General features: G+C 40.7%; 2 protein-coding genes and 1 long non-coding RNA gene across 4 annotated transcripts; all 3 read right to left on the reverse strand.

The window, feature by feature from the left end:
- Positions 1-205: 205 nt before the first annotated feature.
- hmgcs1 (3-hydroxy-3-methylglutaryl-CoA synthase 1 (soluble)) lies at positions 206-11,377 on the reverse strand. 2 transcript variants are annotated; one of them, XM_080017833.1, is made up of 10 exons: positions 11,324-11,377; positions 9,097-9,554; positions 6,914-7,039; positions 6,441-6,605; positions 5,210-5,378; positions 4,817-4,987; positions 4,548-4,654; positions 3,920-4,045; positions 2,559-2,722; positions 206-2,135 (listed from the first exon to the last, which is right to left on the reverse strand). In XM_080017833.1, the coding sequence occupies exons 2-10, from the start codon at positions 9,542-9,544 to the stop codon at positions 2,046-2,048; spliced, it is 1,566 nt and encodes a 521-aa protein (XP_079873959.1). In that variant the 5' UTR covers positions 9,545-9,554; positions 11,324-11,377; the 3' UTR covers positions 206-2,045. The 2 variants fall into 2 exon arrangements, with proteins under 2 accessions (XP_079873959.1, XP_079873958.1); XM_080017832.1 differs by lacking the exon at positions 11,324-11,377 and adding an exon at positions 10,775-10,892.
- Positions 11,378-13,653: 2,276 nt separating this feature from the next.
- On the reverse strand, positions 13,654-55,771 carry il6st (interleukin 6 cytokine family signal transduce). Its single transcript, XM_080017831.1, has 16 exons — positions 55,607-55,771; positions 55,007-55,099; positions 53,904-54,209; positions 52,159-52,300; positions 51,733-51,878; positions 50,573-50,727; positions 45,486-45,648; positions 44,087-44,169; positions 40,024-40,258; positions 39,557-39,763; positions 39,046-39,147; positions 37,492-37,638; positions 34,895-35,035; positions 34,663-34,759; positions 33,983-34,064; positions 13,654-15,511 (listed from the first exon to the last, which is right to left on the reverse strand). Exons 2-16 carry the CDS (start codon positions 55,080-55,082, stop codon positions 14,903-14,905), a joined length of 2,691 nt encoding a protein of 896 aa, XP_079873957.1. The 5' UTR covers positions 55,083-55,099; positions 55,607-55,771; the 3' UTR covers positions 13,654-14,902.
- LOC307243170 lies at positions 21,258-25,571 on the reverse strand. Its single transcript, XR_013844611.1, has 4 exons — positions 24,757-25,571; positions 23,023-23,227; positions 22,852-22,898; positions 21,258-22,011 (listed from the first exon to the last, which is right to left on the reverse strand). It is a non-coding gene; the product is annotated as an uncharacterized lncRNA (long non-coding RNA).
- Positions 55,772-64,405: the final 8,634 nt, after the last annotated feature.

A 64,405-nucleotide genomic window follows, 5' to 3' on the forward strand; every position in this document is an offset into this window, starting at 1 on the left:
CTGGACTAGAATTGCCTATAGATCTATCCTACTCTGAAAAACAAGTGATTCTGGGTATCTGGAACAATCTGCTATTCGAAGAAATATCGAAGTGACTCTGAGTCTTAACAAATGTTCTCCCGTAATATTTCCCTATTAATTTTTCTCAATAACATTATTATTTTTTTTGGTGTAAATAACTAAAACCCACAAATAATTTTCTTGAGTTCTTCTCTTTATTCATCATTTAAAATAGTCTCTCCAACAAATTCTCGAAAAAAAACCCCCAAAAAAAACAAACCATTGCTCATCCGACACGATCCATTTGTATCTACAATAGTATAAATAATATCACAGATAGCACTGTACAATACCATCAAAATTGGTAAAAAATAAATCACGTCATCTCAGAGAAATGTTAAGCATGAGCCGTTTATAGATATGTAAAACTCCAGAGTTCCAAACACGGATTCTGTTGGTAGAATAAAGGAATAATAAAGGAAAAATAATAAACCGTCCACAGAGAGAGAGAGAGAGAGAGAGAGAGAGAGAGAGAGAGAGAGAGAGAGAGAGAGAGAGAGAGAGAGAGAGAATTGTAATATTGTTATGGAGAGAAACTAACCTTACTGAAAATTTACTATTTGTTTTATGGGCTGATGAATTTGCATTCTCCTGGTCAGGATTTTCCGGTCAAACCAAAGCGGTAAGCCACTTAAGCTAGTTACCAGGCGATGCCTTTGGTAAAGTGCATTTGACAACTTAATAGATTTTTGCTGGATGGTGAAAATTCTGACAATTCTGCCAATTTGACGTTTCGTGGATCATACTGGAGTTTAAAGTGGAAAATCCACAAGATTGTCTGTTTAAGACGGATTACACTACAAGTCCCAGAATTCCATTCGAAACGGCAACATTTATTTCTCAAAATCGTGGTTTAACCCTTGTCTTCGCTCTTAAACGGTCAATTTAAATTGTTTTGGAGTTTTTCTTTTTCTTGGAAAACTCACTGAGGATGGTGGGGATATTTGTTTTCATCAGAGTGTGCCATTCTTTATTGTGAATGTTCAACCATATTGGCAGTTTGCTGACCACAACTACATCTTTCACTTCTCGTGTGTGACAGATAAGGGCGTTCTTGCCATGAAAAATGGACCCTCAACAACAAAATAGTCTTACGGATTACCATTTTAAATAAAATCACTATGAATTGATTTTTCATGTATTCAATTAAATTTTGTTTCTGTTGAACAAACATTTCAGTCTTTTCTTAAACAATGTTCTACTGTGGTTAACAATCAAATCAAAGTACTCTTTAGCCAAGGGTCAGCCTGAAAACACCTCACTCCTTTGTTACAGCTACGCAACTACATAAATGACTCGACTCATAATTCTAATACCCTATGTTATTTGTAAAGCCTGTTGATGTTTTAAAGTTAACAAAATGTGAACATGTCTGCCCAAGAAAACTTTCCAGATGCAGCCGTTTTCCAACTTAATTTTATATTTATCATGTTGGTGACTTGGCAAAGCATAAGATGTAGTTTAAGCTACAATTGTCAGTATTCAACAGTGTAGTGTCCTAGTTAGTACATAATGTTCAGGAGTAGAATACAGTAAAAATTTGCCTTTTGGCCAAGCTTTCTATCGACATCTCGGCTACCTCTCCCCTGTTATCGTATTCTGGCTGATCCCATTAGAAACTACACAATATACTGCTGAGTTTAAAAAAAGAAAAGAAAAAAATGTAACTGTAGGAATCTGAATCCGAAAACAGTTGCAAACAAAGAACGTTAAGAGAATTTGTAAAGAAAAAAATAAATGAACTCCAGAGGTCACTAACAAATTCCAAGTTTCTTTCGTACTGCAGTCCTTGCAGAAAAAAGCCCTTATGCGTACTCTCCGCTGATAAAAACATTTCTTACACTGTGCATGGCTAAGTAGAAGGTAAATAAGACGGCTGAGAGAGATTGCGAGTAAGTTTACAGGGTTTCTAGTTATTAATAAACAATGTTGGAGTTGATCGACCTTTCAATTCAGCGAGACTGGATACCTCACAGAGGTCAAACTTAGTGGTCTCCATTGCTGACAGCATCAGCTTCGGCGCCAGTTGTGGTGGCAGGAATGCGGGCCATTTTCCTAGCGGGGCTGGGGATCGGCTGGGAGAAGAAAAAGTAAGAGAAGGATGCTCAATATGGAACTAGAACAACGCTACTGTAGATCAGGGGTCACGTCACATAACTTCAACATTGTTAGCATTTGAGATGTTAGCATATTGTTAGCATTTGATATGTTGACGTGTGTTTATGTTCACATTTTGTTTGATTTATTGTTCCATTGTGAAGCATTTTGGGAGTTTGAGTATTTAAAAATAATAATAGTAACAATAATGCCTAATGTAATTTACTAATATAATAGTAAATATATATATAAAATAGTATAATAATATATATAGCAAATATAATTTCTTCATCTACTTTATTAACAACTTTGTCAAATCCTAAATATAGTAAGTATATTATAATACTTTATAATAATTATATACTTATATAATATATAAGTATATTAAGATAATGTCACACCTCGGTAGCTGTACATGTGGTAGATTGTAGTAGTCTGCCCTGCAGGTGGGGGTCCACATCGACAGCACGTCTGGCGTACTCCCTGCGGTGGTTCTCATCAACTCTCGTCAGGTACCAGGTCCCTGGGAACAGGTCCTCCACTGAACCCTTGGGAACATAACTCGCTACGCAGGACCCACAGAGGAAGGAAGAGGAAATGAGATCTCTGGTGTGATCGAAGGAGATTTTAACTGGGTCCCCAATCAAATTGCAGAAGTTCTTCCTCAGTCGTGTACAAATAATATTTCAATCCAACCCAACTAGCCCACTCATGTAGGTGTAGGGAATATTAAGGAAGCTATTACTAAATGTAGTTAAATAAGCTACCAATTAATCAACACTGAACATATTTAAGCTACAGCATAGCTACCGCTGACAGATGAGTAGTTAATTATCTACTTATATCTAAAATAAATAAATACAGTCTTCCATAACAAGGATTAAAAAATTAGGGCGTGTTTGTTTATCCTTAAGCCATGTTTCCACTGTCAGTGAAACTGCTCAAAAAACTGCAAATTGAATGCAGAACTAATCATTTACACACAAATTGGTTTAAAGATGAGGCCCATTATCATTTAAAAAAAAAAAAAAAAAAAAAAAAAAAGTGGGATCCAAGATGGTTTGATTGTTGTATATATGTTTATACGGAGAAAACTGAGAAAAATCTGCTCAAAAACTGTACTCAAAAATATTTATTGTTAGCTAAATTGCATTATATAAGGCTCAACTTTTTGTGTTATATGTTGCTAAAAGAAGATGGACCATGTCTGTCAACTGTGAATATTGTTAACTATTACATCTAAGACGATGGAGTAGCTAACTAATAGTTAATTAATATTAACCTTGGGTATGATATATGCTGGCTATGCTCTTAAAATATGCATTGAAAATTGCAGTTATACAAAAATAAAAAAGGTTTCAATGTGAAATTGGTTTAAATATATAAAAAACTAAAGGAACAATGGAGTAGCTAACAAACACTGAATAAGTACCTTAGATCAGGGTATGTAGTTCAGAAATTTAAAAGGCATATGTTTTAGTTTGCAGTTTTGCTAAAAAAAGTTTGGAAAATATTCTGTTGAGGTTCAATGTGAAATGTGTCTAATTATACAAAATCGTAAGGGAACAATAACAGCTAACAAATAAAACACACAATAATGACAAATGACAAAATTCTAACTGTGATATAAGACAAGCCCACAATCTAGATAGATGGGTCTAAAAGCTCAGCAGGACTTGCGGAAAAGGGTTTTCAAAAGGTAAGTAAAATAAATCAAGATATGTAACACATTTGGTTTGGTTTTTACATATTCCTGCCTTACCCAAGTGGTGAGTCTCCTGTCTCAGCTTCATGTTTTCACTGAAGACAGCAGGAGACACCTTGTTCCTGGAGTCCAGTCGGACCTGGAGATCTTGGAGGCTGGACACTAGACTGTCCAGTCCAGACCCTACGGAGCAGCCAATAAAAATTTCAGTGCAAATATTTGGAGAAATCAAATTTCAATACCTTTTGGCTATATTTAAATGGTTCCCTCTAGTGGTACTACTATTAACCATTTATTGGCCACCAAAATACTTAAGACATTAACAACTTTGAGTCTCTACAGTGGATCAAGTTAGCATTAAGGGTCTCAGCATTTGAAATGCTGCATTGATTTGCCTTATCTGATCCAGATCAAGATCTACAAAAGACCTAGGGAAAGGGTATAAAAAAAAAAAAGGTATCCAGGCCTTTATTACTCGAATAATGTACTGGTCTGTAATGTCAATGTTAATGTTAGATGCCTCCAAAACAACAATACTAATCTCTGACTTCCTTTTATAATATGAACCGGTCTACTAATTATACCAAAAATAAAGGCTTCACACGGTGAAGTGGCCTTTGGTTATAATGGTACCAATTGTTGGAGCAATACTTTTAAATTCAGGCAGAAAATGTTTGACACGCACCAGGTGTGTCATCCTGCGTTACGGTGATAGAGTAGAGCGTTGCAGCGAATCCTGAACCGTAGGAGAACACCCCGATCCTCTGACCCATGAGCTGCTGAGGGGTATTTCTGCACAATGACAGGAACTAGTGACCGATGGGTTATTCTCACAACACAGTAACAGGGTTCAGAACGGAAAGCTATTTAAAATGACCCAAAACTATTTTAGATATTGTTAAAAGACAGGTAACATTGGTTCTAGTTGTGAAATGTGGGTTGACCCTCACGTACAGTGCGATAATTGAGGCCAAGCAGCCGTAGACGGACGGGGTGTACATGTTTCCGTTCTGGTTGGACACCAACAAGGAATGCTTAGTTTTCTGGTCAAACATTTCAGCACTGGCCTTCATGAACGCCTTTTCCACGTCGCGGTCGAAGTACGTCTCCTCGGGCCTCACCTGTCTTGATGTGTATGGGAAAAAAATAATAATCAAAAAAATATATTATAATAATAGACAAAAACGCGCGGGCGTGCGCGCGCACACACGCGCACGCGCACGCGCACACACGCACACACACACACACACACACACACACACACACACACACACACACACACACACACACACACAAACACAAACACACACACACACAATAAATGTGAAATTCCAAACATCACACTACCTAAAGGCTTCTAGGCCAGCAAACGTTCCTGTCTCAGTGTCAGGGTCTGGGTGGACCAGGAAGTCGTTGAGCACCAGCCTTGCCAGTGACTTCTGGACCAACTTGCAGTAGGGAGAGTGGAATACGATGTAGCCAAAGTCGTCAAGGGTGAAGCGCTTCTCCACGCCGACTGTCGAGTGGAACGGTTGAAAATGTAACTAAGTACCTGCAACTACCGTAACGACATTTTAAAAATAGAAACCCTGCGTCAGAAATGTGTGTGTACTATGTCTACTACATGTTTGTACTGTTGGCCAGAGAATTTTAGTATTGTAGTAAAAGTTAAAAAAATAAATAAAAATAAAAAATAAAAATAAAATACGGCTCGTCAGACATACTATATCGTCATATACCGGCGACACCAAAATTGTCTTGCCCTCACAATGCATTGTGGCATTCGCCAGTAGTGTTTGTGCAGTGTTTGCCAACTGATACAACTAATGCATACTATTTTATACATACTATTGTTTTCGACATAATAAACACAAATTTGGCATACTAAACACTATAATAGTATGTAATTTCTGAAATAGCAAAAGACAAAGAAGATGGAAAAGTGGAGAATAAAACTACAGAAAAGTTATAAAATGGGAAATGAGGAACAAGTTGCAAACACGACCCCTATTTTTCTAGACTAATTTTTGGAAAAATACTTTCTGAAGACCAAATCTTGTTTTTATAAAGAAAATCATTTTATTTGAAATTAATGATAACGCAGTATGCAGTCGTACAGAGTGTGCGAAGATTAATGAAACTAATGCGGAACCAAATTTCACAAGCGCGAGTTACACCCTGAAGCTGTTAGCAACATGCTAAGCTTAGCTCAAGCCACATTATGGCAAAAGGCAAATGAGTCTAACACACAGGAGCTAGCTAGAGCGCTCACCTTCTATTTTTAAATCAACCGTGTGGGAAAATTTGGGGTTTCCTGTTAACTATGACAGCAATGGAGAGAAAGTGGTGGATCGGGCGAGTGTGGTGAGTCGGCATTGTTCGACAGTTGTAAGATGCGGAAACAGATTGAAACACTCCTCCTAATGCACACGTTTTATTTTTTATTATTCTACTATATATTGATATTTAGTCTAGACACTGAATATAAGAAGTGTTATATTCAGGTCAATATAGTATTTTTATGCAGTTAAATGAATATCTTTAATGTAACAGTTAACATACTGAAAAGTACCCCTACCTCTTTGCCACTGGGCGTGGATCTTGTTGCGGTAGACAGTGTAACAGCGGTCCAAGGCACTCAAGTAGCACTCAATAGAGAGCTTACCATCGACCACTGGGTACTCGGACACCATGTCTGGTTTGTAAAAGTCATACGCATGCTTCATGTGTGTTCCTCGGAGACCTGCATGAGACAAAAGGCCACCACTGATATTTTAGTCTCAATCCCATGAAACCAGCCAACAAAGCAATAATCGCAGAATGTGACTTAATGCCATCAAAGCAGCTAGCTCATTAAGTTAAATATTACTACCTTTCAATCATGATGTCAAACCAATGCAACAACATCACCGGGTTGTTAGCAATTTGTTACCCTGAATCAAATCACTTTTTATATTCATGCGGTGGTTGACTGACAAAAATATAGCCTTGTGGCACATTAATAAAAAAACAAAACAAGAAAAAACAAGACAGGAAAATGGACGTACTGACCTCGATCGAGGGCTAGAGGAGCGTTGGGGCCAATGAGCATAGCCACCGCCCCAGCACCCCCTGTAGGCCGAGCGCTGCCTGTGGCATAAACTGCGATATCACCCGCTACCACCAGTGCGTAGCGACCTATCAGATAGGTGAAATAAGGGTTAAGCGAAATCAGCAATAGCAAATCAATTCAGAATATGGGTCTCATCTCTTTTAACGGTTTTCAACCTAAAATATGTATGCATTGAGGAAGATGAGTTCCATGAAGATGCCAGAGGCGGGCCTGATAGTGGTTAACGGGAAGAGGGTTGGGGATGGCATGGCCAGTACCTGATGCTCCTTGAGAAAAGAAGATTAAAAGTGGAGCTACTATCAAAAATTGACAATAGGATAGGAATTCAATCCACCAAAGCCAGAAACTACCGCAAACAACTCAGAGAATTTTGAAATGCCATGGAATAATTCAAACACTAAAACCACTGCACAAGAAGCTTGGATATTTTCAGACACAGTGACCACCTTACAACACAAGATTTCCCAATTGAAGACAGTATGTGACCTAATTAGAACAAAAGAACAGAGATTTGGAGGCTAGAACCCGCCAGTGCAACTTGAGCATTAGTGTCAAAAAGAGAATGGGAAGCATGTCACCTATTTTTGTATTCCAATGCTGTATAATTTCCTTGGGCTAGATGAAGCTACCCTGCTCCGACACTCCTCTCACACCTTTGTCAAGTTTGCCGACAACACAGTGGTGGTGGGCCTGATCATGTTAAGAAGGACTACCTGGAAGAAAGAGGTGGACGATCTGGCATTAAAATGTCTTGTGTGAACCAATCAAAAGTAGACAGCACTAAGTCCAGGTGTGAACACACCTAATAAGCATTGGACTACAGGGTTATTTAAGATATTTCACGTCAACAACCTGGCAGCGGCTCTATCGCCAAAGGCAGCCGAGGAAGTTTAACGTTTCTTCGCAGATCTGCAATATACTTTCACTCTGGTGCCATCAAAAGCATTCTTTTAGGGTGCCACACCACCAGGAAATTGAATCCCTCCTCTCAAAACCGGAGAAGGCGGTACAGATCGCTGAGCGTAATAACGGGACCACACTCCCCACCTTGCGCGACTTATACATCAAGTGGTGCAGGACCGGGGCTAAGAGGATGATTAAGGAAGTTAGGGTTGTTATTTAGATGTACTCACTTCACTTGTGAATGTTTGACTCAGAAACTAAAATAATAACTGAGGACTGAATTCAAGTCCAAGGCATTTGACATTTTGTGATTCACACTTTGCTTTTCTCTGAAGAGAATTTGGCTAAAAGATTTTGTGAGATTCAAAAGTTTACATTCTTCTGCCTAACTAAGTAATTTAGCGAGAATGAAATGATTCTGATAACTCAGAGCCAACTTACTCCTCAAACACTCATTCATCGTTTGCTGCAAGTCCTCCAACAATCACCATGCATTATACAAACTGAATAAATTATCAGAAAACTCTGAAAATTAAACAGTATTTTTACTGAGTGACATGCGACAAGAACCAAGTCTCCAATATAGAGCTGAACATCTTATCAGAAGTGTGTGACACACAAAAGACTCAGAGAAAAGGCTCAGAGAGAGAGATATCTCTCCTGGATCTCGAATATCTGGAATAAGGATAGAGATAGCTGCATCTCTGTATTTAAACTAATATTACACCTTGCTCTGCCTCTGGTCTTATTAGCAAACAGTTTTTTGTGATCATGAAATTGTTTCAAATGACATGATGATTCAATGATTTTTTTGTTGTATTATTGAACTTGTATGTAATGTAGTTCAAAATTTAAGCATTATGTAATTCATAACGAACAGCTGTCAGCTATTAGTCTTATAACATCATGGAACTTTTATTTTGAAAATAAAAGGTTGGAAAACTCCAGGTTATAATAATGTATAAGTCCGTGTTACATGAAGCCGTTAAAGGTGACATTTGATTATTGGTTAAAACGCATTGTAGTCATAGAGTTATGTGTCAGCAGAATATTCTTGGAAAACAGTTCCACGTATCCACTTGGGAGATGAGGTGTTAATAATTGGCTATTGTTTTCGATCACCTGTTCACCAAATACAACCTATGTCAATCTCAAGTTGTAAGTACATTCAGACAAGATTCAAGATTCAAGAGATAAAGACACATCAATGCCATCTCACCGTCCCATGAGCTGGACTCCACCCAGTTGATGGCATTGAAGAGCGCTGCGGTGCCACCATAGCAGGCATTAGTGGTGTCAATGCCCTCCACATCTGTGTTACCAGAATCCTCAAACAGCTGCATGAGGACTGTCTTGACAGACTTTGACTTGTCGATGATGGTCTCGGTGCCGACTTCTAGTCTGCCGATGCTGTCGTACGCCAGGCCATTCCTCTCCATCAGCCGCTGAACAGCGGTCAGGCACAGTGAGTTGATATCCTCCCGGTCGGAGCAGAAGCCCATTCGTGCCTGACCCAGGCCCACAGTGTACTTGCCAGGGGAAACTCCATCAAAGTCCTCCAGCTCAGCCTGGTCCACAAACTGGGAAGGGAAGTACAACTCCATGGCGATGATCCCCACATCTTCCGGCCATTGTGCCGAGCAGCTAGCTGGGACTGATCCAGGCATTCTGTACTGGCTGCAAAGGCAGGCACGAGGATGTGGGAGTTATTTTAGTGAGGTTTTTTAAAATTATGATTGTATGCAAATCTATATTTACAGGCACCTGCGAGAAAAACATCTTTAACGGTTTCCTCCTCTTACTACTACTACTAACTGACAAAGTGTTGATAACTTGCCTTTTTAAGGCTTTATTAGTTGCCCCATTGGACCTAATTTAAGCACAGTGAGGAGCCACAGCAGTAGAGCGTTAGGAAGAGTTAAGAAAAGACTGATTAATATGTGAGCTTCTAATTTGAAAGACATGCACTAGTAAACATAAACAAGTCATGGGTTTTGTGACAGAAACAGACACTCTAGAAACTAGTTGAGCTTGGGTGAAACTGTGTGGGAATGCAGAGTTAGCACACGGGGACTTTCACACGGTCTTATATTTTAACAGTTTTAAACTCTTGAGTTCAATGCACACAGGGACCTCCGAATGGGTGAAACAATGGGTGTCTGACAGGACTGTCAAGTACCTCAAGTGCAAAATGTGTAATCTCATTTCAATGTCATATGTAAAAACATTAGGTCACCTTCTTAATACTCTATTGGCTGTTACGACGTTCCTCTTTGAGATCAAATCATTGACATCAAAATACTACTGGGATTCGGCAGGTCGATTCCTTAAAGGTCAGTTCAAAATTCTGACATCCATGAGAAAGACAGATTTTCTGTTTCATTTTTATTGTTGTTATTCAAAGCTCTTGTCCACATACATACTAATGGATTTTCCACTGAAAAAACAATAACGCCTGGCATTTGGAGAGTTTTTTAATCTTTCCACTTCAGTTGGTAGCTTGTATAAAGAGCACATGATTTAATGTCTCTGAAAACGTTGCAATTAAAAGCCTATTTGTCACTGGTGTAAGCCAACAAGGAAATTCCACCACGCCTCCAGTTTAACTTTTGCCAGCAAATATGGTTTATCTTAAAATGAAGAGAATAAATCAATTGACGGTTCCAATAAACCTCACAAAGCAAAAGCAGCCTTTAGATCCCTGTTTTAAGACTGTGGGTTAAGCGCCGCACAATTAACCAACAGATAATCGGGTTACATTTAGTTAACCTGGTTTTAAACCCACTGAGCTAGCTTGAAGTGGAAAAAAAACAAACAAAAAAAAAACTATTTGCTATCTTCAACACCTCGAACAAACAAGTTAGTAAAAAAGTCGGTTTGCAATGTCTGCACGGTACCTTGCACACATTCAAGTGTTTCTATTCGGGTTCAAATCCGCAACTGTAGTTTTGTAGAATCAATTAATCTTTAATTCTGTTTTTTTGTTTTAAAAGACAAGCTGCAGTTCAATGTCAGGCTTCACTGTGGTGATCCAGGATCGATGCCCGTCGGGTAGTAGTTTGTTTCTACCCGGACGAAAAGGACCGACTCCGACGGACCACGTCCGGTCCAAGTAGATATGCGAAATGCGGGATCAATTTCTAAAACAATATGTGTCATATTACGGCACAGGGTGCGCTTACTTCGGTAAGTGTTCGAATCCAATTTAACCGTTATTCTTTGTTTTGTGTGATATTAACGGAGAAGCTTTTCTAGGAAAAATAAAATGTCTACAGTCATCGTGTTTACGTGAGGAAAGTGACCCCCCCCCCCACTTCCTGCATCTTTAAATAAAATCTAAAACAACTCTAAAAATAATACCCGTATACACATTTCTGTAACAATCCAGGAACAGTCATATTATTCAGAAAGAAAACAGACATAAAAGGTCTTGCAGCCATACTAACCGTGGAAAAGTTGTGACAGTCGCAGATGTTGACTTGTTCGTCGGTCTTGTCGGTATAAACTTGACAACAACAGCACCCGCGACGTCTATATATATATATATGTATATATATATATATTTATATATATATATATATATATATATATATATATATATAAATATATATATATAAAAATATAAAGATTGTACAGTAGATCGACGTCGGGAACGCCTTAATTTACAATAGCCGACTTCTCGTCCAATCAGAGCTGATATCCTCCTAGTTTTAAAGCCAATCGTTGCCACGGTAAAAGGGACCACGCGCCGGAGCCGCGCCGGACGCTCCAATGCCGTGAAAGCGACGGTGTATGGGGAGAGACCGCAAACCAATCACAGTATAGATTCCATTCCATGCGAGGTCGCGAGACGGCGGTGGCGTAATGCGCATGCGTGTACTTACAACTCCCGGAAACCTAACTTCATTGTAGGAGGTGGTTACCGCAGCTTTCTTAATGCACATTTGTTTGAAGGATAAAGTCACCATGCGAGTTTGAAGGAAGAAAATGTTATTACTTATTATATAAAAAAAGTGTGTGTACAGTTACATTCATTTACTTGTGTTAACAAATTCATCTTCATAAATCAACTCCGCTCTGTCTTTCGATTTTTCTGCCTAGTTGAAATTGATACGAATTTCAAAGCAATTACTGGTCAGTTTTAAAATGTACACAGAATTCTTCTTATTCTTCTTCTTCATATTTGTTTATATTTGTTTTTTTTTTTTTCCTAGTGTGGCGAGCTTGATATGCTTGAATACTTTGCAAATATTGTTCTCCGCCTAATCGATCCCTAACATACTACGATGAAACTAACCCGACTAGAATTGAAGCCCAAAACTGGGCTACTGGCAGCCTCAGAAATAAAAGACAGAAAAATAAAAAGATAGTCATGGCAGGGTCTTGATCACTCTATTCCAGGACAAGTTCCCAAACAGATTCTGGTTATGATTCAAACACTACTGATGGTAAAAGGGAATGGACAGACGACTACGACAGAATATTGTAAGTTATTACCACAAGGCTTAACAGGGTCCCAGCTCAAGCGCAAAATGTACACTTTACACAAAAGGACTCATTGTGCAAGATTGCAAGGACTTACAGAGCATTTATTTCTGATTGGCTGCTGTGCATGTAACCTTGTTGTTCCATAACACTTTGTTTACAGAGCATTTATTTCTGATTGGCTGCTGTGCATGTAACCTTGTTGTTCCATAACACTTTGTTTACATAGCATTTATTTCTGATTGGCTGCTGTGTGTTACATTGTTCCATAACACTTTGTTTACATAGTATTTATTTCTGATTGGATGCTGTGCATGTTACTTTGTTGTTCCGTAACACTTTATTCTAACATAGTAGTTATTTCTGAGTGGATTGAGAGTTACATTGGGAGAAGGATGCTGAGGATGGAGCTGCCAGGCAAGAGGAAAAGAGGAAGGCCAAAGAGAAGGTTAATGGATGTGGTGAGGGAGCACATGCAGGCGGTTGGTGTAAGGGAGGAAGATGCGCAGAACAGAAGGTACCAGAGGCAGATGATCTGCTGTGGCGACCCCTAAGCAGGCTAAAAAAAAAAAGAGGATTTATTTCTGATTGGATGCTGTGTGTGTTCCTTTTCTTGGTATGTAATACTTCACAGTAACACAGCATAGCTCATTTGTTTTGTTTCTTTTTGAAGATAGAGATTTGGCAGTCCAATTGTGTCACAGTTGTATTAGTTATTTTCTCCGTTTTGGTGGATTAAACAGAAGCACTGGATCCTGACTCTTTCAGTAGGTTTTGTTTGCATAAACTCATGTTTTACCTTTAACTTGGTTTGGTGTCCATAATATGTGACGAGCCTCAAGGTTTGAGCCAAAGATTTATTGTTGGCCGGGACAGATATTCATTTTACAATATAAAGAGTAATTGTTGAACTCTAGTGTATCTCCATTTCAGAAAGTTGTTTTTTGCTGCCTAGATGCAGCTGTCAGGGACTGGCCACCATTTCAACTGGTTCAACCGGCAGGGGACACAGCTACCGGAGACCGGTTGAACCAGTGCGCCCCTCCTCCTCCTGCAGATGGCACCAACACCACACTTCACTACCACACAAACAATTCTTTTTTTTTTTTCCCCCAATTTCAGCTTGACCCTTAGCTCAGAGACCCACATTAGCTCATAGACAAAATGGACTGACCATTGTTTAAATGGTAACATTGATCTTATCTAGCCATTTAGTAGGCTATAGATAGCTCGTCATTTGATGTCATGGAGTAAAATCCTGGACGTATTTAGCACATAGAAACTGATTAAATGGAATGCGCATGTTTTCAGATTTTATTCATGTAGCATTCCTTCCACATTCGATATTCAATATCTCACATTAAAACGGCATTTAGGATAGTGTTTCGACTGCCCTCTAAACCAATCAGGTCATGCAAAAACCACACCTTGCCAAAACAATAAACCTTTGGATGGCATGGTGGTGTATAACGCACTTTCCTGATTTGCATAATTTCAAGAAAGTTAAACATTTTTATTGGTTCTGTTGTTTCATGACGCAAAAGCAATAAAAAAAAATCTATAAAAGAAAAAAACATTTTGCCTTTTCAAATGTAGACAGACGTGACATAATTGACATTTGTATATTAAAATATATTTGTAAATTAAAACAATGCTTGACATAATTTTTTATTTGAAAAAGTTAAGTTTAAATAACTCAAACTTTGTCCAACAATTTTTGGAAATGGGATGCATGACAAAGTTAAGTGCCAAACTTAAATATACTGATTACATTAACGTGTAGCACACATACCAAATTACTATAAACCAAGGTCAGAATTTAATGAGGATTCAGCGCAACAAATGTCCCCCAATACAAAAATGCCCTAAAAATGTTAAATGTCAGGTGAAAAAAGGTCCCTGTAATGAATGTATTCCAGCAGATGTGTGTAAAAACGTATTGTAAGTTGTATACTTGCTTTAATGTTGATTTTGTGGAAAACAGTCATGATTAATGATTGTTATTTTGTTGTAAATCCTCCACCTCAACCTTTAGGGGTTCCCATGTTCATGTTTGCTGTTATGAACGCAAACATTAGCAAGTAATGTTCTTCACTGGTTGCCGTGGCGTTACATTTTCCGTTAAGGGAAACTGGCTGGAGATGACCTTTAAAAAGTTTTTGATGGCGTTAGATGAATTCATGAATAGCAGTTTACTGTATATTAAAAAATAAAAAAAAATTAAAAAAAAGTCTTTGAGTGTCAAAAATACTGCTGAAAATCAAATTCGGGGATAAACATTTGCCATTGAGACTTATGAATGGTGTACTATTAAGTGTAGCGTCAAAACAGCATTTGTATCAAGGCTAAAAAAACGTAACTATACGTGAAGCATTACGTTAGCACATTCAAGGATTTACTGTTTAGCTGAAAAGTCAGAAAGAATTTATTTTGGAATACATTTAAAATATTTGAAGATAGTTTTCTCTGCGTCTCTCTATCGACGAAAGGCACAAAGGGTTCCTGGCGCACAGCGTGGTATTCCCATTCTTCATTGTTCCTCACTGGGTTCTATAGCCGGCCAGCTGAGGCATATAGTTGGAAGTCCGCGTTGTCCCCTCCATGGACAGTATTCTGGACTCTGTAGATGCCCACTGCTGTTGCACTTCCTCCAGGGGCCAAAACCCAAGGGACTCAGAATCCCACTGCTCCTCCATCTCTAGCTGCGTGCTCTCAGCAGAGTTGGATATCTTGTTAGGACAGGGGTCATGGGAAATGTGGCGGTGTTGTTCAGTTCCCAGCATGTCTCCGTTGTTCTCGGAGTCCAGCAGGGGCTGGGTGGACTCGGACCGACCAAGGGCAGGTTGCTGGGAGTGCAAGCTCGGGTTTTGGCCCTTGTAGCCATGGGAGGCCACCACTGACGAGTACTGGACCGTGCTGGCTGTGGTCTCGCCGAGGTCACCATTTTCATCGCTGTCAGACATGCTTTGGCACTGTGACGACAGGCAAGAGGAGCCGCCGCCGATGCTGCTGCTTTGCTCCTCTGAAAGGCATTTGTCCTTCTTCAGTGGCAGACAGTTTCTGTCCTCCTCAAAGGACGACTTCCCATTGAACACGTCCACCTCAACGCCGCTAATGTTGGTGAGGATGTTTTCTTGAGGTGTGTCCACCTGAGAAGGAGAGATGTGAGTTGTTGGGGAAACTGGTTAAAAGGATAGGGTTGCCATTTTTGAAATGTTGGTTCACATAATTTACAACTCATTCATAGTTTAATAGCACAACCTCATTGAATACTTGACTGTCTATTGTGGTAAATGTTTAAGCCTCAAAAAAGCATATTAAATATCCTTTTCGTAAACTTACCGGTAGTCAGACAAACTTTATATTAAAATGTTTGTAAACTGCATTTTATCAGGGTTTGCTTGCTTCATCAGCTTTTTCACTCCTACAAATCATCTATTTTGGCCACATTTGTGTTGGTGTAAGACTATAAAACAGGAAGTTGCGCCTGTTCACAATGCTGTGCTATTCACATGAAAAGCTCCTTTTTAATAAATGATGTAGCGATAGGCGAAGCTGTCACACTGGCACCTGAACAGGGACTCTCCGTCATCGGGAAGGGACACAGAAGGGCTGCCAAAGACGCCTTGGAGCCACCAGTAGATCAACAGGCCCCAACACCAACCCTCTCCTGACTAGCAGCAGCAGCACCCAGGGGGTCTGGTTGAGGACCGGGGGAGAAGCAGCCGCAGCAACCACCACAGGGAACCGCTGGCAGCTAGCTTCTCCGCCCAGCAGCCACCGCTGGGACCATCCATCCGCCACTGCGCTACTTTATTTTAGTCCTCAGATATTATTTTCAGAGTTATTTAACGGATTTGTTTCCCATTAGGAGGCCATAACAATAATCACAGTTCTATGTGTTTCTGCTGTTTTTAGTGCTCAACAAGATAGTGGTGTGCCGTAGGGTTGGGCATTGTTTCTATTTTCATATCATCCATTTGCAGCTACTCGAGATCGCTAATAGGCTCAGCTTTGAGCTAACCCTAACCCTTTCTGCAAGCAATACAGTTAAAGTAAGGTGAATAAACATTTATCAAAGAGTGTGAACATTTTATTTAAAATATTTAAACATCAATTTAATAACAATGTCTCCCCTTGTCAAACAACGGCTACCTTTTGAATGTCTGTGTCTGTGCTTGGTGCGACAATATTCCAGCATCATGTTCCTTTTAACATTATAATCGTAGCTTTAATATCACAATCCAAATCATATCGGTAATGTTAACTAGTCTTATGGAGCGCAGAGCAAAGTTTTGGTGAGCAGGTATATGGAGAACGGAGATGTCAGATCTATGGAAAAGAGACTGCAATCTGTTTTGTAATTAAGGATTTAAAATTCACTCATCACTCATGCCGATTAATGGGGCTTAGCAGGGAGACATGCCGCTCCACCAGAAACATCTCTAAATGCACACTAGGGTGCGGATTCTAGAGATTATTTTATAACATCTTTGGCCGACAAGGGCAAACACACTACAATGGCCCAAAACATCTACAGTCGGAGAAACGCGCAGCAGGTTCAGAAAAGATGACAATTCAACAACACATACTAAAATCCAAAACAAATACAACGGAAACATGCTGCAGAGATCCAAAACAAATACATCAACAGAAAACCCACTGCAAATACAGAAACGATGCAAAGTCAAAAACACAAAATGCAACAGAAAAACGCTGCAGTCAACACCATGTAAGTGCTCCAGGCCTCTATGGGGAGTGCTGAGTGGAACAGCTTGATTTTCGACCCGAAAAATACCAGACGAAAGAGTGTTTGTTTTTGAAGCAGGAAGAAAAGTGGAGTAAAGAGGTGACATAAAAAGGTACGTATTCCTTTTTTTAGATTTGGCCTTAGTCTTTTTACAATATTATACAAGAGTAACAATTTACGCAACGAGCATTAGCGTGGTTAGCTTTGATTTCTACAAGAACTTGATAGCAACACCATTGTGTGCCATATATTGCATTTACAGTAATTCTAGCTAATGTTATCTGTAGCGGTAGCTAACTACTTTCCGGAAGACCCGAGTGTCTGAGCCTTTTGATTGCATTTCATTTTCTCCCCGCTACATCGTCTCCACATATGATAGAATACTAGGTGAAAAGGAGAGCAGAACACATAAAACACTAGTTAAACACCCATATAGGTAACTGAAAAGTATAACACTTATAATAAAATCTTATGGTGTGGTTTGCGCAGCCACACATGATCTGGATCTAGGTAATTAGGGACCCAGGATCAGAGTGGCGACATACATGTTTCTCGTTGATTGGTCTTACAAGCAACAGGTAAAACCCCTATCCCCACACACACTCAGGAGAGAGGAGCCCTTCTCATGATATGTCTATCTGCTCCTGGGCTTATTCCAACTTGCCAACTCTCTACAATAAACTGGTTTCTACAACCCCGTCTTCTGTGTCTCTGTGCCGGAGGTCCCTGAACACGGCACTTGGGTGGCGCGTGATAGGCGAAGCTGTCACACTGGCACCTGAACAGGGACTCTCCGTCATCGGGAAGGGACACAGAAGGGCTGCCAAAGACGCCTTGGAGCCACCAGTAGATCTACAGGCCCCAACACCAACCCTCTCCTGACTAGCAGCAGCAGCACCCAGGAGGTCTGGTTGAGGACCGGGGGAGAAGCAGCCGCAGCAACCACCACAGGGAACCGCTGGCAGCTAGCTTCTCCGCCCAGCAGCCACTGCTGGGACCATCCTGCAGCCACCGCTGGGACCATCCAGCAGCCCAGCCACTTCTCGAAGCAGCCCCCGCAACAGCTTAACTCGGCCATGCCTCCACCAGCCAACACAGTAGCACGAGGTCCCATGCTCTGGAAGAGAGGAGGGGAGTCTGCATTGTCGCCCTGGGGGAAGGAAGCCGGTGGACCATGCTGTTCCGGGGAACCAGGTCCCCTGGAAGGGCATCAATTAATTTGTTTTGGACATTTGTTGGTTTAAGGCAGGGATTCCCACTTTTTCGGCTTGCAAGCTACTTTTAAAATGACCAGGTCAAAATGATCTACCTGCATTAAAAAATGCTAAATATATACACACACACACACACACACACACACACACACACACACACACACACACACACACACACACACACACACACACACACACACACACACACTGAGGAAACTACCGGGAGCAGCCAAAAGAAGAAGATACTGAGTATACTTCATATTTACAATATATGTTGGCGTACCTTGCATTTCTGCATGAACCTTTACGGCACAATAAAATAAAATACATTTATGGTCACTACCTTACTCTGATAACTTGCACTGAATGGAGTCGGCCAGGGTTGCATAGTCCGGACAGTAGCTGCTGGTAGCCAGCCTCAGGCAGGCTTCGAAATGATCATCCGTCATGGTGGAACAGTACTTGGACTTTATAATCTTCATGTGGGAAAAGGCTGACTCGCATAAATAAGTAGAGCTGAAATTTGTCTTTGAAGAGATCTCGCTCAAATAGAACAGGCGATTTTCGTTGCCACATCCATTATCTCTTTCATGTTTAGCGTTTTTGCACATATAATGCTTGTTGGTGTATTATGGAGTGGCACTTGGTAATAAATCCATTCAAGCGGCCCACCATTGCAGGCGCACCGTCGTTGGTGATTGACATCCATTTACACACTGGGAGCTGGGTTTTGTCGATAAAGTTTTTGAAAGACTGAAAAATGTCCCCTCCCCGCGTATGTTCTTTCATGGGCAGTATTGTCAACAGCTCCTCTTTTGCAGTCATATTTGTAAACACCATCCGAATAAAAATGCACAATTGTGCTGTATCACTTATGGCCGTAGACTCGTCTACTTGCAATGAGAAACACTCACAGTCCATGATGTCCTACCAAAGCTGCTATGTCAAATCATCGCCCATTACTTCACAACACAGTGTAACTGTACTTCTTGGTAGCTGAAGACCTTTGATTGAAGACAATATTTCTGGTTTATTCTTAAAGACTCGAAACAACGAGTCAGCTGCCTCAACAAAGGCCTCTTTTACCATCTCTCCATCTTGGAAGGACTTCTTACACTTAATGATGGCGTGACTCACCCGGAACGATGCTTCGGTGGCTGCCTTTACTTTTGGATTAAGCTGTGTAAAAAATGACTGCTGTCCGATTAACTGCGATTTCAGTTCAGTCACCTTTCTCTTTCTCAGCTCACTCTTCGGAGGTAAATCAGTGTTGTATTTTTTATGAACAGTTCGTAAGTGCCTTTCCACATTTCCCTTTTTCGGAATAGCCACGGTACATTGATAGATCAGGTAAACGTACTTCGAGTATGACAGTGAAAAAAAAAGTCCTCCTCCCATTCCGCATCGAAGTCCTCCCATCCCCCACTCATTTTTTATATCCGTTCTTTAGTAGATATAAATTGGAAGGCTAACTAGGTCACTTACCTCGCTTAAGTTTTGCAGTAGCTCACGTGTTTTCTACGTGGTGACCCATGTGTTAGAAGAGAGGAGATCTAAGTAGATGTGATTGTAACCCAATGAACAAAGTTTGAAGCAACATTAGACTGGCCGCCCTGTACGTCAATCAAGTGGAAAATGCCAAATTGAGGATATATGATAGGCTAACATCTAAAACAAATTATTTGACTGGCACGCAATCTACCTGCACTACATTGGTCGATCGTGATCGACCCACTGGGCACCCCTGGTTTAAAGGTATGGGAACCCTGTTTCAGAGTCCTGTGTTTTATTTATTCTAGGCATAGTAACCCTGGGTCAGAGTCTGTATTTTTAGGTATAGTAACCCTATGTCAGTGTCTCTATTTTTTTCTTTTTTGTTCTCTGCTTGGGGGAGGGTAAGGCTTCGGCCAGGTATTCTCCCTGGCCTCAGTTTGGTGTCGGGGGTATGTGGTGTTGGGATGGTGTGGTTTGAGCAGCCACACCTGACCTGGATCTAGGTAATTAAGGACCCAGGATCAGAGTGACTGCATACCTGTTGCTCGTTTGTTGGTCTACCGAGCAACAGGTAAAACCCCTATCCCCATACACACTCAGGAGAGAAGCCCTGTCATTACTTGTGTCCATCTGCTCCGGGGCTTGTTCTATCAAGCTCCCTCTCCACAATAAACCTGTGTTTTCTACACAGAGACACAGAAGACTGGGTCTTCTGTGTTTCTGTGCCTGAACACGCCCCTGAACATGACACTTGGGTGGCGCGTGGCCAAACTGCCACTGTTGGCCGCTGCTGTAAAAAAGCAGAAACATTTTAACCAGGACATGGAAGATGGTGCTGATGTCTCTCTACCCTGATGCTAAGGAAGTAAAAAAAAAAAAAGGAACAGACACCACTTTCACAGTGCAGAAATACAAGGAGGCAATTGGAAAGGCCTACCAAAGAATAACATTGTACATTTGCAACAGCTGCTTCTGACATTTTCCAACTCGTTTTACGCTCCACTCTGTATATTTTTGATTAAATGTCAGTTTTTCCCTCTATATCTGATGTTCTGTACAAGATAAATTCCACCCATCAGTGATTCATTAAACTTCCTGATTTGACTTGTGTCATCAAATGGTCTGGTATGACTATTGTCAGAAGTGAGAAATTTTAATTATCAGGTAGAGCATCCAAACAGTTCCTTCCTTTCAAATGCAATACTCTTTTGGCTTGTACTTCCAATACAACCTTGTTTCTCACCACTATGTTAGTTTGTTGCACCATAATGCAAAGTTCTACAGAGAGAGGAAATGACAATGAACACTGTAATCCGCAGTTACGATACCACTTGATTCTACTATTTCACCAATTTCGCATAGGAGATTCAATTTAAACATTCGATTGATAGAAATTTAAGGTTTCAAAACAGCATTTAATCACAGGTAAAAGAGGACATTAATGAAATTCATCTTTATAGCCATATCAATTGTGACAATTATTGTTTTTCAAAGGTTACAGAGGACAGTCTTCAAGTGAAGATGACAGTGTGCTCCATGTTATTTTGCCATCTGGAGACAGTCCACTTTCTGCCACCGTGGTGAGTTTACATCTATCATGGCATTTCTCCTTAAGTCAAGTGAATTGATACTATTTTCGTTCGATCTAATCTGTCATTTGTGTGTTGTATGCAGGGGTAGGCAGTCCAGATGAAGTGAGCACTCCAAGAATGGAGAACACTTTGCATAGGTAAAATACAACATTGTCAACATGATATTTTGTCGCACAAGCAGCACAATATATCCACAGTACAGCAGTTTAATTCATTTGTTTTTGGTATTGCATTGTCCAGAGTTCATCTGTAAAAGCAGCTCTAGTGTTGGACTCCACTAATTTTAAAGATAGTATCAGAAATAATTGTGATGTTGACCTTTTAAGGTCTACTAATGGCCAGCAGTTTCTAGCTCCATTTTCAAACTTGTTCTGTGAAAGTTGGTCTCACATTTCATTACATAGCAGCCATGTTATTTAATCTGATATAGTTTTCCACACAGGACTCCCAGGTCAATGGCTGCATCAGATAACTCTGTCTCTGTAGGTCCTCAAAGTGCCTGGAGATGGTCATCTCCACATGGACTGTAGGTTGACCCTACCACAAACTGGCCCAATTCCTCCTGTGAGACTCGGAACTCACACTCAGTTCCACCAAACCTGGAAGTAAAATATGCACATCCGTTCAATTTTAAATTTACGTTTGTTTTCAGTCAACTGGCATGCTGTAATTTTGGGCAGTAAATGTACGCTGTAGTTCATCTCTAAGCAGGAAGTTGTGCTGAAATTAAGTTCATCCTGTTTAATGTACTTGTGAGAAGTGATAGAAGTATGAATATGCTCTAATGATGTACTGATTTGTACTTTAAATTTTGTTTTCCATAAATTTACAAATTTTCTGCCAGACTTAAGATTTATGAAACCTTTATTATATGGAATCGTAGTACCCCTTTTTACTAAGTACCATGGCAAGATACACCTGATGTCCTTAACAGTTCATGTGTCTTTTCTGTCAACTCTGAGGACAGGCTCTAATTTCACAAAGCAAAAGCTGGAAGCCCCTTAATGCCATGCAATATACTGTACTCTGAAATATGTTATGGCTCATAACACATTCTTATGATGTAGTGTCAATTGCAGTTTTCAAAAAGGTAATGTTGACCAAGTGCCTTGGTGCTGCAAAGATATGTGTGTTTACAGCCAGAGGGCTGAAAAGGGTAATTGTCTAGAAAGTAATGTTACCATTCCCAGTAGTTAATAGTTCACCAAAAAAAAAAAAAAAGTTTCAGCCTACAGCTGAAACTCCATCTAAGTTTGTATCAGTGAGTTAGCTACTGCAGTTATATTTCAGCCTCTTCCCAAGAAATTAAAGATAATGAGGTTCAGTTCTTCACATTTACATAAAGGACAAGGCATGACTCCCTGATCCAATTCTCTCCAATTGGTTAGGAGAAGGCTGAAATGGAACTGCAGTAGCTACTTGTGGGTGCACAAACTTACAGAGTAATGGCTGACATGAAGTGAATAGATTGACAGAATCTTCATTTCTAGGGAAAACAGTATTTTGATTAAAACTTATAACGGGCAACTGAATTTAATTGCATTTTAGACAGTAACTAGAGGTAAATCTGATAAAAATGTAAAATAACATTTTAATTGATAGAAACAAACCTGAGGCAGGTTGTACATGACATCTGGTTTACCAGATGAACAACAAGACTGGTTAAGAGATCTGATGGTTTGCGTGTTCCACTTTTCCCTGCATTCATCTGTAGCACACCCATGAACACGAACACGAACTGCACTAGGCATGTGTGAGCATCTGAAGAGATGTCTCTCCCCCAGGTCATTCATGAGGTCCATCCAGAATTGAGACCTGAACACACAGACTCAAATTAGAGCTGTAGATTGTTTTAGGTGATGCATTTCCATGTAATGGATTTAAAATAAACAAAATGATCATCAAACAACAGTAAACCTGAAGTGCTACGAAAAGTATTTACTGAATAAAAAGGGTCCATCTGTGTTTTAACTGATGATTCTGATCATTTCATTGGAAAGGAAATAAACCATCGCTCCAGCAACCACACTAGATTTATCACCATAAAGGCACATTTCAGAGGAGGAAAAGGCGACACTGAAATGTCATGTTACACAGCAGAGATCTAATTTGGACTCTAAATTCTGAGCCTCCAGATTCAGATTTTTCCATAATGAAACTAAGGTATAAAAAGTCCAAAAAGAAAGTTCAGTGATCATTTATTAATAAAGAATGTTAATGTTGGTATGTTATTATCACATATGGTAATACTTGTTGTTTCAAAATTACATTTAATATAACTCGTATCTTGATGTCTTGAATTAAGGCTATAAAATGCAACGTTCTAGCAAAGAAATTAAATAACACAGTGCATCCCTCATGCTTTTCATTCATGCTTCCTCTATTTGGTTTTTCTTAGGGTATCTAGTTGCAGGAAGTTTCATAAGCCTATTATATATGCCAATTAATATTGCCTACAGGAAGATCACAGATACTAGATGTTCTCAATTATCAACAAACATTCTGAGAAGTATTTGGAGTAACAACATGCTCTAATAATTTACTGAATTGTAAATTTTGGTTTTGTTGTGTCTCTGATGCAGATTCCAGTCACAAGCAATTCTACTTCTACAAGAAGTAATCAGAACTACTGAAATTCCATGACCTTTTTAAGATTTACTGTGTTCACTACTAGGGGACGATTAAAAATGTTGAGGACCACAGCTCTGTTTTCCAAAGTATGACCACCAGCTTTTGATTTGTTGGTTTGTCGTTGAGGAGCAATACATATGACTGGCAGCTCCAGCAAATCAGTGTGTGATCTTAAGGCACACTGCCACAGTCTGTGCAAAGCTGCATTGGTATGATACCCCATTCTGAGACCCTATGGGGATAGTTTTGAACACTAGAGAGCAGAGAAGGCCGTCAGCTGCAGTATGCCTTGAAGGCCAGGAGGCGTCCAGGAAAAATGATGGCAGACCCCTCCCACCCTGAAAACCATCTGTTTGAATCCCTTCCCTCTGGTAAGAGGTTGAGGTTTATCAAGACAAAAACCTCACGCCATATAAACAGTTTCTGCCCCATGGCAGTCAGACTAAAACACTCTCCCTTCCCCTCACTGACTCAATATCCAATTCTGATGTATTATTTCATTCCAAATATACTGCATATTATTATATCAATTATTAGAGGCTGTTAAGTCTGGAATAAATTAGACCTCTATTTTAAATAAAACTATCACAAAATTAGGCCTCCATACTAAAAACTACTGTATCTAGCTGCTAATAAGTATTCCAAACAGTGTGGTGTGTTGAACCCTTGTATTCTGCAAACCAACACAAATACATTCAATCAAGTCAACTTACTCGTTTTCAGCTTCTGCCAAAAAACTGTACATTTTAGCCACATGAGCCACAGAAGACTTAAACAGTCCCCAGATCTTGGCCACAGAAAGGACAAAACATGGCAGCCTGGAAAGATAGAAATTGAGATGGTGAATCCATTTAGTCAACTCAATCTAAAATTACATAAATAGCAATGATCACTAGATAAAAGGCATTTCTCCTTGAGCATGTCTAATGCTCTCGTCACCTCTCCTCATAACCTCCCTATTTTGTGTTAATGTCCTTTCTCTGCTTCCTGTTATTTCCTTTGACCCGGTTCTTCACATTTTCTCCCTTTTCCTACACCCCTTTTCTCTTTCCTTGTTATCTCCCTGTGCTCTCTCTCTACCTCTGCTTTCTCCTTGTCAATTCCCTATGCCCTGTGTTCTTGACCTGCACTCAATTTGTGACCCACTGCAGCAAAACCTGCATTGTCGCTCATTTCTAAAATCGCCATGAGCCGCCAAATAAGTTGAAAAAAGAAGAAAATTTTGATTTTTCCAGATTCGTGATCCCTTGTGTGTTTTTTTTTTTTTTTTTTTAATATACACTACTCACAAAAGGTTAGGGATATTCGGCTTTCGGGTGAAATTTCAGGATGAGCCTAAAATGCACAATAACCTTTACAGGTGAACTTAATTTGACCTTCTCTAAACTTTTGAATGCACATGTCCAACTGTTCACTGTTTCAGTACTTTTTGCACAACTTGCTGTTCTCTAACAAGGAGCTGAACGGCAAAATTCACAACAGGTGTTTGATCCATGAATCGACCAATACATTTCCTGGTTCAATTAGAATTGGTATTTAAACAGTCCTCTTCATCATACTCTTCACATTTTGACATCATGAGACCGAGACAACACCTAACAACTGATCAACAGTACCTTGCCATTGCGAGGCTTCAAACAGGATGTTCCCAGAGGGAAGTGGCCACTGAGCTTAGAGTGTCACAGAGTGTCATCAGCAGGTTCCAACAGAGATACAGAGAGACTGGAAGAGTCACAAAAAAGCATAGAAATGGACATCCTTTGGCCACATCCCACACTGATGAGCGCTTCATTGTGAACAGTGCCCTGCGGAAGCGGATGATGAATGCCTCTCAACTCCAGGCACATTTAAAGGAGGTGAGAGGCACCCAAGTGTGACGTCAGACCATTCGAAACTGTTTACATCAGCGTGGTCTGCGTGCTAGACGACCTGCAAGGGTACCTGACCACACCACCAGGAACAGGCATCATGGTCTTGCATGGGCCAGGGAGCATTTAGGCTGGACGAGGGACCAGTGGGCCTCAGTGTTGTTCTCTGATGAAAGCCGATTCACATTGAGCAGAAATGATGGCCGCCAATGATGTTGGAGACCTCAAGAGAGTGCTATGCATCAGCCACTGTTGTCATCAGACGAGCCTTTGGCAGTGGTGGTGGTGTTACAGTGTGGGCAGATGTGTCTAGTCAATACAGAACTGCCCTACACTTTGTAAATGGTACAGTCACAAGTCCATACTACTTGAATATCATAATGAATCCAGTCATTGTGCCCCTGCATGAACAACACAGGCCTAATTTCATCTTCATGGACGACAATGCTCCAGCTCATCGAGGTCGCATCATATGGGAACGGCTGCTGGAGACTGGAATACCTCAAATGGAGTGGCCTGCACTTTCTCCAGACCTGAATCCCATAGAAAACCTATGGGATCAGCTGAGTTGCCATGTAGAGGCTCGTAACTCTGTACCCCAGAACCTCAATGACCTGAGGGCCGCCCTTCAAGAAGAGTGGGGTGCCATGCCTCAGCAGACAATAAGTCGACTTGTGAACAGCATGAGACGTCGTTGTGAAGCTGTAATTCATGCTGAACGGCACATGACAAGTTATTGAGACATTGACATTTTTTGTTGTGGAAATCACCATTGCATGCTTCTACTTAAATGCCCTACTTTCATGATATAATATCACTGTAGCGTGAACGTTTTTGAATTTCGTGAATTTTCCATAAATGTCACCCGAAAGCCAAATATCCCTGACTTTTTGTGGGTAGTGTATGTATTTTGAAAGCCAAGTTTGATTTATTAATAGTAGATAAATGTTAACCATCGAGTTAAATATTCCCAATAGATGACTTGGGGAAACACAGTTCACTTACCGAGACGCTGAACAGCACAACTGCCGATCGATCGTTTCCTTTAAAGCGACCTTCCAGGTGAAGATCATTCCTCCATATTCCATGTGATGTCCGCGTTAAGGATTACGAGAAGCGGGTGGCGGAAGATCGAAATCATATCGCGGACCTTAATCTGACCAGTGCGATAGGTCTAAGTCAGTGTAAGCATCGCGTACTGGACTACATTTTCTGCGATGATAGTTCTCCGACAGCGACGCTTAATCTAATATCGGACTTGGAGAACATTTGAAAACAGCAGATTTCAACCTGAATGTGATGATGAAACAGAATATTTTCAAGAACCACCGGAGGAGACCGACGACACGCCCGTTGTTACAATAGAAGAAGTTGACAACGTGATGAAGTCCGCTGAGGTTGGTGATGCAGATTATGAACAAGTAGGAATGGACAAGATTCTCAAGTTTACCTGCAAATGCAGCCAGGGCCGAAGAGAAAATGAAAAGAGGCAGCCCCAACCAGGCTCTCAGAGTCTAGCTGGGGTAGGGTTGGGGTTAGCCCACATAATAACTTCAAGAATATTGAAGATATTTGGCACATGCACATTTATATATTAACTTTCACACCGAGGTTGATATACAAAGACTAATATTATTGACAGACTGTACATCTTGTGTTGTCTGCACTTTTAAACTCTTAAATTATTACACTTTTATAAAACATGTACATTCTTACTGTGAAATAAAAGCTTTTTTTTTTTTTTTTAAACAAAGATGTCTTACGATGATGCTGTTCAACATCCCCTATAAACACAAGAACAATGCCGAGATTGCCCCATTCTGCAGGGTGTCAAGTGGCCATGTGACAAGTAGCCGTGTGGCTCTGTTGATCCTCCACCCATTTGCATTCTGGGAGCTGGCTGAATGAAGCCAAGTGCGGGGGAAAAACTTTGAGGGTGATTATCTCAGAAACAGTTTGGTGCACCCTCGTCATCAACAAGCCACAGCTTTAAAAAAAAAAAGCTTGATTCCCACAAGTGACACCGTTTCTTGAAGCTCCGATTCTTCACTTTCAAATGACGTAAAAAAAAAAAAAAAAGTCAAACGGCACCAAATGTAACTAAAATCTGCGGTGGGTCACATTTGTCATCTATCTTCTCTTCTTTTTGCTCTCTGCACCTCGCCTCCTTTACATTTCTTTTTACATACATTCTCTGCTCTCCTTTTACCTCCACCTTCCTCTTATGCAATGTCCCCTTCACTGATCAATAAAGTATCCTATCATATGTGGAGACGGGTCTCCCAGAAAGTAGTTTGCTACCACTACGTATAACGTAGTCTCTAGCATGTTAACGCGAGCTATGCAAATATGTTAGTTTTTGACAACATTATAAAAGAGTAAGGCCAAATGTTGAAAAGAATACATACCTTTTTATGTTGCCTCTTTATTCCGCCTTTCTTCCTGCATCAAAAATAAACACTCTCTCGTCTGGTCTCGCTCTCCTGGGTCAAAAATCAAGCTGTTCCACTCTGCGCTTCCCCTAGCGGCCTGGAGCACTTTTGTTGCGTTGACTGGATATACAGCGTTTTTCTGTTGCATTTGTTTTCAGGGTTTGTTTGTTTTTGACTTTGCATAATTTCTGTATTTGCAGCGTGTTTCCTGTTCGTGTATTTGTTTTGTATTACTGCAGCACGTTTCCGTTGTTGTAACTGTTTGTATTTTCGTATGTGTTGTTGAATTGGCGATAGTGGCGCCGCCCCTAGCGGTCGCCTGCGCCGGCGCTCCGGTTGCTTTCTTACTTTTTAGTATTTTTTTCCTTTTTTTATCATAATGTCTGCCAAAAAAACATCAACAATTAACTCATACGACCGCGATGCACTCATGACTATAAAAATTTCCCTAAATGAACAACTTTGGGACTTTTTATCCGTGGGAGCAGAGTGGCCGGCGGAAATCCTACGCGGGAACACTCGCAACAACAACTACAACAAAAATGGAGCCGCTGTTCCACGAGCGGGCCCACGGAGGAAGCACCGAGGTAAACGAGGCGGCATTCGGGTCAGAATGAGGACGCAACCTTACCGTCCACCTCTGCCAAGCATCCTTCTTGCTAACGTCCAGTCCCTGGAGAACAAGATGGATGAACTTCGAGCGAGGATTCAATTCCAGCGAGACACCAGGAACTGTTGCGTCCTGTGCCTGACGGACACATGGCTGAACCCACTGGTGCTGGATGAAGCCATACGTCCAGCCGAGGCCTTCTCCGTGTTCCGCGGCGACAGAACGGGAGAGTCGGGGAAATCCAAAGGTGGAGGCGTCTGCCTAATGGTAAACAACCGCTGGTGTAACGCCAACAACACCAAATTCCTCTCCCACTCCTGCTCGCCGAACCTGGAACAGCTGACCATACTATGCCGTCCATTTTATCTCCCCCGGGAATTCAGCACGGTCATCATTACAGCCGTTTATATCCCACCGCAAGCGGACACCGACGCAGCTCTGTCGGTTCTGTACGATGTGTTGTGCGGATTTCAGAACAGACATCCCGACGCGGCTGTGGTGGTGACTGGGGACTTTAACAGGGCCGACCTTAAAAAAGTTCTGCCGAATTTCCACCAACACATCACGTGTGCCCCCAGGAGAGACAGAACTCTGGACCATTGTTACACTCCTTACAAGAACGGATACAAGCCCCTCTCGCTCCCTGCTTTCGGGAAATCAGATCACGCCGCAATCTCGCTGCTTCCTGTTTACAGGCCTCTGATCGCGCGGGATCTGGTGATGACGAGGGAAGTGAAGCGGTGGACGGACCAATCGGAGGCTGCGCTTCAGGACGCTCTGACTGACGTAGACTGGGACATGTTCCAAACAAGTTCAAGTGACGTCAGCGAGTTTACGGAGGCTGTAGTAAGTTTTGTGGCTACGCTCGCGGATGTAATCGTTCCCACGGTGAAAGTTCGGATATTTCCAAACCAGAAACCATGGGTTGATAAATCCATCCGCTGCGCTCTGAATGCGCGCACGGCCGCTTACAACGACGGTCTTGTATCTGGTAACATGGACAATTACAAAGCGGCGTCGTACAATCTGCGGAGTGCGGTGAGGGACGCCAAACGGACGTACAGAGAGACCGTGGAGCTGCAGATGGAGCGGGGGGACACAAGACGCTTGTGGGAGGGGCTGCGAACAATAACAAACTACAAGAGCAGCTCCTCCCCAGCCACGAGTGTGGACGCCTCCCTGGCCAACCAACTGAACTCCTTTTATGCGCGGTTCGAGTCTGGCAGCAACACCGCTAGCTCGCCGGCTAATTGGAGTTACACCGCTGGGGATGAGCGCACTCTCAGTGTCCGTGCACGAGGTCAGGAGGGCTTTGATGCGGGTGAACACCAGGAAAGCTGCGGGCCCAGATGGCATATCTGGGCGAGTACTGAAGACCTGTGCTAACCAGCTATCTCCGGTGTTCACCACAATATTCAACATCTCCCTGGCTGAATCAGTGGTCCCGTCCTGTTTCAAGAGGTCCACCGTCGTTCCTGTCCCGAAGATCGCCTCTCCAACCTGCCTGAATGACGACCGTCCGGTGGCCCTCACCTCGGTGGTCATGAAGTGTTTCGAGAGGCTGATTAAGGATTACATCTGCGCCTCCCTTCCCCGCACCTTGGACCCGTTGCAGTTCGCGTACCGGCAAAACAGATCCACGGATGACGCGGTCTCCCAGGTACTGCACACCACGCTCACGCACCTGGATGGCCAGAAGGGGGCCTATGTGAGAATGCTGTTCATCGATTATAGTTCAGCTTTCAACACCATAGTCCCCACCAGACTGGCTGTCAAGCTGAAGGAGCTCGAGATTGAATGGTCCGCTGTGCACCTGGATCCTGGACTTCCTCACAGGCTGCCCCCAGGTGGTCAAGGTGGGGAAGTACATGTCCAGCTCCCTAACCCTGAATACAGGATCCCCCCAGGGCTGCGTCCTCAGCCCCCTACTGTACTCCCTGTACACACATGCCTGTGTGGCCAGGTCCAGCTCCAACACCATCATCAAGTTTGCTGACGACACCGTGGTCGTGGGCCTGATCACCGACTGCGATGAGAAGGCCTACCGCGAGGAGGTGGCTGACCTGTCACTCTGGTGCCAGGACAACAGCCTCCACCTGAACGTCAGCAAAACCAAGGAGCAGATTGTGGACTTTAGGCGTGGATCACAATCGAGGACGCACGCGCCCTTGTGGATTAATGGGACTTCTGTCGATAGGGTGAGCAGCTTCAGATATCTGGGAGTCCACATCACAGAGGACTTAACATGGACTGTTCACACAGACACTCTGGTGAGAAAGGCGAGGCAGCGTCTCTACCACCTCAGGCAGCTGAGGAAATTACGGGTCTCGGTGAGGATCCTCAAGTCCTTCTACTCTGGAGCAGTGGAGAGCATCCTGACAGGCAACATCACTGCCTGGTTTGGGAGCTGTACTGCCCAGTACAGGCGGGCCCTGCAGAGAGTGGTGCGTTCAGCTGAACGTACCACTGGAACTGCCCTCCCCCCCTTGCAGGAGCTATACACCAGGAGGTGTAGTAGCAGAGCCCGCAGGATCATGAAGGATCCTCATCACCCCAACAACGGACTGTTTCAGCTGCTGCGGTCAGGCAAGCGCCTCCGCAGTCACACAGCGAGAACAGAGAGACTGAGACTGAGTTTTGTCCCGCACGCCATTAGAACTGTCAACGCTGACCTCACCAGGGGTCCTAACTGAGCCATGCACTAGGCTCCACTACCTACTGTACGTAGCATACTGTACCGCATACTGTATCACTGTTCAGGGTTGTTCGTGATGCCGTATTGCTGCGCCGTACTGTTGTATACTGTGCTGTATTATCCCAAACCTACCTCACTCTATTCACATTCACATGCCACTTTAATTCACATGCCACTTTAAATGCACATATCTGTATATACATAGGCATATTCCTTCTATCTATTCCATTTTATTTCAATTTATTTTTATTGTATTTTATTCTATATATTTTTATCTTATTCTATAAGTATTCCACTTACTGCATTACGTTTTAGGAGTCAGCTAGTCGGTCTACGAAAGGAATTTTCTACTTTTTATTTTATTTTTTAATTTTTCCTAGGACATATTGTGTACCATCACCGGGTGCGTTGCATTACATTTCACTGCATATATGTATGAAAGTATGTATATGTATGTGACAAATAAAAAATCTTGAATCTTGATCTTGAATTGGCATCGTTTCTGAAGCTGCAGCGCATTACTCCCACTCGAGATGTTTTGGGCCGTTGTAGAGCTTTTTCCCTCTTTTCGGCCACCATACAGCTTACTTCTGATAGTAAAGCTGCTTTCACACATGCTGCACTTCAAACCTGAAATTATCTGGAGGAGCTGTATATGTCAACGCAAATGTCCGAATCAGTTGAACTGCACATACATCGGATTTTACCCAGCCAGCACCATAGTATAAAGTCTGTGTAATGTCCAGTTGGCAGTATGTGTGAACAGTAGGCTTGGGCAGATTTACCAAAAATTTGTCTATCGACTCCATCCATCGCAGTTGACATTGATGACACATCGGATCTTACTTCCCCGCTCTACAGGCCAGTTCAGAGACGTTAAGAGGGGCTGAAGGTCCAAAATAAATAAATAAAGAAAAGGCACATGGACCCCCAGCTCCGGTTCTAGGCATTTTACAGCTCTGGGCAAACAGAGTAGCACGGAGGAGCTCAAATCTCTGTTCTGCGCTCTGCTGTGCACACATTGCGAGTGTGCCGAGGACACATTCCTCATGAATATGCATATCTTGTCCAGAAAATCCGCTACCTTGATGCCTATTCACGCTAAAAAAATAAACAAAAACAAAATGTGCCTGATAAAGAGGGCACCATGGCTCCATGGGGCATCAAGGGGAAAATGGGCAGGTGCTCCCCCATCCCTGCATGTGCGCCGCTCTATATGCAAATCTTGTGATTATAATATAGCGACAGAAAATATATCCCATAGAGAGATTTAGATTTATTTTATTTCCTTAATTTCTTACCTGAATGGAAAATGAGACACATAAACATAACTCAGAGAATTGGAGCAGAGTTTTTTTTATTTTATTTCTCCTCCAGACACTCCCCTGCCTGTCTTTATTTTGGATCAATTTATTTTAGGTTTTTTTCCTACATGTACGAAAAAAAAAAAAAAAAATTCTGAATCTGAATTCAGGGATACATACCTTTTTACTTGTAAATAATAAATCCTGCACTTCTGTAACGCGGAGACCGTATTTGCCACAACCCCCCCCGATAAAATCGTCAATTGCCGATCGATTTGGAATTTTGCACGATCGCCCAATTGATTGTCTGGAGAATTCACAATGAGCACGTGGGTGTGTCACCTGTTGACCTGTCTATAATGCTCCAGTCATTTACTTTTGTGCGGATATTTGTGCACAGAGCGTAGCGGTTTGAACCCCTTTCTGCTTTTTTTTTTTTTATATTCCTTCCCACTCTTATGTTTATATTGTGGATACTTCCAAATACATGGAGTATCAAGGCAAAAAAGTCACAATTACTAATAAGTTGGTAGCCTCGTCCGCCATCTTGGGTGTGCTGTAAACTCCACAGTATCATGTCTCACCCTGTCTCCTGCACGCTCTTCCCAGGATCCGCCCCTTGCCTAGACCAAACCGAGCAATTCCAGGTAGTCTAAACGCATCTGACACAGGCAATCTTTAGTTGTGTGCTACATGTGTGTAAGGGCAACTCTGGACAATGTCCGCACCTGATAATCCAGACATTGTCTGGAGTTAATGTGTGAAAGCGGCTTAGTTAGTTAAATTGCCTTAATATTGTTTAATATTGTTTTTCATACATTGCTGGATGAAAAAAAAATCGTCAATGATCCCTTCAATGGTTGATATGCGATCTGATCGCCAAAAGGTACATGCCTAGTGTGCCGTGGAATTGTTTCATTGTAAAAAGTGTGGCATGGAAGGAGAGAAAAAAAAACAACAAAAAAAAAAAAAACCCTTGGGAAACACCATTCTAAAGATTGTAACACTAGTAATTTTAACAGATTCTTACTTTTGAAGGGAAATCAGGAGACCAGGTACTGACGCTGCTGTTCTTAGGGTTTGGGATTGTAGGCCAGAAGTGTTTTCTGACACTGCAAGAATAGAAAAAAAGGTTTTAGAATACTGCCTTATTTATGATCCTCATAAATAAATAAAAGCAATAATAGGAACTTTCAGAGACACATTTTCTTTACAGTTTAAAATTCATCTGGAGAGGGTCAATAAGTCAGTATGGCTTCTGTTGTGTTGACAGGGTGTTTAACCTGTCAACATGACCAAAGAATGTTTTATAAAGGAATTATTCATAAAAATAGTTTGGAAGGACTTTTCAAGGAACCATTTAAATAGGAAAGAAACTCTTAAATAATAAATAAATAAATAGCTACATACAGTATATGCCTCCTTCAGTTATGTCCTTTCATCTGGATGTCAAAACCAACTACAAAATGTTTGTTCAAAATACGGTGGCAAGAATCACCACACAAACCAGGAAGTTCAACCTTAAAAAGACTGGCTTCCCCTGGCTACCAATATAAGCTAGAATTGTCTTAAAATTCTTCATTATACTATCATAAGCTATATGGCGGAAGCAAAACAAAACTATCATAATGATTTTGTAAAAAGACTTATACTTATATTCTTATCTATTGTTGTAGTTTGACGACATATACTGTAAGACGAGTAACTTACAAGTCTTTTTTGTAGATGCACAGAAGCATGACCACCACAACAGAAAACAGGAAGGCCAGGCAAACTCCTACCACAATACCTTCGATCTGCCCCGGTGCTAAAGGAAAATTGTAACTTTTAGTGATTGGAGAAAATGTATTTATTTTTGTTCCGCATAAAGAATGGGGTAAAAAGCTGTTGGAAAATAAATTAAAAATAAAAAACACAATATCAAATGAATTGATGTTCTCACCGTATTTCAGAGTGCTGAATGAGTTCCCTATACCATCGACTGACCCTTTAATTGTCGACGCTCTAATTCTCACAGCATAATTGGTGTTGGGGGACAGAGATTTCAACTGGTACGAGTATGTTCCGGCTGGCACGCTTACGGCTGCAAAAGAACAAATACAGAAACACCCCCCCCCCCCCCCCCCGGAATTAACTTTTTCAAATTTTGCGTTCAAAAAGTAGCAGTCCTTATGATCCAGTTTTTAGAAGAAGCCCCAATTCATATATTAAGCAGTGCAGAAAGAAAATGACTACAATAAAAATATATGTGACCCACCGCAGCAAAACCTGCTATGTCGTGCATTTCTAAAATCGCCACGAGCCGCCAAATAACTTGAAAAAACCTTTCTAGAAATATAATTAGATTTTTCCAGATTCATGTTCCTTTATGTTTTGTTTTTTTTACGTATTTATTTACGTATTTTCCAAACCGAGTTTGATTTATAAATAGTAGATAAATGTTAAACTGTCTAGTTAAATATTCCCGTTAGATTACTTGGGGAAACACAGTTCACTTACAGAGACGCTGAACAATGCCGATCGATCGTTTCCTTTAAAGCGACCGTCCAGGTGAAAAACATTCCTTCACATTCCATGTGATGTAAAATCACAATGTGAAACCGTTTTGATAGAGTTCAACCATTAAATCTTACTACTTTTACACACACACACACACACACAGACATTATTGTGTAGGGGATGTATACCAACAAAGAAGTAAAGCTAATGACACTTTCTAAACAAGACGAGGATCCTTCGGTGTCACTTGTTTGTGAAAACTTTAATCTCCGTGTTGTTATGGATTATGAGAAGCGGGTGGCGGAAGATCTAAATCACATCGCGGACCTTAATCTTACCAGTGCGATAGATCCAAGTCAGTGTAAGTAGCGTGTACTGGACTACATTTTCCGCGATATAGCCAGTTCTCCGACAGCGACGCTGAATCTGATATGGGGGTTATCCCAGACTTGGAGAATATTTGAAACAGCGGATTTCAACCTGAATATGATGATGAAACTGAATATTTTCAAGAACCACCGGAGGAGACCAACGACACGCCCGTTGTTACAACGGAAGAAGTTGATGACGTGACAAAGTCCATTGAGGTTGGTGATGCAGATTATAAACAACGGACAAGATTCTAAAGTTTACCTGCAAATGCAGCTAGGGGCGAAAAGAAAATGAAAAGACGCAGCCTCAAACAGGCTCTCAGAGTGTTGCTGGGGCAGGGTTGGTGTTTGCCCACATAAATCCAAGAATTTGGCATACACACATTTATTTTTTAAATGACACACTGAGGTTGATATACAAAGACTAATATTATTGACAGACTTCATTTTGTTGTGTTGTCTGCACTTTTAAACTCCTAAATAAATCAACTTTTATAAAACATGTATTGTCATGAACCCTCACTGAGATCCAGCATTCTTTGGTCTACTCATTTAAGTTAATCCAGTTTTGCCTTCAGCTTGTCAGTAACTCTCTTGTCATTTCAGATCCGTCCACTCCCCTTTGCTCTACGTCACCTAGGTTTCCCACTCTTCCGCTCACCTGCAGCTCATCTCCTCATCAGTCAGCCAGATTGTTTTGCTTAGGCTGAGCTCTCCAGCGTACCGTCCAGTGATCTCTCTAATACCTTGTTGATTCCCCGATTTTTTGATTATCTGTTCCAAGCCTGACTTGTTTGCCCTCCCTGACAGATATCCTGGCTTTCCTGACCCTGGTCTGTTTGTTCTAATAAACCCCTGCTTTGTGAACTTTCACCTGCTAATATTTTGATTAATATTTTTGACAAACTGTATATTTTGTTGTGTTGTTTGCACTTTTAAACTCCTAAATTATTCCACTTTTATAAAACATGTACATTCTTACTGTAAAATAAAAGCTTATTTTTTAAAACAAAGATGTTGTCTTACGATGACTCTGTTCAACATTCCCTATAAACACAAGAAAAATGGAGAGATTGCCCCATTCAGCAGGGTGTCAAGTAGCCATGTGGCTCTGTTGGTCTTCCACCCACTTGCATTCTGGGAGCTAGCTGAACGAAGCCAAGTGTAGGGAAAAACTTTGAGGGGGATTATCTCAGAAACACAGTTTGCCGCACCCTCATCATTAACAAGCCACAGCTTTAAAAATATTTGCTTGATTCACACAAGTGACACCTTCTTTTGAAGCTCTGCTTCTCCACTTTCAAATGACGTGGAAAAACACTAAAAGTACTTAAAATCTGTGGTGGGTCACATATCTGCACCGTGTAAAGATGGAAGAGAGCAACGCAACGCAAAGACAGTCATATGTGCATATCATTTTCAATTTCTCATTGGCATGGTTCAACTGCTGCTGATGCATCATAAACATAAAACTACCAGTTCACAATACAATCGCACATGCTCGTTAATTCCATCTTTGTGTAGTTCCAATTCAATAGCTTGTTTTTTCATTTTCAATAAAATTAAAGTATAGGCACAGCAGACAATACACCTAATTTGTACACCAACTTATCTGGCAGGAAATTGAAGCACAAAAAAATTATGTACTTATAAACGATAAGGTACTTACCATGTTCTTCACTACCGTGTGAGTAGAATATTGTGTAGTTAACTATGAAGCCACGTTGTTTGTCCAGAGGGATCTCTTTCCACTCCAGCTCTGCTTCACTGCTCCCTGGTCTACCCTTCAGCCTCACAGAAGGACCCTCTAGTGGAACTGTGGATTGGGTCAATTCCCATGAGATTGAGGCACATATCACAAATTCCCACTGATATCGACAAATATCTCAAAATATATTTGCGTGGCCAAAATCCTTTTTCATCCAGATGACAGCGCCCACGTGTAATAACCGATTAAAGTTCTTCACACATTTGTAAAATATGAGTGAAAATAACATTGTTCTTAGGTATGATCAAACTGTACATGAGTTAGCAACATGTGGTTAGATGCTGAGAAAGCTTATTTTCCAGTAGGATATTAAGATACTGTTTGTTACCATAGTGACCAGTTTGGTCAATGTTTGTAGGGCAATGTAACACCAGGCTGGTTCTGTATTCATCCAATAACAGTGAGAGAAAACTTGCACTTTGAATGTTTTATTCTTGAATATAATCACTTAAAGTAGTGCCAAACCTGTGATGGGTGTGATCAGTTAACTCAATTAATGTTATATTTACAGGATAAGCTGTCTGCAGGTATCAGATATTTACATCTAATACTTGGTGTTTGGTCGTGTTGGCCCAAAAAGCAGATACATTGGATTTTCTACACAAAAAGTTTCTCCTCCAGCACTGCACGGAGCGCCTTTTTACAAAATGGCCAATTAGCGCAGAGAAAACAGCTGAATAGAGAAACTGATAATGCCAAGTAATATACATTTGATAATTTTTATAATTTAATAATCAAAAAAATTTATCATACCTAATATAGTGTGATAATACAGTAACATATATCTGATAATATCAATCAAACTCTCCTGGGATCAGACCAAATGCAATATGCAATATTATAATGATAATAATGATAATAAAGATTCTTCTTCTTCTTCTTATAATAATAATAATAATAATAATAATAATAATAAATATCTCCAGGCAGCAATACACGGGGTCCAAAAATATAGTTGGTACAGGTACTGTAATGAATGATTCAATAACCATTGCTATATTATTACTTTTTCCCTCCCAAAAATTTCGGACAAGGGGATTTTTATAAATTTCTCTCTACAGGTAAGCATGATGACAGTTAAGCGTTAAGTGAGCTGGATTCATTTGGATTAATGGATTAATGACTATTTTATTTCTTTTAAGTATTTGTCTAACTGAATTGAAGACATTAAAACCCTGATTGAGAGAATTTACGTGTATGGGTCACACTCTGAGTAAATTAAGTGGGATATTTATATGTTTGTTTCTGGCGGAGTTTAAAGTAACCCATCAGAGTGTTACATGCATGTGCTTTTAGATCACAACCATGTACCACCTATGGGGTTAGGTGGTACTACTGTAGTAGTAGTACACTTGGTATAGATTATGATGTGTGTTGATGTTGACTACATTTATTGCTAAAAACGCATTAAATTATTTCTTCTTGAGTGGTATATAAAGAAAGATCTCGTCTTACCTTCTTGCTCCAGGAACGCTGGTATAGTCAGGCCCTTTCCAATATGTTCAGAGTGTAACGGATAGACTGACACGTTGTAGCGTGTATACTTCTGCAGTTTTCCTAAGGTGGAAAGAAAACAATTAGGCAATGAACAAATTAGATGAACCGTTCAATACAAATCGTCCAATAATCACCATGACAAGTTCTAGTGCATTGCACCTGGTGAAATTAAGTAATTCTGATTCATTCTGAAACAACAACTGCGATTGTAAGTTGTCATTTCTTTATATCTTAAGGATCACAACTGATGCATTTACCCATCTAATATATATTTCTTTGTCCAATTCATTTGTTTTGTATGTTTTTAGGCAATTCTTTCCACTCTTAATTTAATTATCTGTTGTATATCTCTGGACACTATCTTTTTATCTCACATGATCAAAAGACCTTAATAAATTGTGTAAAACACATTTTGTCAACAACAGATATGTCAACAACAATCACTACAACGTTTCAAAGCGATCCTGACCTCTAATGGCAGTATTTGTAGCGTTTCCGTTCTCCCTCTGCCAGTCCATCTGCCCATCACTGACAGACACCCACTCCACCACAAATGCCGTCACACTATATTTATGGAGGCCTCCTCTAACTGCAGTGCTGGCCAGTTGCCATTTGACCCACAGTTGGCCACTGTGGCTCCAACATTCGACTGTTTCCACTGGAGGGAGTTCTGCATCTTGCACACCAAAACAGACAACAACATTTACATTATGACACTTACAATACTGCTGAAGATATTTAAGGATAGGTTCACCATTTTTCAAGCCAGACCTTATTAGAATGTTGTTTACTATCTGTTTATAAACTGTTGCAGAGGAACGACAAGTTCTAAATTAGGCGAATCAACATCTTTATAAGTCCTGGGTTGAGAATTTGCAAACATATCCTTTAAAAGTAATTCTTCCACCCTATTCTCAAGTTTGGCGAATCGCTTACCATCTGCTCCAGGAATGACAAGCCTCGCTTTGGGAGATTCCCCCACAGAATTTCTGGCGATGACTTCCACCGTGACACTTTTCCCATCCTGCGTTTCTAGCTCCTTCAGTCTAGTGAGCTTGTTGGGATCAGAGTTTTTTCTCGAGTTTGAAATTTCGATAGAGACACGCTCCCAGTCCAGCACTCGAACTCTCATGTCAAAGCTTTTGATCTTCCCATTAGACCGCACAGGATCCTAGAGTGGAGAGAGCGACAGACCGTCTTACCAATTGGAAACAGTACCAGGTTTATAATGGTAGTAAAACCAAGTGTATACCATTGACAACAAAGCCTTTATGATGGATCCACATCATGTTATCTATGTTAATGCTTGGTATATTGTCTAAAACACTAGAATTACTAGTCTACCCTCTCTAGTCAACCCCTAGTTTTTGGCATAAGAACAATTCCAACCATGGTGCTGACATGCAGTTGTAGTTTAAATGATAGGATTGACATTTCAACTCAGGCTTCATCACAATTTTGGATCCAATCAGTTATAACTGTTCATAGCACAACCTCACAGAGAAACGTACCGCTCTGCTACAGCTTCTCACTGTGCATAAACAGTCACATAGTCCAAGCCATAAAAATGTGTTACATCTCCTTTTCCAAAAGGAAACCTTGCATTATAGTCCCACATGTCTTGGTGTATTATTATTTTTATGTACAGTACGTTATAAGTAAGTATAAGCAAGTAAGTATAAGCATTTGTAAAAAATATTTTTTACAAATGCTGCAGTACGTCCGACCATTGTAATAGTAGGTTGCCAGGAGGAGTTGCGCCTCCTACATTAGCGTGGAAATCGGCAAAGGGAATGTGTAAAAGACTCAAACATTTATATAATTTGTGCATCTCGTTTTTCTTTTCCTGGAATCAGATGTTGCCTGGCTTTTGGCAAGTTTAGGTAGGAACAATTACAAATAACAGGAACCAATACATTATTAAGGCAGTAACAGCCTTAATAATTTGCCACGATAAAGTATTGAATCACCTGAATTGCAATGACACAAAATATTGTTATTGTGTCAGGACTTGTGACCAGCTTTTGCTATTTTAGTTTTCTCAGAACGGACCGGTATTCGAAATGCCATATGGCTGTTTTTATAGTTTTTTACATGAGCCATTTTGTAGTTCTTAACAGCTGCCTTATCTTTAGAGCCAACTTATCACACATTTAACACAACTACAAATAGCCGAGTAATGAGTGGCACTTAACGTGATATGGCCAAAAATGTTATCGAAATACAATATTCCCTACTATTCGATAATATTTATCACGATATATATAAAATAATATAAATATATAAAATAAAAATCACACTGGTAAATGTTTTTTTTCATATATAAATTAGACAGTTGCATGCAATGATGCATTTTAACACTTTTATTGATGGAATTAAATTGTCCGAAATTAACACTAGTCTAAAAAATATATATATATATGCCTTGTAAAAAATAAAAAACTTAGCAGCATTGAGCAGCATCTTTTTTTTTTAACAAAATAAATAAAGAAAAATAGGGGTAAAAATCTGAAGATAAAATGTTAAACATTATTTTCATATAATGAACAGTGCACAGCACTTGTAATGTAAGTAAGAAGTGAACAAAAAGCAACAAGTGTTGCTTCTTTAATTAACATTTAAAAACAAAATTTAGATCAAATTAAATGGTAGGTAGGCCTAAATCAAATGAATCTCATCTACATATTTTACACAATGGATATTTACCGTCGGCTTTGGGTCGGAGATTAATTATAAAGAAATGCCAAACGATCAATGTATGTGACCCTCTTTTGTCAACAATACCTGATACCACACACACACACACACACACACACACACACACACACACACACACACACACACACACACACACACACACACACACACACACACACACACACACACACACACACACACACACACACACACAAGCTCCGTATCATCTTTCTCCTTCTCCCCTGAGTTGCTTGAACACTGTCAATCTATATCCACTGCCGGTGTGTTTACAAGTGTAACCTACCCACGTGGGAGGGGGTGGGGCTTCTTTCTATATCGACAAACTTAATTGGCTAGAGGTGAATGGTCAGCTTCATCGTCTTCTATCATCAGCTTCTATCGTCGAAATTGCTTGGCTTTACTGTTGCCACTTGCCTCATGCTTAAAATATTGAACAAATCAGCTTTAGACTTTCAAAATAACAAGCCTACTTCATTTAGACATTGTTAGATTAGATTAAACTAATTGTCATTGCACAGAGTACAAGCACTGAGGCAACGAAATGCATTTCTTTGTATTTTAACCTTCCTAGTAACTGACGTATCTAGGAGCAGTGGGCTGCCATATAGCAGCGCCCGGGGAGCAGTTTGGGGGTTAAGTGTCTTGCTCAAGGACACATCAGCACGCTACCAGGGGAGCTGGGGATCGAATCCGAGACCACCCACTCTACCTCCTGAGCCAATTCCCCCAGTTATTAATTTTTATTGTAAATAAACTTTTCCGCTTTTGGGGTGTGGGGGTCAGTCGAATAGCAAAGAATTGCACAGATTTATTTCTCTAACAGTATATGCATTGTATACTGAATAAAAACTGTATACAACACTGTGACTTTAAAGTAACATGTTAACAATTAGCAACTTTGAAGTTCTTCCTCCCACGGTCGGTCATTGATGCCAGTGGCATCGGTAACTTTCGCTGCCTGTAACGTGCTCGTATGTCGGAGTGCACGGGCAGCAGCTTTGTGACTAGGATCAAATGGATGACGAATAAGCATTTTCTTTCCGCTGGTACCGTACAGTAACCTCCTCGAGCACACCATGCAGAAACAACCACCCGGCTCCCATCAGTTGTGGCACCATGTGCCAAACGGCGTCCCGTCTCCACCACTTTCCTCTATCCATGCCCAACGCCATTTGTTCTTAACTCCTTTCTCAACTAAGGCCGTATCTTTGCCAGGTTTCATAAACTGCCTTGCCATTTTTGAGTCGTGCTGCAGATTGCATGCTAACACCACCTCAGCGCTATAGCAATAGAAAGTAGCTCGCTGTTCATTGGATAAAAAATAATTGCTTTACTCTCAAACCATTGGTAGGTGAAACGCCGCTTTGCTTTGCTAAACATGATTGGATAAAATCCAGAACAAAACCCAACATGAAGTGAGTCGCCCCCCCGTGAATAGTTTGTGAATTTAAAACTGCCATCAATGGAAATCAGGCACAGTGCTGGAGAACATGCTTAATAAAAAACCGGGGATCTGTTTACTATTCAATCATTTCCAGAATGATCACTGTTACCCATCATTTAGTAATTTCCCCCTGGGATTATTAAAGTATCTCTGATTCTGATCGTCACAAACATAAATAAATAAAAATACTTTTTCTTATTACAACATAGCAGTAACCCTAACCCAATGTTTACTAAATATATTTTTTGTAGTTCAAAACTAAATAACACCTGTAGCACTTGAGCCATTGCTTTGAGATAATGACGCAGGTTAGTTTCACAGGTGGACAGCAGACAAGAGTCTTTTCTCAATCTGGAACCTTTTTATATATGTAAACTAAATGTGTGCATTCTTGATATAAAGGACTTTTGAAACATGCTTGAGAAACGAGAACATGCATGCATGTAATAATGTAAATGTAATTCGGCATGGTGGTGCAGTGGTTAGCTCTGTCGCCTCACAACAAGAAGGTTCTTTTTTGTGTGGAGCTTGCATGTTCTCCCTGTGCCTGCGTGGGTTTTCTCCGGGCATTTCGGTTTCTCCCCACATTCCAAAGACATGCAGGTTAGGTTGATCAGTGACTCTTAAATTGACCATAGGTGTGAATGTGAGCGTGCATGGTTGTTTGTCTCAGTATGTCAGCCCTGTGATAGACTGGCGACCTGTCCAGGGTGTACTCCGCCTCTCACCCAATGACAGCTGGGATTGGCTCCAGCCCCCCCCCGCGACCCACAAGGATAAGCGGTATAGATAATGGATGGATGGATGGATGGATGTATAAAGTTATGCAAAACTTACCTTACAAAGTATAACAACTTTGCGCTTGTTTCTGCTTGTGCTGGGGATAATGATCCTCCATAAATCTGGTTGACTTGCTGGTTCTGGCAAAAAAACAACATTTAATTAAAAGGTACAATATGTAACTTTTCTGCATTCAAATTTCAAAAAAACGACGAGACCTGTGTTATATATTTTGTTGAGTTGAGTACTTACATTATCCCAAATGTTTCCAACAATTTTCAAACACAGAGAAATCTGTAATTTTAATATAGTCTGTAATATATAATCCGTTTCATTAGGTCACCTGTCAATGGTGTCATATCCCCTTTCCCCCCTATACTATAAGTTCCAGGGCAACATGGGGAACACCGGATGATACATCAGAGTGAGGAGGGACTATACAAAGTAGTTAACGTTAGCTAGTCAGTGTACTGTAATATTGTTTGTACTGCTTCACTATTACTTTACTAACTATTGTTTGATGCTCGTTTGCTGCATGTTCTGTTACCAAAGTTGTTCCCATGAAACGCAAACGTAAGGTTACATATATTGTTTTCATTGAGAAAGCCCTAGCGACAGAAATTACATATTGCACCTTTACGCTTTTTAAAGGAACATTAAGTTGAAAAGTTTTGTCATTAAGTTGAAAGGTTTTTGTCATCAAGCTGAAAAGCTTGACACATAAAACTGAAGACAAAACACTAGTAAGAATTAATTATATAACGATGAGAAAAATACGAAATGCAGGTCACAGAGGAGAGTGTTTTTAGTTTAAGTGATGCAGTAATGCATATTATTTGTCTTGATTCTATGTTAATTTGGTGATTCTATGTTTGAATATCTACAAAGCCTCAGCCTTAAGGGTAAACAAAAACCAAAAAACAGTTAATCACAACAAAGTGTGTGATTAGCTCAATTTCCTGGATTCATAGTATCGGTTTTGTTTTATTATTTTGTGACTAAAACGTTTGCGCCATTGGATTGCACTGAAAGTGAGGTGAAGCTGCAGCAGAGGAGTACATTTATCAATAGTAAAGTGTACAGGGATGATAGCTAAGGAGGTAGAGCTGGTTGTCTAGTAATCTAAAGGTTGCTGGTTTGATCCCAGGCTCCTCCTGCTAGCATGCTGTAGTGTCCTTGAGCAAGACACTTAACCCCTAATTGCGCCTGATGGGTGTGTCCGTCGGTGTTTGAATAATTGTAAGTCGCTTTGGATAAAAGCGTCTGCTCAATGTAATGTACAGCAAAGTTGTGCTATGAACAATTAATAACAACAAATTATGGGAGCAAACATTATAATAAAGCCTGGGTCAAAAAATAACAAAACTACCCTTGAAATAATGGAAGTTTTTAGTTTTTATTGAAAAAAAAAAAAACAAAAAAAACAAAGAAAAACAATTCTACGACAATTACTTACTGGCCTCTGGCGTCTTCGCGGTTGCATTAATACTCCAGTCGCTCCAGTAACCAGTGCATGTCTTGTTAGGTTTGCATCGCACTTGTGTGATGTAGTTTGTGTATGGGCTGAGTTTCTGCAGTCTGAAAGACTGCATGACGTTGAAGGTGTCTGACAAAGGCACCTAAAACATAACCCAACGCAAAGAATTAGGGATATGTGGATATTGATGGACATTACAAAATTTTCAAAAAGGCTCATAACCTATATAATCTCAGTTTAGCATGACATTTGGGATATTTGATAATACAGGATCATGTTTCCAAACTGCATTTATGCCAAAATCCTAACTTCTTTTAAGATTACAATTTGACTATTACTGAAGTGTCCTAATTTAAGAATGCTGATCCTCTTCATGCCAAGTCTACATGAATGAAGCAAACATAGACATGTAATGATATAAAGGTAAATTAAACTTCAGGAAGATGTTCTTAACATATTTTTCTCTTCGTGAAAGCCATTACGATACAGTACGTCAGTTTGCTTGCTAAAGATGAAGCGTCTCTCGCACATAGGTATTAGTTTAGATACAGTTTTAAACCATGGATTGCCAATTGTAATTAAGAATTTACAAAAGGTAGCTAGCATTTCCTCAGTTAGGATAAGATAGGCGAGATAGGATAAGATAGATATCCACCAAAGTCTGAGGCACATCAAACTAGAGTTTAACTCAAGTGCTCAAATTACTGCTGGGGGAAGCCCATTGCGGCATGGCAGAGATGCAGGAGTGCCAGACTGCCCTCCACCACCAACAGCTGCTGAAGATCCAGTGACAGACACAGGCCCTGGTGGAGCTGATCAGCCAACAGAAATGCTTGCAGGCTCTCCTGCAAGGGCTGCTGCGTAGTCCAGATCATGTGCCACCATCAATGTGGCCCAGATGACCCAGGCAGACGACCCCAGGGCCTACCTCGCTACCTTTGAGGGCACAGCAGAGGCGTGCCGAGGGCAAAGTTGGCAGTGCATGTGGCCTCCCCCACAGACTACAAAATGATCAGGCGGGCCATCCTGCAACGAGTGGGACACATCCCGGAGGACCATCAGCACTGGTTCAGGAGCTGGTCATCATCCTCCCTAGCGACAGGGAAGACTGGGTCCAGTACCACCGGCCCACCAGCCTGGAAGCAGCGGCCGCCCTGGAGGAGAATCATCTGTCCCTCCCTCCTCGGGGCCCACAGGAGGATAAACGGCAGCCAGTAACCAGGCCCACGCCAGCTCCAAGAAAGGAGTCAACCAGGGAGCCAACCGGCACACACGCATCCAGTTTTGCAGTTTTGCAACAGCCCATGCTACGGCGTAACCCCTCTACCTTCCCCTCCACAGGGCCCAGCCTAAGCATCCTCTGCTTTGGACCCACAGGGGGTGCCTCAGACGCTAGGACAGGGGTGCTGGCATTGCCGTCAGCCCGGCCCCCCACAAGTCAGCTTGTGGGATGCCGGCCTCCTCTCCGGGTCCAGAAAGGAGGTATAGTATTCCAGTAAGGATACAAGGGGGTACACGGCAGGCTGTATGCAGACCCTGATCCACCAGCGCCTGGTTCAGCCCGGGGCCCTCATCAAGGCATTGTGGGTGGATGGCATGTTTACAATCGGAAGAGACATGTGAGTGGCAGAGTTTCCATAAAAAAAAATTGGTGCCGGTCAATGTGACCTGGAAGATTTCAATTTCCCGGACAAATGGGAGAGATTCCGTTCAAATATTATCTGTGTTTATTGAGCTTAAAAACAATTTATAAGCAGGCTTTAAAGAGACTTACATTATCAAGGCATGTAGATGTATCATATTTTTTATTGAATATTTAAAATAGAATAAGTCCCATCAGTTTACGCCATTTTAAAAAGAAATCATTTGTAATTTGTAATATTGCAAATAATACTACTTGAAATCAAATAATTCCCATTCATGAACAATAAATAAGAAGTGCAGCCGCTTGAATTAAAATTTCACAATTGTTATTTTTTTGATCAAATCAAAAACAAAATAAATATGACAAGTAGGTCTAAATAAATAATAAAGTTTGTGGTGTTGGCCGTCTTAGTTGGGAGGTCACATTAACATATTTTACTAAATGAATATTTACCGTCTGCTTTGGGTCGGAACTTAAATATCCAAAAAAACGCCAAACTATGGATGTACAGTATGTGTCCCTGTTGTCAACGATACATCTTTCTGTTTCTCTTCTGGACACTGTACTTTGTCTCCGCTCCATGTGTGTCTGTGTTTACAAGAGCAACCTGTCCACGAGAGAGGGGGCTGGGGTTTGTTCTATATAGACAAACGTGATTGGTCAGATTTACGCTTTTAGATCAGCTTTAGATCATCGGAACTGATTGGCTTCGAGTTGCAACTTGCCGAGCGTGGAAAGGAACAGATCTGCAGACTTATATGCACTGCGTAATCCAAGGCAATGATGTACAGAGTGAGTCGTGACACTCAAATGGTTACGCAATTGCTTGTGCCAAAAAGCTGTCGGGAAATGGTTTTCCAGGTGGCTCATCACAATCCTATGGCCAGTCAGCTAGGTTATGACAATACACTAAACCAGATAATGGCCCGTTTGTATTGGCCGGGGATCCACGCAGACATGCGACAGTGGTGTGCGTCCTTCCGCAAATGCCAGTTAGTCAACCCGCCGGCCACCCCAAAAGCACCCCCTTCCCTTTGTCGAAGTCGACTTCGGAAGAATTGGGATGGACCTCATCGGGTCATTAGCCTGGCCGAGTGCACGAGGATACCGCTTTGTGTTAGTCCTGGTGGATTATGCAACACGCTAGTGCCCCTGCCTAACATCTCTGCAAAGAGTGTTGCACGGGCTCACTCTGGGTTTCATATTATCTCCCGAGTCAGAATCCTGAAAGAGTGTCTGACTGATCAGGCAACTGTATGAATTGTTGGGCTCCATTCAGGCCAGCATATACCATCCCCAGACAGATAGTCTGTTGGAACGATTCAATAAACAGACCGGTTCAATAAAACACTGAAAAACATGGTTCGTAAGTTCGTTCATGACAATATCTTAAATTGGCATAGGTTGTTGGAAGCCTCTGTTATTTCTAGTGCAGGGAGGTTCCCCAGGCCTCGACAGGATTTTCTCCCTTTAAGCTTATTTTTCGTAGAAAGCCCAGGGGTGTGTTGGTCTTAGGCAAGGAAAGCTGGGAGGGAGGTCCAAGCACAAGTAAGAATGAGATTCAATGTGTCCTGGACCTGAGAGCAAAACTTCACGGACTTCGGCAGTTGTCCCGGGATGATATGCTCCAGGCCCAGGAACAGTTTCTATCAGTTTCTTTTAAAAAATAGGAACTTATTTTGAGGGTGTGTGTCGCTTAATCCTAGTGAGATTTCGGGAATAGTCAATTTAGATTTGTTATTTGCATTTTGTACATAAGGCCTGCCTGACTTTGGCAAATCTGTGCAGTTGTCAGGGTCTTTAAAATCTGTGTTTGATCATTTGTAACATTCGAAACATGTGCTTCATTCTCTGTACATACATTTTTACAAATGTGCTGGTACATATAAAAGCCAGAAATATTTTTTTTCTAAATATTTACTAATTAAAAATAAATACACTTTCTCATAGTATGAGTTAAAAAAAAAAGTATTTTTTTTAAAAGTAAAATTTAGGAGCTCCATGTAACGCAACACATTCAGATATTTTTTCAATTTTATTACTGTATTAGAGATAAATGCTTTGGAAATCAATAGACAATTTAGAAATAACAGAATTAACAATGTGCCGTTTGATTTTAAAGTAAAAAAGTCACAAAGTAAAGTTATTATGCTTTAACAGGAAAAATGATTAAGTAATTAAAACTATTTTTTGAGATCGGTGCTATTTTAGAGATTTCTTTATGAACTAACCCTATCTGTCCTTAATTACTTTTCATATACTTTTCACACCTTACATGTTAACAAATAACTGACCAACTGTCAGAACCGGTCGTTATGAACCAGTCGTTATCAGAAGTGAAAGCTTTTATGACGCTTATTGTTCCTCTTATTTCTACTTGTATTCCCACTTTTTACTCTTATATTATTCTATTTGCTCACTGATTTTTAGGAATCAGTTAGTTCAGTAAGTTTGTTAGCTATTGTGCCAGTTAGTACCTTTTGCGCATAATCTCCAGGTGTGTTGCAATGACATTTCACTGCATATATGTATGCTTGTATGTATACATATGTGATAAATAAACAAACAAACACCTTGAATCTGAATATTTTATCTGATTGGCTAAGTGACCATAACGTGACATTGACGAGCGCCGCTGCTGTTTGGCTTGACTCGCATGGGAGAGGAAAGTGGCAGCGTGTCACACAAAGCAATACAGAGGATTTCAGGTGGCACGCTTCAAACAACTATGTTAGTGAAGGCACGTATGGTTTCGGAGCACCGGGGGGCGGATATTTAAATTGGCAGCTCAGGCATGATTTCGAAATGAGGCACGGAAATCTGCGTTGCAATTCGATACAGTAGATACCTATCGTATAGGAACCGGTGCCATAGTGGTGTGTGAGTGTGCACAGAGAGGAGGGGCTAATCACAGACTGGTCCATTGTGAGTGTGAGTGAGTGAGACACAGCTCTACAATGGAAGATTTAATCCATTAAAAAAATATATATTATAAAATTGTATTTAATATAAAACAAAAAATAAAAAAGGAAAATCAATATGTGGCAATCAATGTGATATTGACAGCTCTCACTCACACACCAATTCTCGCTCCCTCCTAGTGTTTCACCTGATATACGATGATAAAAATTAAAAAAAATAAATAAATAAATAAAACGGTCGGCATATTTGCAAGTCACACTCGTGCTCCTAGTTATAAAATTTGGTAGCACGGTCTCCAAAAATGGTTGCAGTCTGGAGCCCTGACACAGGGTCTGCATGAAAACATGTTTGGATACGCATTTTAAAGTACCAACCTGCCGACCGCTTGAGAAAGTAAAAGGACATAATTTGCATATACAAGATGCATTTTAGACCCAACTATGATGTAGAACAAGGAATGCTGAACAAAATATGCTGATGAGAGAGGCATCAAACTTACCTCCTTCCAAATATGCGAGTCGTCTGAGCAGAATCTAATTTGATAGATCAGTTTCACGAAGACGCCATTGATCGGCCGTGTCCAGTTTATTAGCAGCGAGCACTCAAAAGACTGCTCGGAAATCAGTTCCACTTTTGTAGGTGGATTTGTTTTCACTGAGAAAAGAGTCACACAGTTATCTAATGAATAAAATATGCTTATTTCACAATATTAATTTAAACGATCTTCATAAAAAGGTCACACAAGGTCATTTTAAGCGGTTCCCGATTAAAAAATTACATTAGATCTGTTAAGAATGGGATGTTTTGCGTACTGTTCTACTATTTGTACTGTTGTAAATTCTCGTTTTACTTGGCTTCCTGCATCGATACATTGATTTTTACATTGTTTTTTTGTGTTCTTGTTTTTTCCCCCCATTACAATGACCTTGCATTTCCCCTGGGGACTAAAAAAACGTTATCTTATCTTTCCAGCTGCAACTCAAACCATTTTGATAATCAACTAATCTATCAGTTGTTATGTTGATTAATTGCAATTAATCGGCTAACAAAAATAAACTAATTTTAAACATTAAATATCTTTATTTAGTTATAAAAATATGTTTTGTCTTAGGTACACCAATCAGAAGTCAAAAAAGCACTTGAGTGTGTTGAGTGTGTGTTTAATGTAGGCTGTGTCCAGAAAGGCCTTACAGGATGACAATGGTGTTGTTGGTGAAGGTGTTATAATTAGACATATTTCCCTAATTTCACAGGAGCGAGGCAAAGTTCATTCCCTCGGCAGCCTGGCACTGAGCTAACACAGTTAGCCTGCAGCCTGCCAATATCTCGATACAGGATACACAGCGATTCAATTGGTAATAATATCGTCGTCTTAATCATGATATCCGCATTTCACAAATTGACATGCGGAGCTAATAAAAGTCAGCATCCTCCCTGCACACTTAGTTTGTGCAAATATCAACCAGTAGATGTGTGCTGAGGAGCCACACTTACGATCTGGAATGCAGATTTAATCACATTTATGAACAAACCTTAATTGTATACAGTTGTATATATTTCAGTTGAACTTTCAAATCAAGCAAAATAAATCAGCATAGACAAGTGTATTATCATGGTGTTTATCTGTAGCTAATGAATGCAAAACTGAATGTGACCTACCAAAGCAGTCAGCGTATTCTGTCAGAGGGTCGGACTGGACTTTCCCCAACTCATTCTCTGCCTCCACCACAATATTTAAATCCATATAGTGGGGGAAACTGTCCAGTGTTATTTGCCCGCTGTTGTTTTGGCTGGTGACTGCTGCTCTGTTGGGAATAATGTTTGTTATAAGATAGTGTGAGAAAAGGGCAATTCCACATTCAGTTCATTCAAGCCATAGATCCAATAAAAATCTACATAAATTTAGAGGTAAAAAGTAAGCTGTTTTGTTTTTGTTTTTTTTAAAAGGAGGCCCTAATAAAATATGGTTGCATAGACCTTAATATAGTAATTTTACGTAGGCTAACTAAAAAGTTAGTCAGATGAAATAAATAAAGCATTTTTGCCTCAAGATGGATGTGTACATACTGTAAATATGGTACTCACTTTGATCCAACATGCAGTGTATAATTTGTTTTGATCCAAGTTCCACGTGTTCCTGGTTCCCAAAAGCAGCTAATCGTGGAAGAGATTCGAGCGCTCTCTTGGTTGGCCAGACAGGATAGATTTTGGGGCTTTTCTGGAGGATCTTACCAAGAAAGCACACTAAAATTACACTGACGTTAAAGATACTATTAAGAAAATAGCAAATAAAGGAAAAAATTCTCGATTGAGGAGGAATCGGTGTGTACAGCAATGGGTCCAAATAAAGTCCATCATAAGTTCACAAGGCAGAATTTTACAAGTAGCTTTTGTTGTCGCTGTGCAGAGAATCAAGAAGTCCTCTGTTTCTCTCCATTGACTTTAATTGCTTTTCAAGTCAATCTCAAAAACATTTTTCTTTACTACAAAAATAATCAGATTGTAAAAGAACATGAACGGATATGAAAAGAGGTGTGGTGTAGGCTATCAATTACAGTATGAATAAAAAATTCTAAACTAAATCATTAGTAAGTTACTTCAACAAGAAAGTAGCTTCTCTATTTATTAATACTTGTTAACCTACAGTGAACCACAGCATCATTTTTTTATATGCTTGCATGGGATAAGGTTGAGCCAATAGTGTTTCCCACAGGTCTGAAATATACTTTTAGTTATAAAAAAATAAAATGCTAAAATGGATTACCAAATATACTGTACTTTGGCAGCTATTAATTCACATGGGCAGCTTGCCCAAGTAAAGTCTGTGTGTGGGAAACACTATGACCATTGCCTATTTTCTTGTGTGCTCTACTGTAAGGGTCTATTATTAGAAGGAAAAATGATACAATTTAGGTATTTCAGTTAATGGCGGCGATGCACAACTTCACTTAATTGTTTACTATTGAGAAACTTACCGTTCTGTTGGTGTTTCTCACTGTTCTTTAATGCAGCCCAATGGGGTGAACTTTAAAACCAATTGTTGTTTCCAAGTGTATTTTTTTACATGTTTTGAATACAGTGGTACCTCGACTTACGAAAGCATCTACTTGAGTAATCCAAGATATGAGTAGCGAAAGTCGCGAAAATTTGTATTGACTTGCGACCGACTGCTCCAAGATACGCCCGTGGAAATTTGCAGTTGTCCCGTCAGCAGCCAGTCAGCAGTCAGTCAGCGGGCGACCTACATGGTGTGTGCACGTAGTTCGGGCTTATCGATATTTTTTTCATAATTACTGTGTTTGTGCTGTGTATTTTGTTTATTTTCACCCTGATTTCATAATTTATATGGGAAAAATTGCTTCGACATACGACTGTTTTAACATACGACCGTTCTTATAGAACGAATTACAGTCGTAAGTCGAGGTACCACTGTAACAATAATATCACATAATATTTAGGACTACATTTTGCATTTGTCGCAATAAATCCAAAGCATAATATTTGTTGCCTTCTCGGGGAGAAAAAAATAAGTAGTGAAACTTCCTGTTTCTTGCCCCTTATGAAAGAGTAGATATAGCCAAAAGGGCTGAAATGCAAAAGCGTAAGAGACAAAATGCCAGGTTTGTGACTATTTTCTTTTCTGGATAACATATAGTCTCTTGACAACATTGTGAGCTTCTCATTTTTTTTAAATGTGATTTAAAAAAATGTTTTTGGGCTTAAACGTTTACCCCATTTGATTTAATTTAAGCATAGTCAGAAGCAGTAGAAGAGCAGAAAGTATCTCAATAGTAAAGTTAGGGTTAAATGGTAAAAGCATAGGAACTTACACCCCTTGCGAAGAAAGATCCCATGCATACAATTTGCACTGTCCATCATGGCATGGGGAGCAGAGGTTTTATTGCATTTGCAGTATAACCACTTTGATGTCTCGCTGGTGATCATGATGGTAACATTGACTGCTGTTTGGTTTATCTTGGTGTACTGTTCCCTGGGCAAAATGGACTTGGAAAGTAACCAGAAGAGATCACCCGCTGTCACTTTGCTGGTGCCGTTGAGGGAACACATTGCAGTGAAATTCTTGCCTATTTCCACCACTGGAGACTGCGGCTCGATGGCAACATGGTATTTCTCATCTGAAGACAAAACACAACCGAAAGGCCTCTGTATTAATCTTTTATAAACTAAAATGATCAATCAGCAAAAAAGCAATTGTTGATGCCTCTTTACAAACTAAATACACTATACATCAAGACCCCACAATTTTGTTTGCTACATGGAGATGTAATTACGAGATAAAATACTCAACAAACCACCCATAAATTAATTGACAGTCACTCAAGGCAAATTAAAATTTGATCAGCCCACAAATCAGCAAAAAGTTACAATTGCCTAAGTCTATTGAAGAAGTATTCCAATAGAAGAAACTGGCATATTTAAACTGCTAGAAAATTTTGACGGCATAATAAAATGACTGATAGTATTTTGGTTGTTTGTACTGTATGTGAGCTGATATAAATGTAACTTGAAAAATGCTAGTCTCCTCTGGTACCAATCCCTATACCAAAATAAATGCCCTGAAACTCCACAAACACAGGTTTGTCTACCACTAGAACAGGCCAGCAGAGGATGCCATATCCACTGCTCATCACTCCTGGACCGCACAGTTCCCCGTCATCACCATCCCCTCCAAACTGACCACAAACTCCACGCCCTGGGTCTCTACACTGCCCTCTGCAACTAGACCCTGGATTTGCTGACTAACAGATTTCAGACTGTTGGTAACTACACCTGCTCCACCCTGACAATGAGCACCCGAGTGCCACAGCGCTGTGTGCCAATCCCCCTTCTTTAATTCTCCTTCAGCTATGGCTGTGTCTCAAATCAAATGATTTCTTAATTCTCATTCGTGTTACATTAGTTAGGACCTTACCACTGCTATGCGACACACGAAGGGAGGCCAGGCATGTCCATAACAGAAGATGGCACCACCCGCTATGAAAGACCATGGTCGTGCCTAAGAGGGCTAGGGAACAAGACGATAGGCCAGAGAAAAAGTTAGGCAAAGCAGTAATGATCTCCAGGCTGATTGTGCATAAACCAAATTTCAGCTAAGTGATATCGACGCCAAGCTAACGTTAGCTTGTGCGCACGTAGGCTAACTGCTAATTCGTTATAACGGTACTAGGTCTTCGACACTACTACAGATATTTTTTGTTTGCTGTTCGAGTGACAACCAAAACAATGCTTGGATGTAAATATGTCACAAGAGAGGCCATGAATAGTTATGTAGTGTTAATATGTAATGTATAATGTAATGTCGGCTAACGCTTGACGTTGAAAATGCAATAACTAAACGTCATTGCCATCCTACGAATAACATACATTAAATGTAAATATTCATTAAAAAAAGAGACAAACATTCAAATACCGATCGCACATTTTGGTTTTTTTTCTGCATCACGACGTTATTAATATAAAGGCGAACAGCGGTTTTTGTTGTGGGTTTGTCTACATTGATTTTGTAACTTACCTTTTTTACTGTACGTGTTTCAGTGCCTCGCGGCGCAACCGATACAACAAATAATAACAATAAAAAATCCGTTACATATTTGAATAATATCAAACGCGGTTACATTGTAAATCCTCTTGCGTTCAACACGGAAGAAAATGAGTCGAAGGCGCTTCCCGTCATGTTTTCTCCCAGTTTTCCAGTATGTCTCCGCCCCCTCGAAGTGCCCCCACGCAGATGGTGCGTTGACGTCACACCGCCAACTCCAAATCGGAAAACACCACATTCCTACCGGAACATTGCGCGTGGCCGACAGAGCAGCTGGTAAAACGATGGAAGTGGGAAACACTGTCCACACCGAGGTGGCCAACCTTTGAACTGGGACCGAGAAGTGGACGGTCGACGAGGGAAAAGCCCCTGTTTTTAGACGGCAAGAAACCTTTCATTTAGCATCAATTTAGCCATCCATGAGCCTCCACGTCACAAATATTTTTTGTCGGTGTTGTCCGATCTTCCGATAAGCATATGAACAGACCATAACATGCGTTCTCCATGTTTTGGGCCTATCTTCCGTATTGGAAGGCAAAGTCCATATCCATATGAATGCGATCCAATATAATGTTGAATATTTACTTACAAATGAAAAACAACATCCAAAGGTTAAAAAAATAAAAAATGAGTTATACCAATATATACATACGCGTCGGTGCTGGGTGAGTGCTACACCAGTGGCCCACTGCTGTTAAATTTGCTCACGCACGACGGCGACTTGCGCAGACACTTTATTTTAAGCTTTTAGACATTCATCAATTAGCAGATGTTTTGAATTATTTATTCAAATATAATTTGAGGAGTGACATATTGCATTGACATTATTAGAAAATAGGCTTGCACTACCAAACAAAAGACAAAACGAAGGTTTAACTACGTTGCCCGTCTACAACTGGAAGCCCAAGCGGGGGGGGGGAAGCAGTCACAACCGCACCCCTGCACCTGGTATGTCCAGCAAAGAAGCTCTGCGCGGTGGAGCTCAGTGTTGAACAGGTGTTGCGTCTAACTCTGTTTCCCTGTGAAAGGGAGTTCGCCCTCCGCCCCCCGGGCAAACGGCGAAGGGAGCACGTGTTCACAAAAAGCCTGTGCTCGTACCACCGAGGTACTATGGAGAGCGTTAAGGGTCAAATACAATTTTTTTTTTTTTGCGATTGACTCTGCAGAATTTTATATTCTAGAACAGGCCTGGCCAACCCGCGGCTCGCGAGCCTCATGCGGCTCTTTGGCTGGTTTCATGCGGCTCTTTCACATGACAAGCGTCAAAAACTCAGAACAAAAAAAGCGCAGCCATTCATTCCCTATTGTGATTATAAAATCGCTATGATGTATCACTCGTTTTCCACCGCGGATCACTTCATTTACTCAAAGCGAACAGCAGCAGGAGTCATGTCCCATTAACGCCTGTTTTATTAGTCCTAATGCCGCGTTTACACCAAAAGCGCCTCCATACAAAGTCAACGCGGCATTAGGACTAATAAAACACCAAATAAGATTCAAAAAAATTTGGAAGTTTATTTTCAACACTATTGACATGGTTAGTAGTCAACATATAAGATGGATCGGCCGGTGAATTGCGTTGCGTATCGAACATCTCCGATGGAGAACTGTGAAGGCTGGAGGGTGTGTGTGTGTGTGTGTGTGTGTGTGTGTGTGTGTGTGTGTGTGTGTGTGTGTGTGTGTGTGTGTGTGTGTGTGTGTGTCGCGACTCGCGAGCTGCAGGGGGAGGACCGACTGAAAGCTGCTTTAAGGGAAGGGACCATTGAGTTCTGGAGAAGTGTGCCAATGGAAAAATGCCCCAATGTCAAACGGGCTGCGCTTAAGATACTGTCAATGACACCCATGTGAAAGAATTGCTTCGAGTGGCAACAACGGAATTCAAGCCAGATTTGAAGAGCATTGTTCAAGACAAGGAATGCCAGAAGTCCCACTAAGCAACATGCATAGTAAGAGAAAAATGCTATTGTTAATTATTATATTTTTGTTTGTGGACTTGGTTGAACTGAGAGGTATACCGCGGAAACGCAGTATTTTCAGTACTTACAGTACTTACTTTTTTTTTTTCAAAAATGTGGCCAGGACTCCGGAACACCTAGTCCCAGGTATATGTGGATGGCCAAAGCATCAGATCGTGTATGGTAGGCAAGAGCCAAAACTGATTCTTAAAGGTTAGGGTTTAAGGGACACTATTGAATAAATTGACCCAACATGAAAAAAATACATCCTTATCATTAAACTCGAAGTCCAATTCCTCCCTCTATGAATAAATAAACAACAGTACTTTTTGAACTGAGAGTTTGTGTGTGTGAGACAGTGCACACAATGTTATATTTTTGTTTGTGGACTTGGTTGAACTGAGAGTTTGTGTGTGTGAGACAGTGCACACAATGTTAATTGTTGAAAATAACTGGCCTGTGGTCTTAGTACTCCTTCCATCCATCCATCTTCAACCGATTATCCTTAGTCGGGTCGCGGGGGCTAGGAGTCAATTTCTGTCATTATCATGTTGGTGTGTGACATTTACAATAAATCTGGCTGAGCAGAGGTCTGTGTGTGTGTGTGTGAGGAAGGGATGGGGTGATGTTCATGTGTGCCCATGTGTATGATGTGGCTCTTTGCAGTAACACGGTAAAAAAAGTGGCTCTTAGTCTCTGACTGGTTGGCCACCCCTGTTCTAGAAGGTAAATGTCATGACTGTCTAGTTATAGTTTGAAAATGGGGAAACAGTTTGTTGTTGTTTGTTGCCTTTTTTATGTCTTTATTAACACAACCAACTACTGTTTTTTCTATCAATAAATAATATTATATTTGTGAGGGTTTTAAATTTAATGTTGTAGACTTTTGGAAGAATGTGCTCATTCACATACTTGTGATTTGATAGGCTAAAAATGCGATCCAGAAAAGATTTTAACTTAAACACTATTATCCAGAAAAAGCTATTATTGGTGAAGGAATTAACATCTATGTTTACATTATAACACAATTGTTAAAATGTTTTTGCACTACAGATCTCCTGTGATAGCTGTGGAAGGTGGTTCCACCGTGTGTGTATAAAGGCCAAAGATAGAGGAGAAATTTGTATGTGCAGCATGCTGAATCTCAGTGAGAAAGAAGAAAGGAACTAAAAGACCAAAAAGAGACCAAACACTTCTAAATTTGAATATTTTTGACATACTTGTAATTTTGCGATAGATAGCATTGTTGTTTATAGTTTTCCTTGTTTTTGAATGTTTCATATTTTGAATTATTCTGATTTTTCCATAGTTTATCTGTAATTTATTTAATTCCCACATTTCAAAGGGTATTTTTCCTAATGTTTTCATTAATGTGTTAAATACTGCACAATTTGCCATTTAGTTTTGTATTTACTGAAATTTGTAGTGACTTAAAACAAATAACTTTGTCACCATCTATAAGTTGTGTAAAAAAAATGTAGACAGCGATGCAAGATGCCACCATTGATTTTAACTAAAGTGCACTGTACCATGTATTCTAAAAAGTAATTTTGTGTAACCTGGTACTGCAGAACAAAATTACAACAATATTAACTTATACCAAAAGATTGAGAATTTGTGTGTCCGGAGTGATCTGTGACAGAAAGGTTCCAGCAAAAGTGAAGGGGAAGGTCTACAGGACGGTAGTGAGACCAGCTATGTTGTACGGTTTAGAGGTGGTGGCACTGACAAAAAGGCAGGTGGCTGAACTGAGGGTGGCAGAGTTGAGGATGTTGAGATTTTCATTGGGAGTGACAAGGATGGACAGGTTTAAGAATGAGTACAATAAAGGGACAGCTCAGGATGGAGCTGCCACGCAAGAGGAAAAGAGTAAGGCCAAAGAGAAGGTTTATGGATGTAGTGAGGGAGGACATGCAGGTGGTTGGTGTAAGAGAGGAAGATGCGCAGAACAGAAGGTATTGGAGGCAGATGATCTGCCGTGGCGACCCCTAACGGTAGCAGCCAAAAGAAAAAGAAGACCAAAAGATTGAGAATTTATTTCCAGAGCTGATACTGTAGCTGTATACTATCTATTTGTTCAATATTAATATTGGACCTGAAGTGTATCTTCAGGTTGAATTGTACAGTAAACAAAAAAGCAAAAAGGAAACTTACACAATGTTGCGTTCTAATGTAAACAAAATATTTTAGTCCTTAATAAACCTCTTTCTCTCACTGCTTGCCAGTAGAGCTGTTCCAGAAGGAAACAGAAAATTTATAGGAATGTGTTTACCAAGAGACATTGGTAGGCCTACCATATAAATACAATAAAATGAAATAAAATAAAAAAAGAGCTCTCATAAAAGATAAAGTCCCAGTACAAATACTCCAATATATACTCGCTGTCCTCAAATGGAATGGGCAGGATGGGCACGCCTACAGGTCCTAAACCCACTGGGAACCTAGTAGAAATATAATTAAAGCAATAGGCTGGTTTAATGATGGCGTTGAGCACCGGAGCTTGTTAGCGAAAACAGCAGCAAATCAGCAGCTCTGGGAGGCTATTCTGACATCCTGCAAAGAAATTCAAGCAGAAACTCTCTAAAAACTCACAAGTTCAATAGATGCAAGAATTGTGAAGGTGATATCAAAGAAGGGGTCCTATGTTAACATGTAACTTGGCCAGTTACGATGTTTTTGATTGAAATAGCTTTTGATTTCAGTAAATATGACCTAATGCTGCAAATTCAACAAATGACCATTTTCAGTTCTTAACAACCTATAAAATGTTTTGAAACTCTGTTGTGCATAATAATTTGGAACAGTGCATTTTGAGTTTTTTATTTTTGAAAAAAATACTGTTATCATTGGGAGGTTTGTTCAATAACATTTGAATTATACCCTAACGGTTGATGACTTGAAAATTATACTGACTGTCATTTGCATCGACTATTTAGGAAAATCAGAGAAAAATATCATTTGCATAATAATTTGGAATGCGTTGTAGACCCAAACATGGTAAAGCATTTCACAAAGAGGGACTGGTGGTGGTTAGACAGTGACAAATATAACTTGTTTTGCCATGTACAGGATATCATTTTTCACATTACAATTTACAAAAGCTTACTATGACCAATGTTGAACTTCAACATTAATCAATTTGCCAACACCCATCCTGTCTTGCATTCAACTAATCAACCTGTTCTCATTTCCAACTTGTCCTATGTTGACTTTTTGTAAAATCCCTTGGCGTCACTATAGAACTCACAGTGTGTTCAATAAACTCCATGGTAAAACCTCATAACAGTATTGGATGCCAACAACCTTTCCTCCTGAACAACAGAACAAACATTTACTCTAGCCTACATGTTCTACTCAAGTAAGGAATTACAGTTTTCTGTATTTCTTTGCTTTAACTCTTTGTTGCTAATAGTGGGTTTTTTTGTGAGTGTGTGTGAATTGGTTAGTACGGTTTATTGTATTGCCAACATAGATTTAACATATAGGCCAAAACCCGTATGAAAATCGGTTTCACTATTTCAAAAGTTAGACATAAATTATTTTCGATATCACAGATTATTCCTTACATGAGTTCAATGTCCCACTTGCACTGAAATTGCGCCCACCTCACACAACTGTTTTTCAGGCATATCTTTGATTGTATTTTTGATATTTATTGTAACTGTATTGTAACTTTAGCAAGTATTCACCTTGTTTTTTCTGATATAAGAGCATCTCTCCTGTAAAAAAGATCCTCTAGTATTTTCTCTAACTTTGATGTAATATGTAACGTTACTTACCAGTGGCAGTACAATTTCAAGTGCTACACTATTATGTGAAATAATCAATTAACTGTTTTCTTGAAACATGCTTCATTAAATATTAATGTTTGGATTTGTCGTATCCGAAGACTCAGCACCTGAACCTCACGTACTGGCCGGCGCATGTTACTCAAAGCATTCCTATCTATGGGAAATCCATAACGAGGAAATTCTTAATAACCCCCTCCTATTTCTTTATTATAATTTTAACTATTATAATGTTTTATAATTTCTTGTATTCCGTCTTCTTTATCTTTTCTAATTTATCTTTTACACTTACCCCACCAGATATTTTGTTAGATATTATTATGTGATCTATTATATATTCAGATTAGCCCCCAAGGGCATTTTTTTTTCATACAATTGTATTTATATAATTGTGTATATATATATATATATATATATGCAATGCACCCTGTGTAATCACCGGGTGCGTTGCATTGACATTTCACTGCATATATGTATGAAAGTATGTATATGTATGTGACAAATAAACCTCTTGAATCTTGAATCTTAAAATGACTATAGACAAGACTAAGACTATATATATATATATATATATATATATATATATATATATATATATATATATATAAAATGTAGTCTTTTTAAGATTCAACATTCAAGAGGTTTATTTGTCACATACATATACATACTTTCATACATAATTTATATGCAGTGAAATGTCAATGCAACGCACCCGGTGATTACAAACAGTATGTCCTATACTGAACACAGTAGCTACCTAGAAAACAATTTCTACTTGACCAACTACCTGATTCCTTAAACGTAATGCAGTAAGTCGAATGCTATAGAATAAAATAAAAATATATAGAATAGAATAAGAACTCAAGGGTAATGTAGGGTGGGGGTACAGAATAGATAAAGGGAATAGGCTTATGTATATGGGATAGACTTATGTATATGGGATAGACTTATGTATATGGGATAGGCTAATTATGTATATACAGATATGTGCATTAAAGTGGCATGTGAATAAAGTGAGGTAGTGTTTGTGAGATATACAGCACAGTATACAACAGTACGGCACAGCAATACGGTAACACCGAACAACCCAGAACAGTGACACAGTATGCGCTACAGTATGCTACATACAGTACAGTAATGTAGTGGAGCCTATGTGTGTGGCTCAGTGAGGACCCCTGGTGAGGTCAGCATTGACAGTTCTAATGGCGTGCGGGAAAAAACTAAGTCTCAGTCTCTCTGTTCTCGCTGTGTGACTGCGGAGGTGCTTGCCTGACCGCAGCAGCTGGAACAGTCCGTTGTTGGGGTGGTGAGGATCCTTCATGATCCTGCGTGCTCTGCTACTACACCTCCTGGTGTATAGGTCCCGCAGGGAGGGGAGTGTAGTTCCAGTGGTACGTTCAGCTGAACGCACCAGCCTCTGCAGGGCCCGCCTGTCCTGAGCAGTACAGTTCCTTAACCAGGCAGTGATGTTGCCTGTCAGGATGCTCTCCACTGCTCCAGAGTAGAAGGACTTGAGGATCCTCACCGAGACCCGGAATTTCCTCAGCGGCCTGAGGTGGTAAAGACGCTGCCTCGCCTTTCTCACTAAAGTGTCTGTTTGCAAATTCCATGTTAAATCCTCTGTGATGTGGACTCCCAGGTACTTGAAGCTGCTCATCCTGTCGACAGAAGTCCTATTAATCACCGCGTGCGTCCTTGGTTGTAAACCACGCCTTCAAGTCCACAATGAGATCCTTACTTTTGCTGACGTTCAGGTGTAGGCTGTTGTCCTGCCACCAGAGTGACAGGTCAGCCACCTCCTCGCGGTAGGCCTTCTCATCGCCGTCGGTGATCAGGCCCACGACGACGATGTTGTCAGCAAACTTGATGATGGTGTTGGAGCTGGACCTGGCCACAAAGTCATGTGTGTACATGGAGTACAGTAGGGCGCTGAGGACCCAGCCCTGGGGGGATCCTGTGTTCAGAGTGAGGGAGCTGGACATGTGCTTCCCCACCATAACCACCTGTGGCCGGGCTAGGAGGAGGTCCAGGATCCAGGCACACAGCGGAGTATTCAGTCCAAGCTCCATTAGCTTGACAGCCAGTCTGGAGGGGACTATGGTATTGAAAGCTGAATTATAATCGATGAACAGCAATGTCACATAGGCCCCCTTCTGGCCATCCAGGTGCGTGAGCGTGGTGTGCAGTACCTGGGAGACCGCGTCATCCGTTGATCTGTTCTGCTGGTATTCGAACTGCAACGGGCCCAAGGTGCGGGGAGGGAGGCGCAGATATAATCCTTAATCAGCCTCTCCAAACGCTTCATGACCACCGAGGTGAGGGCCACCAGACGGTAGTCATTCAGGCAGGCTGGAGAGGCAAAATCATGGCATGATCTGATTTCCTGAATGCAGGGAGCGAGACGGTCTTCTATCTGTTCTTGTACGGTGTGTAACAATGGTCCAAAGTTCTATCTCCCCTGGTGGCACAGGTGATGTGTTGGTAGAAATTAGGCAGAATTTTTTTAAGGTTTGCCCTGTTAAAGTCCCCAGTCACCACCACAGCCTCGTCGGGATGTTTGTTTTGAAATCCGCACAACACATCATACAGGTCTGACAGTGCTGTGTCGGTGAGATAAAATGGACGGCAAGATGGTCAGCTGTTTCAGGTTCGGCGAGCAGGAGCAGGAGAGATACTTAGTGTTGTTGGGGTTACACCAGCGGTTGTTTACCATGAGGCAGACGCCTCCACCTTTGGATTTACCTGACTCCCCCGATCTGTCGCCGCGGAACACAGAGAAGGACTTGGCTGGACGAATGGCTTCATCCAGCACCAGTGGGTTCAGCCATGTCTCTGTTAGTTTCTCGTGTCCTGCTGGAATTTAATCCTCGCTCGAAGTTCATCCATTTTGTTCTCCAGAGACTGAACATTGGCAAGAATGATGCTTGGCAGAGGTGGACGGTAAGGTTGCGTCCTCATTCTGACCCGAATGCCGCCTCATTTACCACGGTGCTTTCTCCGTGGGCCCGCCCGTGGAACAGCGGCTCCGT

This window comes from Zeus faber (assembly GCF_960531495.2).
Source record: "Zeus faber genome assembly, chromosome: 17".
NCBI lineage: Eukaryota > Metazoa > Chordata > Actinopteri > Zeiformes > Zeidae > Zeus > Zeus faber.

Coding starts and splice junctions, on each gene's coding strand:
- il6st (XM_080017831.1), bottom strand. CDS start 55,082: ATGGTCTTTCATAGCGGGTGGTGCCATCTTCTGTTATGGACATGCCTG. Junction 39,764..40,023: donor TGTCATTCCTGGAGCAGATG/GTAAGCGATTCG, acceptor TTGGTGTGCAAG/ATGCAGAACTCCCTCCAGTG. Junction 35,036..37,491: donor ACACGGTAGTGAAGAACATG/GTAAGTACCTTA, acceptor GTTCTTTTGCAG/CCGTAAGCGTGCCAGCCGGA.
- hmgcs1 (XM_080017832.1), bottom strand. Junction 7,040..9,096: donor GGAGTCCAGCTCATGGGACG/GTGAGATGGCAT, acceptor CCTATCTGATAG/GTCGCTACGCACTGGTGGTA. Junction 4,655..4,816: donor TTGGCCTCAATTATCGCACT/GTACGTGAGGGT, acceptor GTCATTGTGCAG/AAATACCCCTCAGCAGCTCA.